This window comes from Gossypium hirsutum, chromosome A08, assembly GCF_007990345.1.
Source record: "Gossypium hirsutum isolate 1008001.06 chromosome A08, Gossypium_hirsutum_v2.1, whole genome shotgun sequence".
In the NCBI taxonomy this organism is placed as follows: Eukaryota; Viridiplantae; Streptophyta; class Magnoliopsida; order Malvales; family Malvaceae; genus Gossypium; species Gossypium hirsutum.
In genome coordinates this window covers 16313338-16385426 of record NC_053431.1, presented here as the reverse complement: position 1 = coordinate 16385426, position 72089 = coordinate 16313338, and the positions used below count along the sequence as shown (strand labels likewise).

The 72089-nt window shown below is 36.0% G+C and overlaps 1 non-coding gene across 1 annotated transcript; it reads left to right on the top strand.

Annotated features, from left to right (window-relative positions):
• Window positions 1-47939: 47939 nt before the first annotated feature.
• LOC121205152 (small nucleolar RNA R71) lies at window positions 47940-48046 on the top strand. Its single transcript, XR_005900237.1, has one exon. It is a non-coding gene; the product is annotated as a small nucleolar RNA R71 (small nucleolar RNA).
• Window positions 48047-72089: the final 24043 nt, after the last annotated feature.

Here is a 72089-nt window from a genome sequence, read left to right as displayed (position 1 = left end):
ATGGTTCATTTTGGTATTACTAAGTAGGTTAACATGATATATATATATACATGTGTTATGTTAAGTATATGTGAATAAAGGATGTTATTGCCTAGTTAATTCAAGGTAAGATTGTAAACACACATGCATGTAATGGTATGCTATGTTGAATGATGGAAATTGCCTAAATTGAATGTTTGAAATGGTTGGTATTGGTTGTGTGTTTCAAGTGCAGGTCTTGGGTGAAATTTTGGGTGAGAAATGAAGCTAGAAATGGCTTCTTTTTTGTCTATACGAGCAGACATGCGGACGTGTGTCTAGACCTTGTCTGACACACGACCTGGTAACATGGGCATGTGGTTAGGCTGTGTGTCCCCTATACCTTAATTTTGAGAAACAAAATGCTCAGAATTGGGCACACAGGCAGAGACACGAGCATGTTTCAGCCGTGTGGTTGACATGGCCTTGGACAAGGGCGTGTTACACCGCCGTGTGAAACCTGCACCTAAATTTTAAAAATTAAATTCGCCACACGGCCTAACACACGGGCGTGTGACTTCATCTTCATGCCTTAAAAGTTAGAGAGTTACACAGGCATGTGTAGTACACGGCCTAACCACACGGGCATATGTAGTACACAGCCTGACCATACGGGCGTGTGTAGTTCACAGCCTAACTACACGGGTGTGTCCTTAGACCACAAGGGCATGTGAGCCCTGCAACTTTGGAAAATTTTTGAAATGTTGCAAAAAATTCTTAGTGGTTTCGATTAAGTCCCTACTAGAATCTAATGCTTGTATTGTACCTCGAGAGTCCATTTAAGGGACGTTACAAATGATTTTGGCTAATGAATAGTGATTGACATGATTTATCTGTAAATGTTTCTGAAAGTTCTGGTAATGCTCAGAAATGCTGTTCCGAAGATGGATACGAGTTAGGAGTGTTATAGATAAACCTGCTAGCTATGTACTAATCCAATACAAAAAAACTTGAATAAAGTAACTTGTTATGCTTTCTACCAAATTACTAAAAAATGTCAGAAATTAAGAAAAAAAACGTATTTAGGCCATTTTTTTCAAAATATGATGGGAGTAAGTTGATTTTACAAAAACGCTCAGCCAGCAACATTTCTTGATGAAATACAAAAAAATGCGTTACATGGAAGCATTTTCAACATATGTGCAAGAAAACGCTTCCAGCTGGAAGTGCTTTCCCCCAATGATCAACATCCCAACGACTTTTTTCCGCAACGATTATTTAATTAGCCATTGGGACCAATGGCTCCCACCCACCCCACCCCTACAATAGTTATATTTCCATTTCTAAATAAACCCCACGCTGAATTTCATCTTTCTATTCAATTCAATCTCAACTCTCTCTCACACATTCTCAAATCTCTCTCAATTCCCTCGTAATTTCTCACTAAAATTTTGTTTCTCCCAACTCAATTTTTTTTAAAGAAATTGTCTTAAGTTCTTTTTTAAAATATTTTTTATATTACAATTTATTTCATGTTTTTGGAATTTAACAATGACACCATCTCTAATATGTTTGGATGAGAAACACATTTTCGTTGATCAATTGCAAATGGTAAGATTTTTTTATTATAGTTTATGTAGTTTAATTTAAATATTTTATTGTTATATTGAAATTTAATATTTTGTATTTTTTAATATATAGGAGAAAGATTGAATTTTGGAGACTTATATTCGTAATTTACCTGCTCGTCCATCACCCTTAATTGAATTGTAGTTAAGAGATGTCAGATTTTTGCACATGGCCCTCATCAGTTGGGGGTGTAAATTGGACCTTGCACTTGTAAGCGAGTTGGTGGAAAGGTGGAGACCCGAGATGCACATATTCCACCTTCTATGCTGCGAGTGCAATATCACTCTAAAGGACGTGCAGTTACAGCTTGGGTTACCGGTGGATGGGTCAGTAGTGAATGAGTCAGTTTAAGCAATCGATTAGAGAGACGCATATGAGGAACTTTTGGGGCAGGTACCACAAACCATTTTTGGAGCTTGGATAGATATGAATTGGCTAAGAAGAAATTTCGATGGGTTCGATGAAGATTAGATTGAAGTCCAAAGAGAACAACACGCTTAGGTGTACGTCCTTATGATTATCAAGGGTCTCCCAATGCTCGGTAAGTCACAAAATCTCGTCCATTTTAGGTGGCTTCTAAAACTCGTCAATTTTAGAGAAGTGGACGAATTCAGCTGTGGGTCAGTCGTGTTGGCGACATTGCACTAGGAGATGTGTCAGGTGACCAAACCACATAAAATCAAAATCGGTGGTAGCATGCTTCTACTACAATCATGGGTATGATATCGACTGCCATTTTTACGTCCTCGAATGGACTACCCTTATTCATTCACACTCGTAACAAGGTAAAATTCATTAGTTAATATATTTACCATAATAAAATTATTTAAAATTTAAATTGTTGTGTTAACATATTACTTCAATAAGTGGAACCATGGCCCGAGTTATATGGGACCACCTGACGAGCTTCAAGATATGCGGCTTTTGTTACACCAATGATCGGAAGTGAATGTATGAATATTTTAATTTTGAATTATATAATATTAACATAGTTCATTTAAAAATTAGTAGTATATAAATTAACTAAAATTTTTATTATTTTAATATAGTTTGAATGGACGCCTTACTCCAATCCTACAATTCATAAATGCATCTCATTGGAATTCTTGATCAATCCTAACATCTGACACGTGAAGTTGCCATTGTTATAGTTTACGCAACCGTGGAGATGCATGATTCGGATAGAGTGTTGCGACAATTCGGGTTTAGGTAATCGATTCCATTGGCACCCCAAGACATCGATGATCTACATCCTGTCGACTTGCGAGGGAAGACGGATGAGAATTGGAGTACATTTCACGCCCAATATATCAACATGTGGAACAATAGGTACGAGTTTTTAGCTACTCGCGAGCCCATTGTCACTCTCGAGTTAGCCTGTTATCTGAAGTACATGCCATTGTTTAGTTGTAACACCTCTAACCCGTATCTGTCCCTGGAATAGAGTTACGAAACGTTACCAGACTTATTTCATAAACAATCATATATTTCACATACAATTTTCATTTCCAAATAAAAATCATTCACATTCAATCATATTGTCCCTAAGCCTACGGGCCCAAAATCATGCATTAGAAGTGGTTCGGGACTAAACCGATAACTTAGGAAATTATTGGAAAACATAATTTTTTTTTCAATATACAAGGGACACATGCCCGTGTAGTCCGGCCGTGTGAGACGCCTATGTCACAGGCCATGTGGACATTCGAAATAGGATCACATGGCCGTGTCCCAGCCCATATCCGACCCCGTGTAACTCCCTGACTTGGGTCACACGGCCAACCACACGCCCGTGTGACTAGCCCGTGTACCCTTCAAAATGGCCTCACACGCCCGTGTGTTAGGCCATGTGCTAGGCCGTGTCAAAATTGTAGGATATACTGACTTATGCCACACGGCCAAGTCACACGCCCGTGTGCTGGGCCGTGTGGAACATATTGACTTGGTTTCTAATTAAACACCAGGGGACACACGGCTGTGTCACCTAACTGTGTGTCACACACGGCTAAGACACACGCCCGTGTCTCTGCCTATGTGGATGAAAATAGGATATTTTCCAAGCCATCTTTCTCACCCAAACTTGCATTTTACCTACACAAACCAAATTGCATATGACCATATCTTCAAATGGCATTTAAACTTATCAAAACCAAATTCAATTAATCCTATATCATTACCATCAACCACAAGACACACAAGCATCACAATTAACCATTCAATTTCATACCTATATCACCTTAACAAATCATCTAAATGGTCATTTTCAATTATGTATCACTTTACCTAAAACCACAAGCATACCAATCTCAAATTTCAACCATTTGATACTCAAAATACCAATCACAAACAACCATTCACATGGAAATTTTAAACCACATCACAAAAGGGCATTTGCACATATATATACAGCATCAAGCATGGCAAAATAAGTCAAATTACATGGTTATACACATAACCAAACATTCATCATTTATAAGCCAAATCAAATGTTTAAATCCATTACCAACATATATACCATATCAACCACAACTTCTATACATGCCATATAACCAAATATATAAGTTCAAATGTACCAAAATGATAGCTGGATAGTGTGATGAGATCTCTGACAACTCCCAATCTGAGCAAGCTTCGATAATCACTATAAAACATGGAAAAATAAACAAAGTAAGCTATAAAGCTTAGTAAGCTCGTATGCTTAATAAGTAAAACTTACCATTCATTCACCATTCAAGTATTATAAACATAATATACTACAAAACCATTTAATCACATAGTTATCATTTATTCATTCACATAATTAATCATGAACTCACAATTTCATGGATTCAATGCTCATATGATTTCCATACATACCTGTATTGATACGTATATATCTCTCACCATTTTATATCCTCGATTTACCCGTTGAACCATTTGGAATAATATCAGTTACACGAGAATCTCGCACCCTAAGTGCCAATACAAGGCCGAAGCCATCTCAATCTCATATCTCATATACTGCTCACTTTTGAGCTATCAACGGGTCTCTCACATAAGCTGATGGTCATGATGTAGCTACAAGGTGCTGCTCACACAAGTTGACGAGAATCCGAAACACATGCCGGATAACTCAACCACTGGTAAGACATACGAACCAGCAACCAAAACACATAACCCCTAATGACATATCATTTGTATCCTAATCTATTCCTAAGGTTCAACTAGGATTTCATATTGTCAAATCTTCGTCGAACATATCTGTAAGATCACATTCACAGTTAATTCAATAAAAAATCATTTAAAACACAATTAAATTAATTCTTATTAACATACAAACTTACCTCGATTCACAAAAACGACGAAATGGATTGACTAGTCCAATACTTTGTTTTCTCCCCGATCTAGATCCGAACTTCGTTTTTCTTGATCTATATAATATCAAATTTAACTTATTCAATTATCATTATATTCAATTTACCCCAAAAATCACATTATGGAAAAATTACACTTTTTCCCTAATAGTTAACATCTTTACAATTTAGTCCCTAGCTCATAAAAATACCAATTCATGCAATTAAGTCCCTACTCATGCTAGCAGAATTTCCCTTATTAACATAGTAGCCCATATTTTTCATTTATTTCACATTTGTACCACAAAATTTTCATATTTCACAAATAAAGCCCTAATCGACAATTTTATCAAAAACCACTTAACAAATGTTGTTTATCTAACAACAACCATTCATTTTCTATCATCAAACATCAAAATATACACATATTCATTAATGGTAAAACCCTAGAATTTTAAAAATTTTGCAAATTAGTCCCTGGGCTAGCTAGATTAAGTTATAACGATCTCAAAAACATAGAAATCATTAAAAACGGGACAGAAATCATACCTAATTGAAAGAAATGAAGATGGCCAAATGAATAACCCTAAAATGGCTTCTTCTCATGCTAATTTTAGTTTGATTTTGATAGTGGAAGATGATGATAATTTTTGTTTTAATTTAATTAGCCTTAATTTGTTAATTTCCTTAATTAACCTTTTAATTTCAATCGAATTTCGACAATACCAATCTCATAAATGTCCAATAACACACTAATGTTCTAATTATCACTTAAGGACCTATACTTTAAAGTTTCATAGCTATTAAACACCTTTAGCTATTAGAACTCAAGTTTTACACTTTACGCGATTTAGTCCTTTTTATCAAATTAAGTAGTCAAACGATAAAATTTCTTAATGAAATTTTCTCACAATCATACTATCATGCTTTAGACATTAAAATAATAATAAAATAAATATTTCAACCTCATATTTGTGGTTCCAAAACCACTGTTCTGACTTGACTAAAAACGAGTTGTTACATTAGGGTCCAGGTCAAGCCATATCTATTAGGTAAAGAGGCGAGGGGCAAAACACCGCATGCGAGGAGGCCACAATGGGCGCCTAGGAATTCAAAGTGAGGAGGCCACAACAAAGCTGATGAGGCGGGTCCATTGTCTATACTGACTCAAGAACCGACGTTGATGGTCGCATCACCTCCTGGTCAGTATGACTCGACTTATTCTGGTGTTTATACTAGACCTTTCTTTTTTACAAAAGCTCCATACATTACACCATATTTTCATACTTTTACTTCAATGTCAGATTTTGCTTGTGGACCTCTATCCTCGACATATTACATGCCAATGCCATTGACATTTTCGACAACCACGATGCCGACGACAACATATAAGCCATCTACGTATGTGCCTAAATCATGTTTAGATTCTTATGCCTCCTAGGATTTCGCATCAATAAATTTACTAAGTCAATTATAAGGACTTAAACCGTCATGCATGTCTATTTCAAAAGTTTAATTTTCATGGCAAAAAGCTACATAAGACCTAAGAACATACAAGTATTCCATAACTTAGGATAACATAAAAAAACTTAAATAAAATCAAAAATCATACTTGCATTTGAGCAAACTTAAGAACAAAAATTTTCTCTGGACATTATTTTATTTTAGCATACTTATATAAAAATATTGAAACATACTTGAAAATTTTTAAAATTTATGCAAATATTGCCTTACCCCCTTTGAAAAGAAGTAATGTCCTCACCGCGAAAACAAAGTAATGAATGAAAACTGAACACTAGGTAGGGTTGTAAGAAAGAGAGGTGAGTCATGAAGACTGCTTAAGTACCAAGTCATTCTCAACAATCTATCCTAGACATGTTCATTCCCATTACCACATCACTTTGTTTTTTTTTTCTAATGAAGAGGCATTGAGCATATTTTATTCATGCTTGCAATATCTTATTTATTATACGAAAGAAAAATACTAACTAAGTAATAAAAATAAATGCCTAAAAATAAACACTAAGGATAAGATGTTTCCCCCTTTTTATTTGTGTCATCCTTCACGTCATTTTCCTTTTCCCTTCTTTGTCTCACTTGATCCAACAATATCCTCTTGTCATGTCTCGAATAAATGATTTTTGCATATCTCCAGTAAGCTTGTTATTGGTTGTGCATGAATTTCCACATATCTATCATAGTTGAAAATTTTGATTTATTCATAGGATTTGAGGAAGTAGGAATGGTCAACTCAAGATTAAAACTTTGCTCCACTGGTTCAGCAACATTAGGCTCTACCCTCAGTTTAGGTCTTTTTGGTTCCTCTTTAGTTTTTCTTCTTCTGTCTCATCAATTGGGTCAACTTTTGGTTCAGATTTTCTTGATGACTCATCTGATTCTGGTTAATTTAGCTTATTTGGTTCAACTTGGTTCAATAACCCAATATTTTCCACTAACCTTTCAAGGACATGCCTTGTTGTGCAACCTTGAACATAATGGTCCTTCCAATTTGCTTTCGACCTTACTTGGGCCCTTAAGTAAAGCGAAATAAGCAACGATGGAAAGTAGGCACTTCTTACTTTTTTCTTACACAGTTTTGAATCTCCTTAGAATAATTCTCCCAACGTTGATAGACCTTTCTATCATAATCACATACAACAAAAGCATTTGTTCCATCGAGATGGTGGAACTAAGTGAGATAGGCATGAAGCTATATTGAATAAAGTAGAACAAATCATTAATGGACTTAGAAGTAAGGGGTACCTTCTTCTTACGAACAAGAACATCTGGCGTGGTCAAGTTACCATAGAACTCTCGTACTAAGTCTTCATCATGCGTTAATCATGCATCATAGAATTGCTCACAATTTAAAGCATTAATTGCCTTTCGAAGTGACAATGGCATGACCATCTTGTCATTGCTCTCCAAAATAAAACCTTTTTCTGGCATTATGGGTTGATTCTTAAAGATAGAATCAAATCTTTCCTTTACTTCCTTATCTTGAATCACAATTGGATTCTCGACAGAAGTCTTGGAAGATCTAGTTATTTTGTGAGATATGGTGATTTTTCTCGAAAAATAGGTAGATTTTCAGCAAAGGAAAAAATAAGAAATCAATAAGGTGTGTTGGTGAAAGTTACGATGGTGATGGAATTGTGGCAACTAAGATGTTATGATAGCATCGAGATTGCAGTGGCAAATGCGTTGCTCCGAGGAAGCTTTGCGGTGGCGATAAATGAGACTTGTGGGAAAGAAAGAAAATTGGGGAGAGACTTTTGGGAACTTGAGGCCGATGGTTAAGAGAAGAAAATTAGGGTGAAAGCTAATTGTTTAGGTGTTGTGAATTTTATGAAGGTATGAAAGGGTTTATATAGTGATGGATTAGGGAAAATTTATAGCAAAAATTTAGCTACAAGGGTCGCTTGGGCAGCAAGGTAAGGGTGGAAGGGAAAAATAGCAGAAAAATTAGGGTTTTTAAAACCCTATGGATGAAACCTAGTGGGTAAATTTCTAATTTTTGCTGTTTTGAACCTCGAGCCCAAACTGTAATTATTTGTTGTATTGAAAAATTAAACTGAACTAGAAAAATAATCTAATTAGTACTTGGGCCAAATTGACCTCCTTATTAAATATAAATAAAATTTGGCAAATAAAAATTAACTTTAAAAAAATTCTTTTGGATTACCTTGAATTTTTCTTATCGAAAAATTACATTAAATTAATATCCAAGTAAAGGTTTGAGGGGTTACAAATGGTCCTGTTTAAGTTCCAATCTCCTTAGACAAATTTAATTTAATGTATTAATTCAAGAAAAATAATTTCTAAGTATGTTATTTATTAAAAATAAAAATATGAAAAATTAAAGGTCTTTTAAATTGAACGAGGTTTCAATTCGCTCAACTTCACCATCCCAATAGTGTTTGAGATGTTGACCATTAACTTTAAACGTACTTCTATTGTTGTTGCACAATTCTACAGCTCTATATGGATAAACTCCATGGATGGTATAGGGTCATTTCTATCGGGATTTGAGTTTTCCCGGAAACAACCATAGCCTTGAATTAAACAAAAACATTTTCTGTCCTTCTCTGAATTCACGAGGTTGTATATGATTGTCATGTCATCTTTTAGTCTTTTCTTTATACATCTTTGCATTCTCATATAAAAATAACCTCAACTCCTCTAACTTATCTAGCTATAACATTCTTCTCTCACTGGCTTTCTTAGGATCCAAATTCAATTGCTTCAAAGCCTAGTGAGCTTTATTCTCTAACTCAAGTAGCAAATGACATGCATTTCCAAATACTAATTGATAAGGAGTCATTCCTAACAATGTCTTAAAAGCAACTTGATAGGCCTATAGAGCATCATCAAGCCTTCGAGACCAATATTTTCTATTAGGTCGCACCACCTTCTCAAGGACTCCTCTGATCTCACGATTTACCCATTCAACTTGCCCATTTGACTATGGATGATAGAAAGTGGCAATTTCGTGTTTTACATTGTACTTGTCAAACAACCACTTAAACTATTTATTTACAAAGTAAGATCCTTCATAGCTAATTATAGCTCTCGGAGTCCCAAACCGTAACACATGATTATGTAGGAATTGCATGACTACCTTAGTATCATTCATTGGGTATACCTCGGCTTCAACCCACTTGGATACATAGTTGACGATGATGAGGATATAACTGTTGCCATAAGAAGAAGGAAATGGGCCTAGAAAATCGATGCCTATACGTCAAATAATTATACCTTTAAAATGTTTGTCAAGGGCATCTCGTTCCTCCTTGATATGTTTCCGATCTTCTGGCATCTATCAAAAATTTTCACATATGCATACACATCCTTAAACACTGTAGGCCAAAAGAATCCTGTTTATAAGATCTTTGCTGCAATGCGGGAACCACCAAAGTGTGCCTCACTTGGTGATGAATGGCAATGGTACAAGATCTCATCAATTTCACTTCCAGCTATGCACTTCCTAATTATGGTATCTGCACATTGTTTAAACAAAAATAGATCCTCTCAGAAATAATATCTACTATCGTGAAGGAATTTCTTCCTTTTTTGGTATGTCATTTCTCGAAGAATTATTCCACATGCTAAATAATTCGCATAATCAGCAAACAAAAGTATTTCATGAATTCAGCTTACCTCAAAGATATGCTCATCTAAAAAATTTTCATTACTTGGAAAAATTGAATAAGTTACCTCGTTTTGCTCCAATCTCGATAGATGATCAACTACTTGATTTTCAACACCTTTTATGTCTTAGATCTCAAGGTCAAATTCTTGGAGTAAGAGTATCCATCGAATTAGCCTCGATTTAGCATCTTTCTTTGTGAGCAAGTATTTAATGGCCTCATAATCGATAAAAACTGTAACTTTGGTACCTATAAGATATGAATGGAACTTGTCAAAAGTAAAAACTATAGCAAAAAGTTCTTTTTCAGTTACCGTGTAATTAAACTAGGCTCCCATCAAAGTTCTACTTGCATAGTAGATAGTATGAAACACTTTGTTTCTTCTTTGCCCCATCACATCTCTAACAGCAAAATCACTTGCGTCAAACATCAATTCAAAAGGTGAGTTCCAATCAGGTGTAATAATTATTGGGGCTAAGATTAACTGAACTTTCAACTCTTTTCCAAGCATGTTTTGTCAAACTCAAAAATAGTATATTTCTCTAACAGCATACACAAAGGCTTAGAAATTTTTGAAAAGTCTTTTATAAACTTTTGGTAAAATTTGGCATGGCCTAAAAAACTCTGAAATCCTTTCACACTAACTAGAGGTGGTAATTTTTCAAACACATCCACCTTTGCTTTATGAACTTTAATTTTTCTTTTGGAAATTTTATGCCCTACGGCAAGTCCCTTATTAACCATAAAATGGCATTTCTCCTAGTTAAGGAAAAGATTTGTCTTCTCTCATCTTTTAAGTACCTTAGCCAAATTACTCAAACAAACATCATAAGTATTACCAAAAATAAAAAAATCATCCATGAAAACCTGAAAAAAAATTTCTACCATATTAGTAAATATTGCCATCATGCATCGCTGAAATGTGGTAAGTGCGTTACATAAACCGAAAGGCATTCGCCTAAAAGCACACGTACTGTATAGAAAAATAAAAGTCATTTTGTGTTTGTCTTTTGGGGCTACAACTATTTGTTTCTATCCCGAAATCCATCTAAGAAACAATAATATTCGTTACCTACTGGTCGGTTCAACATTTGATCCATAAAAGGCAATGGGAAATGGTCATTCTAAGTTGCTTTGTTCAATTTTCTGTAATCAATACAGATTCTCCAACTCGTGATAGTTCTTTTTGGGGTTAACTTATTAAGTTCATTCTCGGCAATCATGATTCTGCCTTTTTTCGGTACACATTATATCAAACTTACCCATGAACTATCTGAGATGGGGTAGATAATTCTCGCATCAGACCATTTGATCACTTCCTTTCGAACTACCTTTTTCATGATAGGGTTGAGTCTTCTTTGCCCAACTTTTTGCCCTCCTCTAAGATACTTTTATGCATACAAAAAGAAAGGTTTATACCTAAAATATCAACTATGGTCCAACCAGTTGCCTTTTTAATTTTCTTTAAAACTTCAATCAGTTGCTTCTCTTGTTGTTCTACTAAATTTGCTGAAATACTCACAGGCAAAGTAGAAATGTTACCTTAAGTTCGAGTTTGGGTGGTTCCTCGATTGTCAACTTTGGTTGTTTAAAATCCTAAACTTCTAATTCTAGAGGTTCAAATCGTGTTGGTTGAACATAGTCCTTCAGATTGGATTCCATCAAAGCCATGTTTTCATTACCTTTTTATCTTCCAATGGCTCAGACCTTAAAGTGTTCTCCAATAGGTCTTCAAAATTGTTCTCCTATTCTATAGAAAATAAGGGTTCTAGTTGTTCCGTCACTGAACATTCCTTTACCGGATAGGGAAATTTCATTGCTTTAAGAACATTAAATGTTACCTGATCATCTTGAACTCTCATCGTGAGTTCTTTTTGCACGTCTATCAATGTTCTTTTGTGGCTAGGAAAGGTCTCCCTAAGATGATCAACACTTCCTTATCTGTTTCAAAATCTAAAACAATGAAATCAACAAGAAAAATGAATTTATCAATTCTTACCAAAAACATCATCGATCTTTCCTTCAGGGTATGCTAAAGATCGATCCTCTAATTGAAGTGTCATCGTTGTGGGTCTTTCTTCACCTATTCCCAATAGTTTGAAAATAGACTTGGGCATCAAGTTGATGCTTGCTCTTAAGTCGCACAAAGCTTTACCATAGTAAGATTCTCTGATATTACAAAGTATAGTAAAGCTTTCAGGGTCCTTCAGTTTCGGAGGAAGCTTGTTCTATAAGAACGCAATGCACTCCTTTGTTAAAGCAATAGTTTCATACTTACTAAGTATTTTCTTCTTGAACAGGATGTCCTTTATGAACTTCACATAATTGGGCATTTACTCTAAAGTCTCTACCAATGGGATATTGATGTTGTAACCCCCCAAACCCGGCCTAGAAGTTAGGTCTGAATCTGACGTGACACATTGAAGTGTTTTTCAAAAATTCTATTTTCATTGAAAACCCTTCATATTTGAAAACTTGAGTAAAATCCCAGTTACGTTAGTTTATTTTCAACACGTGGTTCATTGAAAAATAAATAATTTTATTCCTGAAATCTCTTTTAGTTGCAGAAGCTAGTTTTAAATTAATTACTAAAAACTTGATGTTAAAAAGTTAAGTTGCGAAAGCATTTTGAAAATGTTGCAGAAATGTAGTGTTTGAAAACAATTATTATTTTGGAAAATTGTGTCCTACTTGTAACAGATATTAAACATACTAAATAAACTTCCCAAATAAAAAGTTAAGAAAATAAAAGGCCTTATTACAACCCAAATAAAAACCAAAGTGCTTAACTAAATAAACATAATAGAAAAACATGTGCAGTTGTGTGGTCATCTCCTAGTCCCTCGGCGACATCGATCCACCTAACGCTGGGGATTACCTGTACAGTTAATAAACAAGGTGAGTTTACGAAAACTCAGTGTGTAATCCCTTTACTAGAGTAACAGTCAGAATACCGAAATAGAAACATAAACAGTCTGGCTAGAGCCCGTTAATAGAAACAGTCCAGTCCAGTTTAGAGCATACATGGGCCAAAGCCTATTACAATAACATTTGGGTCACATCCCATAACAAAATCAGTTAGGCCTAGCCCAAACTAATAACAAAACATAATATGTAAATGTATGGATGCATGTTATCCCATCCAACCCTGCACTTGCCTCTGTCTAACCCTGCACTACCTGTGGGGAATAACTCACCCACGCTATCCCTACACTTATAATGTTAGCATTGGTTGCAGCACTAACCCAAATCGCAGGAAAACTGCTAGCAATATGCGTGGCTTAAAGCCATTATTACGATAATACGATCGGCACAAAGCCATTGATAACAGATTGGCACATAGCCATCAATATCATATTGGCACAAAGCTATGGATAACAAATCGGCACATAGCCATCAATATCATATCAGCACAAAGCCATCAATAACATACCGGCATGAAGCCTTTAATAGCATATCGGCACAAAGCCTTCAATAGCATATCGGCACAAAGCCATAATCAGAATAACAGGCTAAAAGCCCTCAGTATAGAATCTTCCTTCATAACAGTGTTCCGACCCCATGCATTATGTCGTACATGTAGAATGTTATGCTCACTCATTACACGTGTATGCAGTATGGCAATTCTCAGTAACAATTATTTACATACATATCACAAGCACATCAGTCATACTTAACACAAATTAAATAGTCGTTCTACCTCTAGGGGTATATTGGTCATTTTTACATAATAGGGGTAAAACGTCATTTTACCTTACTGGGGTATTTCGATAATTTACCCTACAAGGTTATTTTGATAATATTACAAATCGAGGTTTTAATAACCCAACAGAAGGTCCATCGTCGCCTCGAGCGACTTAAGTAACCTAAAGAGACATAACAGTGTAAATAGACCTAAGACCCATACTCGGCCCAAGTGGGCCCACACCCTCGTGTGGCCCATTTAGCCCAAATTTAGATACAGCTATGTTACCTACATAGCCCAGTCCAATAATTATCACAAGTTGCAGATTTAATCCGTATGGGGCCCACGAGCCCGTTAGGCCCACACGGCCCATCTAGGCCCCAGAACTACCTAAGTCGTGTGCACGACATGAGAAGTCTATCTACATCCCACTTAAAAGTGAAGTTTACACAAGCGGGCCCACGGCTCATTGGGCCCATCGAGGCCCAGAACAACCTCAGCACACGAGAACGCTCGTGGCGGCCTCTATAGTCTATCGCCTATGATTTGTGGGCTCAGTTCGTCCCTCGTGTGTTTGCATGCTCATGAGGCCCCGAATATCGAAGTTTTGACTTTTTGACTTTTGCTGACTTTTAACAAAGAAGGGCATGAATACACACCTATTTATGAGAACTCACCGAAGTCCACGATCACCAACTTTGGCATATCCTGTATTGAGTCTTAATCACTTTTTCCCTTCCCCAACTCATCTGGTTTGCTCTATTTAAAGCCAGCTTCTCACCAATCCCCATGTTAGCTTCCCGATGTGGGATTACTTTCAACCATTAGGAAAATTCCTTATTTTTATATGACCACTTCAACCAGAGAGTTCCAGTCTAACTCCACCTCCTACACAGCTCAAACAGTAAAATAAATACCCCATTGTGCATCCCAAGACTTGAACCTTAGACCTCACAGTTACACAACACGCCATCTTGCCACTATACCACAAGGCTCTTTCTGTCACTATTTTAGCCTCAATTAATTATAAGGTCTATAGGCCAAAGTCCAAGTTCCTTTAAAAGAAAAACCAAAGTAAATTGCAAGAGCCAAGACTTAAACCCAGGCTCCCTTACAACCTTAATGACACTACAAGCACTAGACCACATACTTCCTTGTGTCATTTATTTACCACAATAATTTAAAAGGCATTCATCCAAGCACCCCAGGTTTTATTCACTTAAAACCAAATTTTTTGCTAAAGCCCAAGTTTGAACCCAAAATTTCTCCAACACTTCTCAGAGCGATTAACCACCAAAGTAGACATTTAATTGTGTTATTTCTTTGTACACTTAAATGCTTATATACAACCTCCTTATGGACTCATATTCAAGGCCCAATACTTCTAGGCCCAAATTCGGGGCGTTACAGATGTGAAGTTGCTTTAGAAAGTCCAAAAACTTCTTGAATTGCACTTCATATTTTTGTTTATTTGGTTGGAACTTTTGAGGACATGGAGGTTATGGAACTTCGGGTTGAATCAGATAACTTTTTTGAAAAGATAAATTTGTATCTAGAGAAGATGTTAGCTTATCAGAATTTAATGGGTTAGATTTTACCTCATCAAATTTTGTAGGTTCTGGCTCTGCTGGTGTAGGAGTTTCAACTGATAGTTGACTTTCCTCCTTCTCAGCGGGTTCATCTTGAATCACAATTGTCTTCAGTTCCAAAGTCTTACCACTTCATAGAGTCATTACCTTGCAATGTTACTTACCCAAATTTCTTAGATTTTCTATATCCCTCTGCACGGTTCCTTGCAGTCTGTTACGAAGCTCTGTAGCTAACTGACCCATTTGGTTCTTTAAACTTTTTCAATGTTGCTGCTTGGCTTTGGATTAGGGCATCATTGTTCACCATGTACACATTCAACAAGTTCTCCAAACTGTTGGATGACTCAGCTTGTTGTGGTTTTGGAGCTTGTTTATTGAACCCTTGGGATTGGTTAGGTCTATATTACATGAGTGTTGTTCGATCCATTTGCTTGGTTTCTCTAAGAAATGTTTGGATGGTTGCGTTATAAAAGATTGTAGAAGCTGGACTGTGGTCCGTGTCCACTTCTATTTTGGTGTTGATTCCTCACGTAATAAACGGACTTGGGATTTGATGGGCAATTCTCAAAAGAATGACCATCCCCATAGTATATGCAGGAAACAACATCAAACTGAATTGGTGATTGAGCTGCAAAATTATTCAAACCATTAGCGGTAAATTATTTCAACATTGAAGAAATAGAAGATACCTGAATTGAGGGTGATGTAATTGCGTCCACTTTGCGCACTCTAGCTACTCCTCTTCCTGAAGTTGCTTAATTTGTTGGCCATTGATAGTTGGTACTAGTGATCCTCTCAATGATCTCGTAAGCCTCATTATAAGAATTCAACAAGAGAGCACCATTCACAGAAGCATCTACCATCAACCTAGTGTGTGCGTTGAGACCATTATAAAACGTCTCCAACTAGATGCAGTGTAGAATCCCATGATGAGGAAACTTACGAAGTAATTCCTTGAATCTTTCCCATATCATCCAATTGTGAAAAAGTGGTTATCTTATTTCACAACTTAGTGTTTTTTTTTATGTGGGAATACTTAACCAAAAATCTTTCTGCTAATTCTTGCCATGTAGATATTGAACTTGGTGGCAACAAATTAAGCCATGCTCGTGCTCAATCTCGCAATGAGTATGGAAACAACTTCAACCTCAATGCGTCTTCAGTAACATAAACTATTTTAAACGAATCACTCTCCTCCATGAATAATAGAAGGTGAAGATGTGGATCTTTCATGAGCATTCCACTAGCCTGGCCCACCATTTGTTGCATTTGAAAAATCACTGATTTTAATTCAAATTACGGTGCCTCAATCTCTGGTCTCCTAATTCCTGGATTTAATTCATTGAAGAGTGGCACAGCGTACTGTCTTATGGCACGATCCATGTCATCAACAATAAAGATTAGATTGTGCACATGATCACTTCATTTCTTTGTCCATCATTTTTATTTCCAAGGTCCATCTCGAGTTGTCTATGAGCTAATCTCTCACGTCTTTTATTTCTAAATGTCCACTCGATTTCAAGGTCTACAGGTAATAAAACAATAATTCAATCTATGCTCATAAACACCTGAAAAATAAATCACAAAAAGAAATAAAAAATAAATTAGTAATGTTAGAAGTTAGAAAAAAGATAATTAAAAAACAAATTAAAAAGAATAATTTCACAAAAATGACTACGGTAACAATCCTTAACAATGGAGCCAAAAAGTTGTAATGCTCGGTTTGTGCAAGTGTACACAGTCATTATCAAGTAATAAGTAAGTAAAAGAGTTATTGCCTCCACAGGGATTGTGTATGTTAATCATTATTTTGAAAGATTAAATTGTACAATTTGATGATAAAAACACTATTTTGGGTGATAATAATTAAGCTATTTAAATGCAAGATGATCCTTAATGCAATTTAATCTAAATGCCAAGTATGAAATGCGATATATGAAATGAATTTAGCAACAAAGACAAAAAATTCAACAATCAATAACATGAATAGGCTAGGATAATTAAATCTTTCAACTTATTTTATTTTTCTCTTGTTTAACAGTGTCCGGAAAACATTCCATGGCAACTCGATGTTTCATGAGTTTTGAAATCAAATTAAGTCCTCTTGAAATCTTTTACGTAGTAAAACATGCATTTTACTGATCATATTAAACTAAGGGTTTCTTAGAATTCATGTGAAGTAATAGGGACGGGTTAGGTTTGAAACATTTTAGTCACATAAACCTAAAAACTATGCAAGATAATAGAGCTCATCAAAGTTATTATAAACATTAAATTTAGCTGGGTCAAGACCTAAATTAAGCATGTTCATTTCAATTATTGCGTCCATTAGTTGTCATCTGGTCAGGATTGCTTACCTAATTCTAATGCATCCAATCACATATGAATGAAATACATATTTGAGTTTAATTAAAAACATGATCGATTGAGGCACAAACACTATAAAAATGACTTAAACAAACTTCATTGAATCAGTGCAATTATCCTAGCTAAACAGATTTAAGCTACCATTGTTGATGACAAGATAACAAAGCACATTGCAAACATGATTAAAATTAAAATAACAAAGTAAAAGAAGAATAAACTTTTTCGAATCAATAGTCTTGTGAACTCTGATTGAAGATGTTCTCCTCTGATCCTTGTGTTGCTCTTTTGCAAATGGCTCTTCAAGGTGGTCGGCCAAGGGATGATCTTCTCAAGGTTTTTTTAGCTAAGGGAAATGGGATGTTATGCGTGGGAATGAAGAGAAGAAAGAATGAGAGGAAGAATGCTTTTGAAACGAGAAATGAGGTAAATGAGTAAGAGATGTAGGGATGTGAGTAGGGGTTTTTATACTTGAAGTAGATAGTAGAGTAAACTAAAAATAAGGATTGGAATCCCTCCATTGCTTGGCCGACCACATATAGTGGAAGCAGGTGGATGGTGGTTGCTTGATTTGAGCAAAGAATCATGCTAAATTTATGCATGGGTTGGATGGTTTCAAGGGCAATCTTTGTGTGTTGATTTCCAATGATTCTCCAATTGTAGGGACCTCCAACTAATTGTCCCAAAATTTTATTCTTGGCTACCCAATATGCTTGTGATGAATTTGGGTTTGACTCCCCCTTGTTGAACGGTTTCATGACCCGCTAAGCTTGTTAGACTTGTCCATCATGTATCATCTTTTTTACTAAGTCAAAGTAACACCTTGATGACCCATTTAGCATAGCTTTGTCATCCAACATAGGAAATAAATAGCTCATGTTCATGCAACTTTATAATAAGCTCCATATTATATTATCTCCATGGTTCCCTGCATAATAAAATATAACACATTAATAATTAACATTAAATAATTAAAATTATGCAGAAAATTAATACAATAAAATTTATATTTTCATTTTTTATAAATTCTTACCCATCATCGAAATATAAAGAAAGTCCACTTAATTAATTAACAAATACTCAGGGATCAGAATTATTATTGAGTAAAAAGGTGGTAAAAATGACTAGAATGTAACAGCCCTAATTCGACCCTAGTCGGAATGTGGTTTTGGGACCACAAAACCGAGTCATAAAATTTAGTTAAAATTTTATTTGCATATCTTATATGTGTGATAGTACTTGTACAAAAATTTGATGTTTTAAATTTTATATTAGGAATGTGAATTTTGCTTGAAAGGATCTAGTTGAAAGACTTGGAAAATTATGATAGGTAAATAAGTAAGGACCAAATAGTATTAAAGTGGGAAAGTGTTGTCCTTGCATGTCAAATTAGCCAAACTAAAGCATAGTGGCCGGCCATGCTATGGGTGGAAACATGTCTCCAACATGTTATGCTAGTGATGTATGTTAAGAAAAATAAAATAATGAGCATGGTGATTAAATAATGAAAGGAAGGGTGATGAAAAAAAAAATATGGTCTCATCCATACCCCCTTGTTGCCGTGAATTGAAGAAAGAAAACAAAAAAAAAAGTGTTCATTCTTGAACATCTTTGGCCGAATAGAGGAAAGAAAGGAAGGGGAAAAGCTTGAGAAAATCGGCTATGGTGGTTTGCTAGACTAAGGTATGTTTGATGTTGTCCTTGAGATGCATGCATGTTTTAGTAATTGACTTGAGTTCTAAATAGCCCATGTTCAAATCTTGAATCTTGTTGGTAACATGAGCAATCGGTCATGAGAAAGTGTTCAAGAAATGGTTGTTGTTCATGTTATTTGGATGTGAAATGGTGAGTTTTGTTGTTTCATGTTAAAGTTAGGTGAATGATGATAGAGGAGTGTTTGAACTATAAAAAGAATCGGCTACCTTGTTATGAGCTAGGGCCGAATGTGAGTTTGGTTGTGTTTGAATATTACATGCTTGGTAGAATGGTGGATGAAGGTGCCGAATGTATGTTGGATTGATAGAGTCTCCAAATTGATTTTATGTGTGTATGCATGACCGAATATACGTGGTCACATGAGTAAGGAAATGAGTTATTTGATATGTGGTAAAAGTTAAGTACTAAATCGAAGGTTGCTAAAATTGCCAGTTCTTTAGCCGAATATGTGTTTGATCAATGAAGGAATTGTTGAAGAATATAGGTGAACTTGGTGAGAGTATTCGGCTTAGTGTATAAATGATATAAAGATTTTAGGAAATTGTTTTGGTTAGGTGTATGTATGATTAAGTATATTCGGCAATATACTTAAAGTGGGTACATGATATTACATTATAATTATTGAGCTTAAGTATATGGATATGTGTATATGTGGTCATATAATGACATTTTGGTTTGAAAATTTAATGATATGTGATTGCCGAATGTGATAAATAAATTCATGTTATTGGGTTAAATATTGAATACTCTTATTTGTATTATTTAAGCTCAAGAACCTAAAGGAGAGGCGTCCAACAAGGGGAAATCGAAGATCATCGAGTAGCCGAGTTGGAACCATCTTACCCAACACAAGTAAGTCATTAAGCATATCTTTGGTATTGATTTAAAGGATCGTAATACCTATACCATTGTGTTTAATGAGATGAAATGTATACAAATGTATATGTAAGTAGAGATGAAATTTGTCGAATGTAAAAAGGAAGTGAAGCCTATTGAGTGGCTGGTTTTCGGCACTAAGTGTGCGGGCAATAAGTGTTCACGGTCATGAGATTGGCACTAAGTGTGCGGGTTTAAATTGTACAGCACTAAGTGTGCGAGTTTAAAGTACATGGCACTAAGTGTGCGTGGTTGATTATTAAGCACTATGTGTGCGAACCCAATATATATTTTCTATAAATTATTTACATTAAGGGTGCGACCTTACCGAGTCGATTTTGGACAGCGGGAAAGGTAAGTGTGCGAACTTGAAATGCATGGCACTAAGTGTGTGAGTTTAAAGTGCATGGCACTAAGTGTGCGCGGTTGATTATTAAGCACTATGTGTGCGAACCCAATATATATTTTCTATAAATTATTTACATGAAGGGTGCGACTTTACCGAGTCAATTTTGGACAGCGGAAAAGGTAAGTACCTTGAGTTCATGGCTAATAGGCGCTATGTTTATATTTGGAGTTGAGCTTGGTAAGTTTTGAACCTATGTGACGATTATAGTTGAAGTCACGTACATAAGGTTCATTGTGGAATAGGTGAAAGTTCGTTTAATTGTATGATTATAACGAAAATAAAATGATGTATGAAAGGCCAATGTAGGACTTGGTATGAGATTGAACCATAGGGTTTAAGGAACTATGGTATAGTTTGGTATGGATGGAGTACTTAACCTCATTTCATTGTTTCCTGTTGTGATAATTTTATTAATGGATGGTTGTGGAATGCTTATGGCTTACTGAGTTATATACTCATTCGGTGTTTGCTTGTCACCCATACTAGGTTTCTTGGACTCGTCTCTTTTTGCGTGGTCGGGCCGTCATCGAAGTCATCACACCGGATAGCAAGTTTTGGTACTTTCTTCTTAGTTGGCTTAGGAGAACATTTCGGCATGTATAGGCTATTATGTTGTGTTTGAACTTTGGTATGTAATCTTTTAGCCATGCGAAAATGGCATGAATGTTCGGTTGGGTTTGGATTCATACGTTAGGTCGCAAATCTTGATAATTCGACCTTTTTATGCCATACGTCATGGTTGATTATTTTGGTGTTAAAATTAATGATATGGCAATAGTGTAGTAGGGGGATGTTTGACAATGATTAGCCTTTGGCATGGCTAGTCATGATCATAATTTGTGATATGTATGACGAATCACTAGTTAGATCAAGGAGAAATCACGAAATGGGCATAGTTGCTTTCATAACAGATGCTGGCAGCAGCAGTGACGTGAGATTGAAAAATCACTAAAAATAGTAGGAGTGGGATTAATTGATGGATAAATTATGTATTCGAAGCTCGATGAGTCTATTTTCATATAGAAGCAACGAAAAGATCATATGGACAGTATGTTAAGAGATATTCAGGTTCTCGTGAGACAGGGCCAGAACGGTTTCTGGATTCCCTGTTCCGACTTTGGAAATTCATTATAAATTAACCAGTGACAATTAGGAGTCATACCATATATGGATAGATTCCTATCTGAGTCTAGTTTCTATAGAAACAAACGGCATCAGTATTGAAGCTCTGTGCAGGGAGATATCCAGGTCGTAATGCGCAAAGGTCAGTGTAGTCGATCCCTGTAACATGGGAGACTTTGACTAATAAACTGTACTAATTGGCCCGACCAAAAATTCTAGAAAAAATATGTAGATGGGCATATGAGCCTAGTTTCAGGGAAAAATCATGAAACTGATTTTCAAGTTGTGAAACTCAAGATATGATTTTTAAAGCGACTAGTACGCAGATTGGCAGTGTCTGAGAAATATTTTTATAAAGGGTTTAAAGTCTGCTAACACCTCGTGTTCGACTCCGGTGTCGGTCTCGGGTTCGGGGTGTTACATTTGATTGGTATCAGAGCTATGGTTTAGTCGGTTCTAGGACTACCATAGCGCGTATGAGTCTAGCTATACATGCCTTAATGTTAATGTTTAAATGTGTGATGACTTCTGACGGTTAAAATGTTTTTGTTTTGATTAGTAAATGGACCCCGGTGTAGAAGGAACCTTAGCGGATGACGTTGAGAGCGTAGTGGCTGCTCCTGCACAAGGGACGCCGCCTGTTGAACCTCAGTCATCTGCGAATAATCAAGGTGAGGGGGCTAAACAAGCCTTCTTTACCATGATGAATGAATGGGTCGCGCAGTATGCCCGAACCAATCCGGCTGTCCAACAATTCCCAAATTTGAATAATCCACCCCCGGAGCCAGTAATGCCATCAGTTACTGATCCTGTGAGGCTGAGTAAGCCACCTGTAGACTTGATTAGGAAGCGCGGGGCTGAGGAGTTCAGGGCCATAGTTGCTGATGATGCTGAAAGGGCCGAGTTCTGGCTTGATAACACCGTTCGGGTGTTTGATGAACTGTCATGCACACCCGATGAATGTCTAAAGTGTGCTATATCCTTGTTGCGGGACTCAGCCTACTATTGGTGGAGGACCCTGATTTCCATAGTCCCAAACGAACGAGTAACTTGGGACTTCTTTCAGACGGAATTTCGAAAGAAATATATTAGTCAACGGTTCATTGATCAAAAGCGTAAGGAATTCTTGGAACTCAAGCAAGGCCGTATGACAGTATCTGAATACGAACATGAATTCGTGAGACTCAGTAGGTATACCCGGGAGTGTGTAGCTGATGAGGTTGCTATGTGCAAAAGATTCGAAGAAGGATTGAATGAAGATTTAAAGCTACTAATGGGTATTTTGGAAATAAAAGAATTCGTAACACTAGTCGAACGAGCCTGCAAGGCGGAAGAACTTGGAAAGGAGAAGAAGAAGGCTGAATTTGAAGCTAGAGACTATCGTAAAAGATCGACGGGTAAAGCTCCGTTCTCAGCCGTAAAGAAGTTCAGGGAGGACACTAATAAGTCGAGGACGACTGCGGGAATTTCCATCAGAGCAAGACCATCGACGGACTCCCGAGCTACTTCGGTAGCTAGTGTGGGCAATAATCGTCTAGAGAAACCTGAATGTCCCCAATGTGGAAGACGACACATAGGTGAATGTTGGGGTAAGTCTATTAACAGGGCCTGTTACAGATGCGGTTCGAAGGACCACTTCATTAGAGATTGCACGGAGCTTGATGAGAAGAATAAGATTCAAGGTGCAAGACCTAGTGGAGTGACAACTAGAGGTAGACCACCGAGAATTTTAGGAGGTAGGGGTGGTAGTCAGAGAGGGGCCTCTGATACGGCTGTTCGAGCCGAGAACCGCACTCCTGCTAGAGCATATGCCATCCGCGCACGAGAGGAGGCATCCTCCCCTGACGTCATCACTGGTACCTTCACTCTCTTTGATACTAATGTGATTGCATTGATTGACCCTGGCTCTACTCATTCATATGTATGTGAAACCTTAGCATCCAGTAAGACTCTACCTGTTGAGTCTACTGAGTTCGTAATTCGGGTGTCAAATCCCTTGGGTCGTTACGTGCTTGTCGACAAAGTGTGTAAGAGATGTCCCCTAGTAATTCGAGGTTCTTGTTTTCCGGCGGACTTGATGCTTTTGCCGTTTGATGAATTTGATGTTATTCTTGGTTTGGATTGGCTGACCGCGCATGATGCGGTTGTAAATTGCAAAAGCAAGACTATTGATTTGAGGTGTGCAAATAACGAGGTAATCCGAGTTGAGTCTACGGATTTGAAGGGGTTGCCAGCTGTAATATCAGCAATGTTGGCCCAGAAATATGTGAGAAAAGGGTGCGAAGCATACCTTGCGTATGTACTTGATGACAAAGAGTTAGAAAAGAAACCCGAATCTGTGCCGGTGGTTTGTGAATACCCGGATGTTTTTCCTGAAGAGTTACCGGGTTTGCCACCTGTTCGGGAGATAGAATTTGGTATTGAGCTTGTACCTGGAACTACGCCAATTTCGATAGCTCCGTATCGTATGGCACTAACCGAGTTAAAGGAGTTGAAAGCTCAGTTGCAAGAATTGACGGATAGAGGTTTCGCTCAACCAAGTTTCTCACCTTGGGGTGCACCAGTATTGTTCGTGAAAAAGAAGGACGGAACCATGAGGTTGTGCATTGACTACCGTCAACTAAATAAAGTGACGATAAAGAATAAGTATCCGTTACCGCGTATTGATGATTTGTTTGATCAATTAAAGGGAGCATCAGTGTTTTCAAAGATAGATTTGAGATCGGGTTATTATCAGTTGCGGATTCGAGATTCGGACGTACCCAAAACTGCTTTCAGAACGAGGTACGGTCACTACGAGTTCTTAGTGATGCCGTTTGGGCTCACTAATGCCCCTGCGGTGTTTATGGATTTGATGAATCGGATCTTCAGACCATATTTGGATCGGTTCGTAGTTGTGTTCATTGATGACATCTTGGTCTATTCAAGAGATGAGACCGAACATACTGAGCATCTGAGGCTAGTGTTGCAAATTTTGCGGGATAAGCAGTTATATGCTAAGTTCAGTAAGTGTGAGTTCTGGTTAAGAGAGGTTAGCTTCTTGGGTCATGTGGTATCCGCATCGGGTATTCGAGTTGACCCGAGCAAAATTTCAGCCATACTTAACTGGAAGCCTCCGAGAAATGTTACCGAAGTTCGGAGCTTCCTAGGGCTCGCCGGTTATTACCGACGATTTGTCAAAGGTTTCTCGATAATAGCCACACCAATGACGAAGCTACTTCAAAAGGATGTTAAGTTCGAATGGACGGAGAAATGTCAGAAAAGTTTCGATCAACTGAAAACTCATTTGACTGAAGCACCAATTTTAGTGCAACCCGAATCAGGCAAAGAGTTTGCCAATTATAGTGACGCATCCCTACTTGGGTTGGGTTGCGTGTTGATGCAAGAAGGTCGAGTTGTGGCCTATGCGTCGAGACAATTGAAGCCACACGAGAGAAATTATCCGACCCACGACCTCGAACTAGCTGCCATCGTATTTGCTTTAAAAATATGGCGACATTATTTATTTGGTGAGAAGTGCCATGTATTTTCGGATCACAAAAGTCTCAAATATTTGATGACTCAGCGAGACTTGAATCTGCGACAAAGACGTTGGCTTGAGTTGTTGAAAGATTACGAGCTTGCCATTGATTACCACCCGGGAAAGGCTAATGTGGTTGCGGATGCCTTAAGCCGGAAATCGCTGTTTGCTTTACGAGCGATGAATGTGCACTTGTCTGTTCTACCCGACAATGTGTTAGTAGCTGAATTAAAAGCCAAACCATTATTGATTCATCAAATTCGTGAAGCCCAGAAAGTTGATGATGAATTGGTTGCAAAACGGGCTGAGTGTGTTCCGAACAAGGAATCGGAGTTTCAAATGGATGATGATGATTGTTTGAGGTTCAGAAGTCGGTTGTGTGTTCCAAGAAATTCAAAACTCATTTCGATGATTCTGAACGAAGCTCATTGTAGCCGAATGTCAATTCACCCGGGTAGTACTAAAATGTACAACGATCTGAAACGTCAGTTTTGGTGGCATGGTATGAAACGAGACATCTCTGACTTTGTTTCGAGATGCTTAATATGTCAACAAGTGAAAGCAGAACATCAAGTGCCTTCAGGATTACTTCAGCCGATCATGATACCCGAGTGGAAATGGGATCGAGTCACAATGGACTTTGTGTCCGGGCTGCCATTGTCAGCAAGTAAGAAGGATGCGATTTGGGTTGTTGTCGATCGACTGACTAAGTCGGCTCACTTTATCCCCGTGCGTACGGATTTTTCATTGGATAAACTAGCTGAATTGTACGTTTCTCAGATTGTGAGATTACATGGAGTACCTATTTCTATTGTGTCAGATAGAGACCCAAGATTTACATCGCGATTTTGGAAGAAATTGCAAGAAGCTTTGGGTACCAAGCTGCATTTTAGCACCGCTTTTCATCCCCAAACCGATGGTCAATCTGAACGAACAATTCAGATACTCGAGGACATGTTGAGATGTTGCGTCTTAGAGTTCTGTGGTTCATGGGAAAGATATTTGCCTTTGATTGAATTTGCTTATAACAATAGCTTTCAATCAAGCATTAAGATGGCACCTTACGAGGCTTTATACGGTCGCAAGTGCCATACCCCATTATTTTGGACTGAACTTAGTGAAAGTAAAATCTTTGGGGTTGATTTGATTAAGGATGCCGAGCAGAAAGTCCGAGTAATTCGCGAAAGTTTGAAAGCCGCTTCGGATCGTCAAAAGTCGTATGCGGATTTGAAAAGAAAAGACATTGAATATCAGGTTGGAGATAAAGTATTTCTCAAAGTTTCACCCTGGAAGAAGGTGCTTAGATTTGGTCGTAAGGGCAAAATGAGTCCGAGATTCATCGGCCCGTACGAAGTATCCGAACGAGTTGGACCAGTTGCATACCGATTAATTTTGCCCCCTGAGCTTGAAAAGATTCACGACGTCTTTCATGTTTCGATGCTTCGACGCTATCGATCTGATCCATCGCACATAATTAGCCCATCAGAGGTTGAAATTCAAGCCGATATGAGTTATGAAGAAGAACCGATACGTATCCTAGCTCGTGAAGTGAAGGAGTTGCGAAACAAAAGGGTTCCGTTAGTGAAGGTGTTATGGCTCAAACATGGGATCGAGGAAGCTACTTGAGAAACCGAGAGCTCGATGAAAGAACGATACCCAAACTTATTTACCGGTAAGATTTTCGGGGACAAAAATTTCTTAAGTGGGGGAGAGTTGTAACAGCCCTAATTCGACCTTAGTCGGAATGTGGTTTCGGGACCACAAAACCGAGTCATAAAATTTAGTTAAAATTTTATTTGCATATCTTATATGTGTGATAGTACTTGTACAAAAATTTGATGTTTTAAATTTTATATTAGGAATGTGAATTTTGCTTGAAAGGATCTAGTTGAAAGACTTGGAAAATTATGATAGGTAAATAAGTAAGGACCAAATAGTATTAAAGTGGGAAAGTGTTGTCCTTGCATGTCAAATTAGCCAAACTAAAGCATAGTGGCCGGCCATGCTATGGGTGGAAACATGTCTCCAACATGTTATGCTAGTGATGTATGTTAAGAAAAATAAAATAATGAGCATGGTGATTAAATAATGAAAGGAAGGGTGATGAAAAAAAAAAATATGGTCTCATCCATACCCCCTTGTTGCCGTGAATTGAAGAAAGAAAACAAAAAAAAAAGTGTTCATTCTTGAACATCTTTGGCCGAATAGAGGAAAGAAAGGAAGGGGAAAAGCTTGAGAAAATCGGCTATGGTGGTTTGCTAGACTAAGGTATGTTTGATGTTGTCCTTGAGATGCATGCATGTTTTAGTAATTGACTTGAGTTCTAAATAGCCCATGTTCAAATCTTGAATCTTGTTGGTAACATGAGCAATCGGTCATGAGAAAGTGTTCAAGAAATGGTTGTTGTTCATGTTATTTGGATGAGAAATGGTGAGTTTTGTTGTTTCATGTTAAAGTTAGGTGAATGATGATAGAGGAGTGTTTGAACTATAAAAAGAATCGGCTACCTTGTTATGAGCTAGGGCCGAATGTGAGTTTGGTTGTGTTTGAATATTACATGCTTGGTAGAATGGTGGATGAAGGTGCCGAATGTATGTTGGATTGATAGAGTCTCCAAATTGATTTTATGTGTGTATGCATGACCGAATATACGTGGTCACATGAGTAAGGAAATGAGTTATTTGATATGTGGTAAAAGTTAAGTACTAAATCGAAGGTTGCTAAAATTGCCATTTCTTTAGCCGAATATGTGTTTGATCAATGAAGGAATTGTTGAAGAATATAGGTGAACTTGGTGAGAGTATTCGGCTTAGTGTATAAATGATATAAAGATTTTAGGAAATTGTTTTGGTTAGGTGTATGTATGATTAAGTATATTCGGCAATATACTTAAAGTGGGTACATGATATTACATTATAATTATTGAGCTTAAGTATATGGATATGTGTATATGTGGTCATATAATGACATTTTGGTTTGAAAATTTAATGATATGTGATTGCCGAATGTGATAAATAAATTCATGTTATTGGGTTAAATATTGAATACTCTTATTTGTATTATTTAAGCTCAAGAACCTAAAGGAGAGGCGTCCAACAAGGGGAAATCGAAGATCATCGAGTAGCCGAGTTGGAACCATCTTACCCAACACAAGTAAGTCATTAAGCATATCTTTGGTATTGATTTAAAGGATCGTAATACCTATACCATTGTGTTTAATGAGATGAAATGTATACAAATGTATATGTAAGTAGAGATGAAATTTGTCGAATGTAAAAAGGAAGTGAAGCCTATTGAGTGGCTAGTTTTCGGCACTAAGTGTGCGGGCAATAAGTGTTCACGGTCATGAGATTGGCACTAAGTGTGCGGGTTTAAATTGTACAGCACTAAGTGTGCGAGTTTAAAGTACATGGCACTAAGTGTGCGTGGTTGATTATTAAGCACTATGTGTGCGAACCCAATATATATTTTCTATAAATTATTTACATTAAGGGTGCGACCTTACCGAGTCGATTTTGGACAGTGGGAAAGGTAAGTGTGCGAACTTGAAATGCATGGCACTAAGTGTGTGAGTTTAAAGTGCATGGCACTAAGTGTGCGCGGTTGATTATTAAGCACTATGTGTGCGAACCCAATATATATTTTCTATAAATTATTTACATGAAGGGTGCGACTTTACCGAGTCAATTTTGGACAGCGGAAAAGGTAAGTACCTTGAGTTCATGGCTAATAGGCGCTATGTTTATATTTGGAGTTGAGCTTGGTAAGTTTTGAACCTATGTGACGATTATAGTTGAAGTCACGTACATAAGGTTCATTGTGGAATAGGTGAAAGTTCGTTTAATTGTATGATTATAACGAAAATAAAATGATGTATGAAAGGCCAATGTAGGACTTGGTATGAGATTGAACCATAGGGTTTAAGGAACTATGGTATAGTTTGGTATGGATGGAGTACTTAACCTCATTTCATTGTGTCCTGTTGTGATAATTTTATTAATGGATGGTTGTGGAATGCTTATGGCTTACTGAGTTATATACTCATTCGGTGTTTGCTTGTCACCCATACTAGGTTTCTTGGACTCGTCTCTTTTTGCGTGGTCGGGCCGTCATCGAAGTCATCACACCGGATAGCAAGTTTTGGTACTTTCTTCTTAGTTGGCTTAGGAGAACATTTCGGCATGTATAGGCTATTATGTTGTGTTTGAACTTTGGTATGTAATCTTTTAGCCATGCGAAAATGGCATGAATGTTCGGTTGGGTTTGGATTCATACGTTAGGTCGCAAATCTTGATAATTCGACCTTTTTATGCCATACGTCATGGTTGATTATTTTGGTGTTAAAATTCATGATATGGCAATAGTGTAGTAGGGGGATGTTTGACAATGATTAGCCTTTGGCATGGCTAGTCATGATCATAATTTGTGATATGTATGACGAATCACTAGTTAGATCAAGGAGAAATCACGAAATGGGCATAGTTGCTTTCATAACAGATGCTGGCAGCAGCAGTGACGTGAGTTTGAAAAATCACTAAAAATAGTAGGAGTGGGATTAATTGATGGATAAATTATGTATTCGAAGCTCGATGAGTCTATTTTCATATAGAAGCAACGAAAAGATCATATGGACAGTATGTTAAGAGATATTCAGGTTCTCGTGAGACAGGGCCAGAACGGTTTCTGGATTCCCTGTTCCGACTTTGGAAATTCATTATAAATTAACCAGAGACAATTAGGAGTCATACCATATATGGATAGATTCCTATCTGAGTCTAGTTTCTATAGAAACAAATGGCATCAGTATTGAAGCTCTGTGCAGGGAGATATCCAGGTCGTAATGCGCAAAGGTCAGTGTAGTCGATCCCTGTAACATGGGAGACTTTGACTAATAAACTGTACTAATTGGCCCGACCAAAAATTCTAGAAAAAAATATGTAGATGGGCATATGAGCCTAGTTTCAGGGAAAAATCACGAAACTGATTTTCGAGTTGTGAAACTCAAGATATGATTTTTAAAGCGACTAGTACGCAGATTGGCAGTGTCTGAGAAATATTTTTATAAAGGGTTTAAAGTCTGCTAACACCTCGTGTTCGACTCCGGTGTCGGTCTCGGGTTCGGAGTGTTACATAGAAAACCCTATATAATTTAAAATTTACAAATTAACAAGCCTAGTTTATCATAGCACATACATATAGGTTCATATGTAGGGTTTACATATGTAGTTTCACCTAGGGGCTTGCACATTAATCACCTAGGGCTCACATGCATTAATAGTTTAGGTTCACATGTATTAACTAAGGCTTGCATGATAACACATATAAGGATTTGCATGTTTACTTAAAGGTTTGCATATTGTTATTACATGAGTTTACATAAAAGTCATGTTGGTTCGCAGATGAGTCTGCATAAAAGTCATATAGGGTCAGCAACCTACATGGTTCGCATACTGCAATATATATGGTTTACATAGCATGACCTAGGGTCCGCGTGTCATAATCCTAGGATTCGTATGTAATAAGTTTGCATAATTATTCTAAGAGCTTGCATACAAATCCTTTTACAGTTTTGCGTATGAGTTCACAATAGGGGCTAGCCTATAGGGACACCCACAAGGGTGTCCGCACAAGGGGGTTTACACAGATGAGTTCACACCTAAGGTTTCACACAGATGGGTTTGCACATCAGGGTTCGCACACTTAGAGTTTGTACAAGGGTTCGCATACCTAGGGTTTGCACACTTAGGGTTCACACACCTAGGGGTCGTACAAGCTTTCGTATACCTAGGGTTCGCACAGATGGGTTTGCACTTAGGGTTTCACACAGATAAGGGTTCGCATAAATAGGGGGTCGCACTACATGGGGTCACATATCATGGGGGTTTGCCTAGCATGGGGTTTTATTTACAAAGGAAAGATTCACATGTTTATTCTTGACGCAATTAATCCTAATCTCTTAATGATTCAACATAATTATTTATACATAATTATTTTAGATTAGGTCTCACACTTGATTTGAAGACACAAAAAACCTTAATTTGGAAGAGGAGGTTGAAGATCCACTTGAGGGAGAGGGATGATTTTGAAAGCTTTGACTCATTTTACTTGAAAGTTGATTTGGGAATAAAAGAGTTTGAGGGTGTTTTTCTTGAAAACTTGCTAGGTAAAATTCTATGGTTTAATTCAAATTGGCTATTTATAACACTTGCTTTCCCTAATTGAAATAGGTTTTAAAAATTCATATAAAAGTAGGATTATTTTAAATTTAGGACTAAATAAAAAATAGTTTTTGGTTGGGCTGTTTTTAAAATTCAGAACTTTTATGGGGTAAAAATAGGAAAATAAAATATTTTGGATTAATGCACATAAGGTTTTTAAACTTGGGACCTTTAAGTAAGTTAAGACCTTACCACTAAACGAATAAGCTTATTCTTGTTAGTTTTTTAACAAAAATAATTTTGTAAGGTATTCTAATTCCTGAACCCTATTTTTAAAGAAAACAAATAACAATCTAAATTTTTATCCCTATTTCTTCTAGGCCCATTTTTAGGATGAGACAATTTTAATGAATCAATTTAACTTGAAAAATATTGCTTTCTTAGTCATTAGATGATTTCTATTTTATAATTAATTAGTTATGCTTAGTTTTTTTTTTACCAATTATTTTTTGTCTTTAAATTCTTTCTTTTGTAGGTCACAAATTTTGTGTGTATATATATATATTTTTTTTAATGTTACCATTACAAAACTTTAGTTGTTGTGAAAAGTTCTTTGAGGACAATTCTCAACAAATAGTATAGTTTGTTGCTTAAGAGAATAGAAAATGGTTTATTTGACTAATTTAAAAATCAAGATATAATTCAAAGGGTTAATTTGCAAATAAATCAAAATTGTATTACTATAATCCAATCTTAAACTATCTAAAATTTTATTACTAAAATTTACTATAAAATATTACTATAAACATTAAAAAAATTAAAAATTACATCAACTTATAATTTTTCATACAAATAGACTAAACAAAATTGATTTATATAAAGAAAGATAAATCTTCTCATGTATTCTTAAAGATTCGCTATTCAAACGTTGATTGTATCTATAAAAATTGGTATTAAAATCTTGAGTGTAAAGTTTGAATCAGATTACATATAAATCATATATCAATTCTCCTATGAATTTCGTTGAGTTAAATTATTAAATTTTATTGTTATATTTTTATCAAATGTTTGAATATATAACCAAACCAAGCAAAGTGTGGTAATATTCCTTGTAATATATAAACCAACTCCCTCTTTAGCCATAAAGGATTAACAGGGGCAATATAAGTTTTAAAAATTAAGAATAAACCCAACTCCCCCTTAGCCATTAGGAATTAATAGGGGAATAATTTAGGTATTAAAATTTAAGAGAATTTAAATATTTTGAAATTTTTTTTGATATATTGAGTTTTAAGTTATATATTGAATTATATATTGGAATTTTAAGATTTTTTTTTTGTTTAAGTGCAAAAACCGTATAAAATTGGTGAATTTTCTCTACATAACTTTTTGTTTTGTTTTTAAATTTAAAATTTGTTCTATTTTTGGGAAATTTACATGTCATCTATTAATCCCATAAAAGTTACATTTGATAGGTTTTAATGAAAGTTACATTATCATTTCAACCTTTTGGAATATATAAAGAATTTATACATTTTTAAATAAGCTATTTTCTTTTTATTTCGTTTTTTTCTCTCTAAAGTATGTATAATGGGTTAGCCTTTTTCCCTTTATTAATAATTTCTTATTGATTCTCATTCACAATAACTGATTTGTATATTTTTGTATCAAATTTATCCTCATTGTTTAATTTTTTTTGTTTAATTCTTTATGAATATTTATGTAAACCATAGCTGTTGTATAATAATAAAAATAACCCGACTCGAGATCTGACTCGAAATCCAACCTAATTACCCGACTTAAATAAAATTCTAAAAACACGGGATGGAAGGATTTTTCTTAAATTTCTCACTATTTTTTTTTATACCAGACCACCATTTTCTCTTATTCTTGATTTTCGTAAATTTATTCTTCTTCAATTTTCTTTTATTGTTTAAATATTGATACTTAAGCATATGATTTTTAGTTGCAATGCCCTCGCCTACGAAGGTTTATAGGTTCTATTTTATTTTTATTTTTTCATTCTTTACATCTTTATTTTTTGTCTTTTGTTGTTATGATGAGGTCAAATAGTCTTTGAAAAGATTAAAAAAAAAGTTGAGAAAAACATATTTTGAAAAATAATTGAGTAAATGAAATTATCAAGGCAACCTATTATGAATAGATTTTGAAATTCTTTTTTCTTTTTCTTAAATTTTGAGTTTCCAGTATGGTTTATTTATTATTAAAATAAATAGATTTTATCTTTCTTTTTATTTCAATAGAATATATATTCATCACGAATAAGATTATTAAGGGTCACTATTTGCTCTGTTTTTGATATTTTAAAAGTAATTATAATTTGAAAGTAAAATTAATATGATATATATTTTATTGATAAATACTTAAAATGTAAAATTAATTATCAAATAATTAAATAATACATTATTTATAGATACATTCTACATGGAATTTTAAAAACATATTTAGATAATATAAGAGAGAAACAAATATAATATTAGTTGTAAATAATATATTTTATTCCACAGTATTTCTTCTATAAACAATTTACGTATGTTTGATACATCTCAATCTATTTTTAATATTAAATGAGATCATTTCGGTGTAATGATTTATTTCTTAAAGAAATATTATAAGATAAATTGAATTAAATGATTTTTTATATAATAAATGAAACTATTAGGTTATAGTAAATTGTTGTTATATTTTCTTTTTACAGTAAATGCAGCTTTATTATAAAATTTATATCTATAGTGTTATAGTATGTGCCAAATGAAAGATCATCTACAACTAATCTCATATTAATGTTGTAATAATCTAAATTATTGACAATAATAACTATATTTTACTTATAATATTCTAAACTCAGCCTAGACGTTATGATCAAATTTGGAGGAATTACATTAGTTTATTTAAATTTTTTTGATATAATCAAACTTAGTTGTGCGTTTCAAAAGCATAACACTTAGCAGAACTCTCACAAACGTTCAAAAAAACTTAAATATGAAAACACTTATTCCAAACTCAAAAATTTAATTCAAATTTGTTTACTTCGAAAGTACCAATTTTGGGCAAATCTTTTTCGATTAATGCTAACATTTACTGAAAACTATTTATTTATTTACATAAAAACACTTAAGGGCTTACTTAGTTTGCAGCGGAACTTTTCTTTGTTCAGAGTTTTTGTTTTAAAAACCGGACTCCAATTTGTTAACCCATGTGATTTTGTAGATTTACGATCATATATATCAAAAACCTACGAACAAAACGAAAATAAAAACACAGCCCAAAAACATATTACAGTCCCAAAAGTCCAAAATAGATAATTACGAAAATTACTATTTTTTTAATTAACTGAGAAAACAATCCGAGCTCCCGCACGCCATCTGGTCCTAAGTCAGAAGATTACCTAAAACGTATTAAGCAAACGAGTGAGCTAGAATCCCAGTGTGTGACCCGTCTTACAAACAATATTTCCTTATGAGTTTTGCATATACAATAATCAGATCGAAATTTCATATCATATTACATATCAGAGCATATGATGTAATGTATCGGAGCTTATCATATAACATAATTTTAGAAAAATATATCAGAACGAAATTTTATAATGTCATATTTCATAAACACATTTATCATACAGAAAGTCATGTCAGACCAGAACAAATGCATACACAAATCCTAGCCCCATTCGCTACACACCATCTCCGTCCAACCAATCACACTAGTTAGGACTATAAGAGTCCATCCATCCAATCACACCAGGTCGTGGTGGTATGCCATTCATATAAGTGCAATTGAGCTGCCAAACAGAAATATTACAGTAATCTGCCAGAATCAAATATATGTGGTCAAGTCACTATAATTGCAATCAAGCTGCCATAACTGATATTGCAGATACAGTGCCAGAAGATGCAGTAATACTGCCAGAATCACACTTCCTCCATCACATATCATATCCCACCCCAATCCTCATGCAAATACTGATAGACATCATATGCACATATGCCATACATGTTTTTCACATCAGAACATACTAACAGATTATCAAATTACAGATCATATACGAATTTCACATTTTAAACATACTTGCAATTGTAACACGTACCTTATCCCTATCACGTACATTCGCAAAATATATTATATTTCATATTATAGAATCATATTTAAGCCAAACGAACCCCACGAAAGGTCTAATTACAAATTTCAGAGTCTAACGAGACTAAGTGAAATTTTTCAGAAAATGGGTCCACACGCCCGTGTGGCCCACACAATCTGGCACAAGACTGTGTGATGCAGAAAAATCTCAAAAATAGTTTGTGTTTTCAAGTTTTCTTGAGTTTCTAACGTCATTTCTGGTTAGAATCACACACCTGAATATATTCTGATGCGAAGTCAACCATGAGATTTTAAGAACCCAAACAATCACATAGTCCTAAACCGCAATTACAATGTTGGAGGAGTTGATGTTTCACAAAACAATTAAACAATAGAATGAATACCTTCCAACAAGGGTTGAATTTGCAAACGAAAATGATAAAAGTTGTTTACTTGATTAAGCACGAAACAACAAAGAAGGAAAGAAACAAAGTAGGAGAACGACAAAATAATAATAATAATAATAATAATAATAATAATAAAGAACAAAAGAACAATAAAATAATAAATAAATAAATATAATTGGGGAAAGTGGAAAAAGAACTTGCAGTATTGAGAGACAGAAATGGAGAGAATAAAAATCTTTTTATTGAAATCAGACAATTCTTTTTAAAAGAAATAAATTAAATCCTAACCACTTAACAGCTTATCCCAAATTGAATTACCCTCAATTCCCAACACACGAGCAGTACAAGCACAGAAATAACAAAAATAATTCTATTTTGCTCACGCAATAATTCGAACATGAAACCAAGGATAAGCTGACTCCTTACCAATGAACCAACAAGCTCATTCTATCATTAGTTAAGCGAGAATAATTTATAAATTAGACGTTCAAAGATAAGGATTGGAGCAAAAAAAAAAGCAAAATTTCAAAGGATAAGATTCAAACCCAGAACCCCTCACATACACAAGCACAACTCTTAAAACCAAATCAAATTACTTATCAAAATTTCCAAAATCCTTACTAAAAAATCAAGATGTAACCACTCTTGGTTTCACTTACCCAATTTCTTCTAACCCGATTTTTGGGATGTGATCACTCTCTCCTCCTTAAAAGAATTTCTTCCTCGAAATTCCCACTGACACACCATTCATTTAACCACATAATCTGAAAATTTTTCATTCATACCAATCACCATACTATTTTTGCGCAACTCTAATTTCAATGAAAATTCGGACAATATTTTAATCCCAAACTAGAATTTTTTTTAACGAACTTCCCAATCACTATCTCGGATTGTCTCAAGAATCTTCTTACAAGAATATCATTAACGATTTCACAATCTCAAAGTCTTAGAACTCCAATAACATCAAACACTTAATCAATGTAGGGTACAATCGACATAGATTGCAAATGTACATGTATTGTTGCCAGATGCATCTCAATCCTCTCAACGCCTAGTTGCATAAACTAGTATTCAATTCTCTTTCTAAGCCAAAGCTTACATTCGACTTAAGAAATGTCATGAATAGTACTTAACACGATGCTCAACGGATCCATACACGCTCCTATTTTCCTCCAACACTAGCCCAGATGGCGCCTACCATAGAAAACACAAATTGAAACCAAACATACACTCACAACTGCCTAAACCCACTGAGGCCTAACTATTTTGCCACATTTCCTAAATCGTAGATTTAAGTCAACAGAATTAGAACTCCTCTTATTCCACACTTATTTCTTTCCTTTTCTTACTCTCTAAACGATTAAACTCTTTCGCTTCCGTGATCTCATCCAACTGAATTTGCTTAGTCACTGACCCTTGGTCCACATATCCTAATTGGGGATTAACAACCCTTTGCAAAACTCTTGGCAGCACTTGGGACACAACATCATCCCTAGACAGAAACGGCCGTCTCCATAGTCTTGTTTATTTCTAGATTTGGCACACTGCCCAAAGAAGAGGATTTGACGTGAGCCATTTTACAATGTCTGCCTACTAGGGAAACTCATCTTACTTTTCTATAGTTCAGAATTCCAAAAGTTTAACTTAGGTTTATGTTTAAAATTTAAGTCTAAAGTTTTTTCGAATTACATATCATATGGTAGAGAGGTCTTATTTTATAGTCTCCAAATCTAACAGTTTTACTAAAGTACTAGAGTCAGAATAACTAAAGTAAAGAGCTAAAGTACCATAAATGCAACACTCCAGACCAGGCCTAGACGTTATAGCCATATCTGGAGGAATTACATTAGTTTGTTTAAAAACTTTTGATTTAATCAAACTTAGCTGTGCGTTTCAAAAGCATAAAACATAGCAGAACTCTCACAAACAAAATTTTCTTATGAGTTTTCCATATACAATCTGAGCTCCTACATGCCATCGAATCCTAAGCCAGAAGATTACCTGAAATATATTAAGCAAACGAGTAAGCTAGAAGCCTAGTGTGTGACCTAGTTCACAAACAAAATTTTCTTATGAGTTTTTCATTTACAACAACCAATCAAAATTTCCTACCATATTACATATCAGAGCATATCATGTAACATATCGGAGCTTATCATATAACATAATTTTAGAAAAATATATCAGAACGAAATTTCATAATGTCATGTTTCAGAAACACATATATCATATCAAAAAGTCATGTCTGACCAGAATAAATGCAGACACAGATCCTACCCCGATCCTCTACACACCAACTTCGTCTAACCAATCACACTAGTTAGGACTACAAGAGTCCATCCATCCAATCACACCGGGTCATGGTGGTGTGCCACTCATATAAGTGCAGCTGAGTTGCTAAACAGAAATATTGCGGTAAACTACCAGAATTAAATATATATGGTCAAGCCACTGTAATTGCAGTTAAGCTGCCATAACTGATATTACAAATGTATCACTAGAAAACGCAGTAATACTACCAGAATCACACTTCCTCCATCATATATCATAACCTACCTCAATGTTCATGCAAATACTAATAGACATCATATGCACATGTGCCATACATGTTTTACACATCAGAACATACAAACAGAATTATCAGATTACAGATCATATATGTATTTCACATTTTAAACATACTTGCAATTGCAACATGTACCTTATCCCTATCACGTACATTCGTAAAATATTAGATTTCATATTTTAGAATCATATTTAAGCCAAACGGACCCCACGAAAGGTGTAATTATGAATTTCAGAGTCTCACAAGACTACGTGTAACACCCCAAACCTGGCCTAGACGTTATGGCCAAATCTAGTGATGTCACATGGAATGGATTTTGAAAATGAGGTTATCTCGGTAGAAACCAATTTTTATTATTTAACTCTTATTTTTTTATATTTATTCCAAAACGTTTATTTAATTAGTCGAAACGTCTTAAGACGTACCCCTTTTTAACGGAAGCTTATAAAATCGTTAGGTTCAGGAAAAATCGTTCGATGTTTTTAGAAAGTCTTTGCTTTTGGAAAAATATGAGCTTTTGTCAAGTTTGGAAACATTAAAAGCATAATACGCAGTCAAACCTAAATTAAAAAAATAGTCTAAAAAGTCTATATTTTACAAAATACCCAGAAAGGAATAAAAAATTTAAAGTAAAACCAAAACGAAAATGGTACATGACAGGTGGTCACCGTCGAGTCCCCCGCTGCACCGATCCGCTTAACTATGTGGATTACCTGTACAGATCAGACAGAAAAGAGTGAGTTTACGTAAACTCAGTATGTAACCCTACATAATTAAGCATACACACACATACAGTAAAATAGAATCGGTCAGATATAGATTTGGGCCTAAGCCTATTACAGATACAGATACACAAATCAGAATCAGAATCCTACCCCCATCCTCTACACATCATCTCCGACCATCCCTATATACCATGTGGGGTTTAAAACACCTACCCATCCTTATACACCATATAGTACTGATGTAACATATAACAGATATAATGCAATCATGCTGCCATATAATAGGCGTAAAGTGCCTTTTAGAACACTTCTTCCAATATATGTCATCCCAACCCCAATATCAGATACAGAAATATACAAGTACAGAAAAATAATCTAACATGCTCACATACTTATGACCATATACAGATAGCAAGCAATAGTGCAAGTAGACATGCATCAGAATTCTAATCAGATCAGAATATAAAATAGACAGTTCATACAATTTAGGGTTTAATTAGCCCTTATCGACTGATCGCGTTATAAAATAGATAGTTCATACAATTTAGGGTTTAATTAGCCCTTACCGACTGATCGCGTTATTTCGTGATAGGTTTTAAATATTTATAATTACTTGTTCTTAAACTAAATATTATTGCGATGTAGGCAAGTGTACCTATCGAACAGTAGTATAGTTTTAGCAAGACTGAATTGCCGAACCCAAAGGAACTAAAAGTACTAGTAATGACTGTTTTTTTATTATCTAGCCTAAGAATAAAGAGGTTTTATTTTAATTAACTAATTATCTAAACTAAGAACGCACAGAGAAAAGAATTTGGGAATTGCTCTTGGGAAAAATCGATAATCCACCTAGACTTTACTTGCTATTCTGGCTCCGAATCGGACAATTTATTCGTTCAACTTGTTCCGTAGAGATCCCTAAGTTATGTTATTATCCCTATTCAAGACTAATAACGTCTAATCCCTAGATTGAATAACTGAGACTTTTCTCTAATTAACACCCTAGGGTTGCATTAACTCGATCTATAGATCCCCTTATTAGGTTTCACCCTAATCCAGCAAAATCTTGTCACCCTATGTTTTGGCGCGCAATCAACTCCGCTTAATTATGACAAATGTACTCTTAGACAGGGTCTATTCCTCCTCTGAATAAGAGCATATCTTGAATCAGTATCCTGGGATATCAAAACAAGAATTAAGAACACATAATTAAGAACAAGTTAAATATTTATCATACGATTCAGAACATAATAACAAGATTCATCTTAGGTTTCATTCCCCTTAAGTATTTAGGGGTTTTACTTCATAACTAAATAAGAAAAAATCTCAGAAGAATAAAGGATACAAAACATAAAGAAAACCCAAAACTCCTGAAGAGAAATTGAGGAGCGATCTTCAGTCTTGATGATGAATTCGGCTTCTGAGATGGATCAATCGGCTTCCTTGGAGTAATTCCTTACTCCCTATTCTCCGTCTCCTTTTTATTCCTTCTCTATAGTGTATTTATAGGCTTTGGAATGCCTAAAAGCCCTCAAAATTAGCCTTTTTCGAATTGGACTCAACTTGGGCTCAACAGGGACACGCCCGTGGCACACGCTCGTGTTCGATTACTTCAGGCTGTGTTCGAGCCTACCAAATTGACACGACAGTGTGGTCTGCCCGTGTGAGGAGGTCCAGGCTGTGTTGATTTCGTACTTTGGCCCATTTTCTCCGTTTTTTTCCAGTTTCTTGTTCATTTCGCTCTCCTATGCTCTTCTAAGTATAAAACATGAAATTAAAGCATTAAGAGTATCGAATTCACCAATTCTAATGAGAAATCATCCATAAAATGCATTAAACATAGGGTAAAAATATGTATAATTTATGGTTTATCAAATACCCCCACACTTAAGCATTTGCTTGTCCTCAAGAAAAATTCTCAACTCATAATCAAAATAAATTCTTTTTAACTTATAATTCCTATCAATAATATCTCACATTAATCCATAAGTAATCATACATTGAGAATTCAACTAAAAGAACATAAAAGTTTCAAACATTCCAAGTTGAGCATTTTAATCATGCAAACATAGGTGTCTCTCCTCATTTAAGTAATTACCTTTGATTTAGAATATCACAGAGTTTCACATCCTCACTAAAGATTCACTCAAATCACTCGAGATGTTTAAGGATAATAAATGAAGCACTCAACAGTCAATAATGAAAAGTCATTACTATAGGCTTGCGTGAAAATCAAATCTCCACCATTATAATTTAAGATGATACATCAATCAAAAGGTCTTTAGAAGGTTGTAGTGAGGCTTGGTTAGGGGGTGTGGTCACAAGCTGAAAGAAAGGGTTAGAATCGAGATTGAATTGAAAAATTACTTAACTAGAAAAAGAGTTAATCATTACTTGCGTACAACAGAGCTTCTTCTCAGACTATGGAATTTAACTTTTGAAGCTTACAAACAGAAGATAACTACTAATGTGTATACATGTTTTTTTAAGAACAAGTTAAAATAATATAGACTAACTATTAAGAACAAAACATAGCTCAACAATCCATTCAACTCAAATCTCGACAAAAATAGGGATTAATTTAGGGGATTTCAACAATAATGGGTTAAGGGTTAATATTGAGGTTAATACAAGGAATGACTTGTTAGGCTCAAGGGGGTTTACTAGGGGTTAATCGTGGAAGTAGGCTTTTCATGGCATGAGTGGGTTAATCCTAAGTTCTTTAATCATTTTGATATATCAAATCAAATGGTGTGGTCTCGACATGCGTAATCAAGCATGTTCTAAAATAACAGTTCAATACTGACACACTCAAAGCAATAATAAAAGTGAGCATGAAAGGATTAATAGATGCTCAAAAGGCTCAAAAATATCACAAAAATTATGGCTTTTTGATGTTTAGACTCGTGAATTCCAATTCAAAGTAATACCTAGACTTGGGGAAATAACCTATAATTTTAAATTCTTAAAAATCAACTCATCATGCTTGATTCTCTAATGTCTTAAAGTTTAAACAATCAATGCATAAAGGCCTATGTTTTAATTCAGGATATATCAATCAAAGTCATAAATCAATTAAAATTTATCCTAAATATGATATGAGAGCTTTTCAAGAGAACAAGGTAACTATTCAAGGATTTTTCTAATAATGACATGAATGCCGCCCCCACACTTGAGATGCACATTGCCCTCAATGTACAAAGATATATATTAAAGTATAAGAATAAAAGAGGGGGAGAAGTGGAACTTCCTGTATTAAGAATGAACATTATTCTTGGATTGGTGAGATCGAGTATTGGAAATAAATCTGGATGTCAAGCACGATTCTGAATGATAAAAAGAGAGTGAAGGGAATAAGCTGATAGTATTCACAAAGATAAGCCGTGTTTAAAAGGGAAAGAAATGAATCTTAAAAACTTAATGGGAGGAAAATAAAAGGATTATTCTGATTCTTCAAATGGCACGGCTGGGGCATACGCCCGTGTGCTCCGCGGCTCAGCCGTGTTTGTCGCGAATTAAGATGTCGTCACACGGCCTTCTGGCACGCCCGTCTGTATAGGCCTTGTGGCTATGTGATCATGTTACACGACCGTGTGTGATGTGGTTCGCTTCTCCCACGGTCGTGTAGCTCCACACACATCCGTGGTATTGCGATAGTGTTGTCCACGGGTGTTAGACACGAGTGTGTCGCACGCTCGTGTTTATTTGGCAGATTCGACCACGGCTATGTTGCACGGCCGTGGCGTTTTATCGAAGCCCGTGTTTGGGGAAATCTTCTACCTTGTTTTTGCACAGCCATATCGCATGGTCGTGTTTCCATCCGTGTTTGTCACATAGCCTTAAGCACGGCCATGTGCTAGGCCGTGTGGAGTTGGGAACCTGTGCTTCAAGTACTCTGTTAGTGACCTAAATGTTTAAAACTTGAAATTTAAATAATTTAAAACCGTTAGTATTCGGGTTACCTCCCAAGAAGCACTTGTTTATAGTCTAAGCTCGACTGTTACCTTGTTGGTTTATTCAGGGCCGTTTGTGGAGTCGTAACTCCTCTCCATCGACTTTAAAATTCTTACCATTATAAAGTTTGAGACGGTGTCCATTTACTTTGAAAGTACTGTATGATGGGTGACTTACCTCTATTGTGCCATATGGAAGAACAGATTGAATTACGAAGGGTCCTGACCATCGTGATTTTAGTTTCCCGAGAAACAATTTGAGTCTTGAATTGTATAGTAAGACGAGATCTCCAACTTCAAATTGTTTTCGTTGCTTTAAACGAATGTCATGGCGCCGCTTTGTTGCTTCCTTGTATAGGCGTGAATTTTCGTATGCATTGGCTCGCTATTCATCAAGCTCGTTCAGCTGCATCAACCTATTTTTTCCTGCAAGTTTGGGATCAAGGTTTAGAAATTTAATAGCCCAAAAAGCTTTATGCTCTAGTTCGAATGGTAGATGACAACTTTTTTCATAAACAAGTTTGTAAGGTGATGTCCCTATGGGAGTTTTGAAAGCAGGCATCGTCTACTTTCGTTGCCTAGTCTTTTCTGTTTGATTCTACTATTTTTTCAAAGATCCGTTTGATTTCTCGGTTTGCTACTTCAACTTGTCCATTAGTTTGAGGATGGTATGGGTGGCTGTTCTATGATGAACTCCGCATTTCTTAAGGGTTTTTTCAAATTGGGTATTACAAAAATGAGTGCCCCTGTCACTGATAATGGCTCTAGGTGTTCTGAATCTCAAGAAGAGTTTTTTTAGGAAACGTACTACCACTCTAGCATCATTAGTAGGTAGAGCTTGGGCTTCTACCCATTTGGATATGTAGTCAACTACTACTAAGATGTATTTATTCCCAAATGAACTGAGGAATGGGCCCATGAAATCGATACCCCAAACGTCAAATATTTCACATGAAAGCATATAGTTTTGAGGTATTTCATCAAGTTTAGATATGTTTCCTGTCCGTTGGCATTTGTCACATTAAGTAACATACCTGATAGCGTCTTTGAATAACGAAGGCCAATAAAAACCTAATTCAAGTATTTTTTGTGCGGTCTTAGTTCCACTATAGTGTCCTCCGGTTGGCCCTGAGTGGCAATGTTCCAATATTTTTGATGTTTTTGATCCTGTAACGCATCTTCTGATGACTTGATCTGCACATCTGCGAAACAGAAATGGGTCGTCCCAAAAGTAGGTTTTCACATCATTAAAGAATCGCTTCTTTTGCTAGTGTGTTAAGCCTTTTGGGATAATGTTAGTAGCTAAAAAATTAGCGATGTCTGCAAACCAAGGTACATCGGAGTTAGATATAGCGAAAAATTGTTCTTTAGAAAATGAATCATTTATTTCAACGTCATCTAGTTCTCTGGTATTGGATTTCCCAAGCCTGGACAGATGATCAGCCGCGAGATTTTCAGCTCCTTTCTTATCTTGAATCTCCAAGTCAAATTCCTACAATAGGAGAATCCATCCAATAAGTCGAGGTTTTGCATCAGTTTTAGTTAAAAGGTAGTGAAGGGCGGAATGATCGGTGTAAACAACAACTTTAGACAATATGAGATATGATCAAAATTTATCAAATACAAAAACCACAGCTAGCAACTCTTTTTCCGTAATAGTATAGTTTTCTTGTGCAGTCGTTAAGGTTTTGCTGGCGTAATAGGTAGGTTGAAAATGCTTGTCTCTTCGCTGTCCCAATACTGTACCTATTGCAAAGTCACTCGCATCACACATTAGTTCAAATGGTAAGTTCCAATCAAGTGCAATTATAATTGGAGCATTAATTAATTTATCCTTTAAAGTATTAAATGCTTCTAAACATTCCTGATCGAAGTTAAAAGGTATATCTTTTTCTAGCAATTTAGTCAAAGGCTTAGCTATTTTAGAAAAATCCTTAACAAATCTTCTATAAAAACCAGCATGTCCTAAAAAGCTTCTAATAGCCTTAACCGAACTAGGAGGTGGTAATTTTTCGATTGTTTCTATTTTAGATTTATCCACCTCAATCCCTTTACTAGAAATTTTATGCCCTGATACAAAACCTTCTTGAACCATGATGTGACATTTCTCCCGGTTAAGCACAAGGTTTGTTTCCTCACATCTTATTAAAACTCGTTTTAAAATTTTAAGGTAGAGATGGAAAGAGTTATCGAATACCGAAAAATCATCCATAAATACTTCCATGATATCTTCTACGAGTTAGTCGAATATGGCCATCATACAGCGCTGAAAAGTGGCAGGAGCATTACATAATCCAAAAGGCATTCTACGATAAGCGAACGTACCATATGGGTATGTGAATGTCATTTTTTCTTGATCTTCAGGAGTTATTGGGATTTAGAAGTAACCTGAGAGTCCATCTAGAAAGTAGTAATACATGTGTCTGGATAATCTTTCCAACATTTGGTCAATGAATGGCAAGGGGACGTGATCTTTTCTTGGGGCATCATTCAATTTTCTATAGTCTATGCAAACTCTCCACCCTGTGACTGTTCTTGTTGGGATTAATTCATTCTGCTCGTTAGTCACAACCGTCATGCCTACTTTCTTAGGGACAACCTGCACTGGACTTACCCAAGAACTGTCAGAAATAGGATAAATAATTCCAGCATCTAGAAGTTTAATTACCTCAGCTTTTACAACTTCCTTCATGTTAGGGTTCAGATGTCTTTGAGCTTGCACACATGGTTTGTATTCATCTTCCATCAAAATTTTGTGGGTGCAAAAAGAAGGGCTGATTCCTTTAATGTCAAAAATTTTCCAAGCTATGGCCATTTTATGTTCTTTTAATACTTGGATTAATTCCTTTTTCTCATTGGGTTGCAAGTTAGAAGCAATAATAACTGGTAATGTAGAATTATTTTTCAAGGAATGCGTATTCTAAGTGGTTTGCTAATTGTTTAAGTTCTAGTTTGGGAGGCTCCTCAATAGAGGGTTTTTGCTTAAGTTCATTATTTATCTTAATGCCCTCATATTCTACTTGTCTTGACGAATGGTCATTAGGTTCCTCACCTGTCTCCTCGCCTTGAGCTGGATACGATTCTGTCGTCTCCTTTTGTACAATTTCCTGAAAAGAATCTTGAGTAATATGATCAATAGAGTCAATAAAATAACATGAATCATCCTGTTCCCTAGAGAATCTCATAGCATCGTAAATTTTAAAGATAATCTCCTCGTCACCCACTCTAAGTGCCAATTTACCGTCACCCACATCGATTACAGCCCTAGCAGTGGCTAAAAATAGGTGCCCTAAAATTAAGGGTACTTCCACATCTTCATCTATGTCAAGCACAACAAAATCAACAGTGAATATGAATTTATCTACTTTTACGAGTACATATTCTATAATACCCCTAGGGTATTTAACAGATCTATAGCTAATTGAATACTCATCCTAGTAGGTTTAAGTTCCCCAAGACCAAGTTGTTTGAACATTTTATATGGCATCAAATTAATGCTAGAGCTTAAATCAGCTAGTGCTTTTTCAATAATCAGGCTACCAATTAAGCAAGGGATAGTAAAACTTCCTGGATCTTTCAGTTTGGTTGGCAGCTTGTTTTGGAGTATGGCTGAGCACTCCTCATTGAGTTCTATTGTAGATAAGTCCTCGAACTTCCTTTTATTTGTTAGAAGCTCCTTCAAAAATTTTGCGTATGTAGGCATCTACGAGATGGCTTCGACAAAAGGTAAGTTGATATGTAATTGCTTAAAAAGTTCAAGAAACTTACCGAATTGTGCATCAATGCTATCTTTTTTCAATTTTGCTGGATATAGAACTGGTGGTTTATATTCCTCCGGCACTAGTTTGTCACTATTTTAGGGTTTTCCTTCCCTCCTTTCGCTTTCCACAGCTTCTTGTGCTAACTTCTTTTCAGATTCCGCTAACACTTTCCCACTCCTTAGTGTAACTGCTTTGACATGCTCTTTTGATTTGGTGTTACTAAGTAAACTTCCTAGTGGTCTTTCCGAGATCAGTTTAGACAGCTGGCCTATCTGAGTTTTGAGCCCTTAGATCAACGCTTGTTGATTTTTAAGTGCTGTCTCGGTGCTCTGAAAACGGGTTTCTGACACTGATATAAACTTTAAGAGCATCTATTCAAGGTTTGGCTTCTTTTCCTATTGGTAGGGTGGTTGTTGGTAGCCCGGACGATGTTGTGGTCTTTCATTTCCTTGACCGCCCCACGAGAAATTGGGGTGGTTCCTCCAACCTGCATTATAAGTGTTACTATATGGATTGTTTTGAGGTCGAGTATTATTACCCATGTAGTTTAATTGCTCATTATCCATGCTGTGGCCATAAGGTTGGTATTCCGAATGGTTTGTTCCACCGCTACTTGCTTCGCACTACATTACTGGGTGAACATGTGAAGAACTAAGAAAACCATCAATATTTTTATTCAAGAGTTCTACCTGATTTGACAGCATGGTGACCAAATCGACATTATAAACACCGGCTATTTTCGTTGGCTTTGTCCTCATGACTTGCCACTGATAGTTATTCAACGAAATCTCCTTTATAAACTCATAGGCATCTTCCAGTGTTTTAGTGTTGATGGTTCCATCCGCCGCTGCGTCAACCATTTACCGAGTCGAAGGATTCAGACCATTGTGAAATGTTTGTACTTGGAGCCAAAGCGGTAACCCATGGTGAGGGCACCTTCTTAGAAGGTCCTTGTATCTTTCCCATGCATCGTAGAGTGTTTCTAAATCCATCTGCACAAAAGAAGAGATATCATTACATAATTTAGCCATTTTAGCCAGCGGAAAATATTTTAGTAAATTTTTTCGGTCATTTGTTCCCAAGTAGTAATTGACCCTCGTGGTAACGAGTTCAACCACTATTTAGCTTTGTTCATCAATGAAAAGGGAAACAACCGAAGATGTATGACATCATCAGAAATGTCATTAATTTTAAATGTATCGCATAGTTCTAAGAAGTTGGCTAAATGAGCATTAGTTGGAATCCTGCAAACCATCAAACTGAAAAAATTGTTGTATCATTTGAATAGTGTTAGATTTTGATCAAAAGTATTTGTAGCTACAGCAGGTCTAACTATGCTTGATTCAGTTCCTGTTAAAGAAGGTTTAGCATAATCATACATAGTGCGTGGAGCAGGATTTTGATTAACCGCAATTGCAGGAGGTAGCTGATTGCCTTGGTTTTCAACCATCTCTTTGGTTGGGGGTTGAGTATCGTCTTCTTTCTCGTTCTTCGTGTATCTTAAGTTGCTCCGTATTTCTTTTTGGTTTCTACGAATTGTACGATCAATTTCTTCGTAAAAAAAGTAATGGTCCCGACGGGTTTCTTCTAGTCATAAACTATAAAAACCTGCCAAGAGAAAGAAAGAGTAGGTTAATAAATAATAAAAATTAAATTAAATTAAATTTCAAGAAAAATAAATGGCTAAAGTAATAAAAACTTGATCGCGCTATTTCGTGATAGGTTTTAAATATTTATAATTACTCGTTCTTAAACTAACTATTATTACGATGTAGGCAAGTGTACCTATCGAACAGTAGTATAGTTTTAGCAAGACCGGATTGTCGAACTCAAACGAACTAAAAGTACTAGTAATGACTGTCTTTTTATTATCTAGCCGAAGAATAAAGAGGTTTTGTTTTAATTAACTAATTATCTAAACTAAGAACGCATAGAGAAAAGAATCGGGGAGTTGCTTTTGAGAAAAATCGATTGACTTAAAACAATACCTAAGGAAAAATCCACCTAGACTTTACTTGTTATTCTGGCTCCGAATCGGATGATTTATTCATTCAACTTGTTCCGAAGAGATCCCTAAGTTATGTTATTATCCCTATTCAAGACTAATAACGTCTAATCCCTAGATTGAATAACCGAGACTTTTCTCTAATTAACACTCTAAAGTTGCATAACTCGATCTATGGATCCCCTTATCAGGTTTTACCCTAATCCGGAAAAATCTTGTCACCCTATGTCTAGGCGCGCAATCAACTCCGCTTAATTATGACAAATGTACTATTAGACACGGTCTATTCCTCCTCTGAATAAGAGCATGTCTTGAATCAGTATCCTGGGATATCAAAACAAGAATTAAGAACACATAATTAAGAACAAGTTAAATATTTATCATACGATTCAGAAAATAATAACAAGATTCGTCTTAGGTTTCATTCCCCTTAGGTATTTAGGGGTTTTAGTTCATAACTAAATAAGAAAACATCTCAGAAGAATAAAGAATACAAAACATAAAGAAAACCCAAAACTCCTGAAGGGAAATCGAGGAGAGATCTTCAGTCTTGATGATGAATCCGGCTTCTGGGATGGATCAATCGGCTTCCTTGGAGTAATTCCTTACTCTCTATTCTCCGTCTCCTTTTTCTTCCTTCTCTAGGGTGTATTTATAGGCTTTGGAATGCCGAGAAGCCCTCAATTTTAGCCTGCACACGCTCGTGTTCGATTACTTCAGGCCATGCTCGAGCCTACCAAATTGACACGGCCATGTGGTTTGCCCGTGTGAGGAGGTCCAGGCCGTGTTGATTTTGTACTTTGGCCCATTTTTTCCGTTTTTGGCCCGTTTCTTGTTCCTTTCGCTCTCCTATGCTCTCCTAAGTATAAAACATGAAATTAAAGCATTAGGAGCATCAAATTCACCAATTCTAATGAGAAATCATCCACAAAATGCATTAAACATGTATAATTTATGGTTTATCATCGACCCTACAGTAGGCCCACAGTCGTTTGGGACGACTCATGCAACCCTAGAGAAAAATTCAGATAAATGGTTCCACACACCCGTGTGATTTTCCCGTGTGGGCCCACATATCTAAATTGGCCTTGCTCGTGTGGGTCACGTGGCCTAGCCCAGATACCACACGCTTGTGTGGCGTATCCGTGTGGGCCCATACACCCAATTTGGCCTAGCCCGTGTGGCTCACACGTCTATACTCCGGCCATCACACGGTCATGTCTTGAGCACGACCTGGCCTTCGTCGATCACACGACTGTGTTGTCACACACGGCCTACCACACGGCCGTGTGGCGTCAACGGTGGAGTTTTTTGGCTGTCGTCGAATCTCATTTTTCTGTGTTTCAGGTACGCACCTGGTATGATTTTGATGCTACTGCAAACACGAACACTCCAAAACCTAAAAATCGACATACCGACACTCAGAATCAATCTTAATACATGGCTAAACCGAAACCCAAAATTGACTATAACTCAAATAAAGCACTACTGCTTACCCCAAACACTCCGGTCGATTAACTACTATCCTGCAGGAGTAGAATCTTGAACTTCTTGATTTGTTGCTGCCCAAATACAACAGTAACCCCAATCAATCATTGGAAAAACACAAGTTGCTGAAAGCAGAGCTCCGCTTACCAGAACGTGCAACGAAAGAAAGAATAATAAAAATAGAAGTGTGATGGCCAGCAAATACGAATCGAAACCAAATGGAAGAAAAGGAAAGGGAAACGACAGAGGAACTAGATACCAACATCAGTTTTCTTAGGAGGAAGGAGAAAATTTTGTAAAAAGAAAAGATACCCCTTTTTGATAACAACCCCCAAATCCCATATTTTTCTCCCACTAACCCCCACTCTCAGTATTTCAATACAATCGAAACTCTTTCAGCCAAACAAGCAAAATAAACTCCTTCACTTGCGTAGAGATTCGAACACAGCGTAACACCCCTTACCCGTATCCGTCGCCGGAACAGGGTACGAGGTATTACCGAATCATAGTACATACCATTAAATAAAACCAAGACAAAAATATGGCATACAATTAGATCATGAATCATTATAACATATGCCTTTAATAATATTAGCCAATTTCAAAGGCTTCGTACAAAATAATCAGTCAAATACTATACTTAATATTTTAAAACCTAGACAATTATGAAACGTAACAAAATAACTAAGTCTACTATACATGCCATAATTCAAAATGTTTACTTCAAATACCCAAAAATATTGATAGTGCAGGCAGATCTTCAACGATCCTTGACTCCTGTGCAAGCTAGACGACACTATAAGACAAAAGAGAGAAAAGAAGGTAAGCTTATAGCTTAGAAAGCAAGTATGTAAATAATGAATAAAGAATTTAATATGTTTACACAATAACTCAAGTGTATCTACTTGTAATTTCACCATTTACTCCACTTTGGTCAAGCTATCTCTACTGCGTCATACTCACTAAATAAATCATAAATCGAGTTACAAAACTCAAAATTAAAATCCATAAAATTTTCATGAAACTAGACTTATATTAATTCTTACTAATGTTTTTCTAGAATTTTTGGTCCAGCCAATTAGTACAGTTTATTAGTTAAAATTTCCCCTATTATACTGCTCGACTGATTTGACCTCTTTTCACTACGAATTGAATTTATCCCAGTACACAATTCAAATAGCCGTGAAATTTGTTTCATTTAAAACTAGACTCAATAAGGAATCTATACATATAAACTATATTTCTTAATTAGTTTTGTACAATTTTTAATGAATTTTCAAAGTTAGAATAGGGGATCACATAGTCATTCTGAGCAAGTCACACACAAATATAATTATCTCAAAATATAGAGTTCCTTTACTTGCTCTGTTTCTTTTACATGAAAATAGATTCATCAAGCTTTAAATTCATATCTTATTTAGCCTCTAATTAAATTCCTACTATTTTTGGTGACTTTTCAAATTCACGTCACTGCAACTGTCCAAAACAGTATTATTGCTAATTCACTCTTTCACACTTTCTTTGTATTTACCTCATTTAGCCTACATATCACAATTCACTTTCACCACATTTCATACATCACAAGTGTAGGTTCATGATTACAATGTCACTATAAAATCATCCCGTTGAACAATTTGGATCAATCCTCGATACTTGGTGGTTTCAGCACACAGCTCCACCATCATATTTCATATAATTCGGCTCTCTTGTACACATGGTGAACACTTAGTACCACCCATGTGACCTAGCCAATTTATCTTGTAGCTCTCTTGTCAACATGGTGTCCTTCACTTGGAATCACACATGCGACCTAGCTACCTTTATCCTCTCCCGTAGCTCTCTTGTCTACATGGGATACATCCCGTATCACACATGTGACCTAGCTACTACATAGTATCTCATAGCTCTCTTGTAGACATGATGTGCACTCAGCACCATACATGTGACCTAGCTACATTTCATCTATATTATTCAATCTTTCCGAAAGTTCAACCGGGATTTCTCTCACTATTACTTATTTCCATTCTTCCAATAGTCGATTTATAATTCAAAATCAACTAAAATATATAAAATAGGCTGAAATACAAAAATCTAAATGAAGTTAATGTATTATTTACATACAAACTTACCTCGGTGCAAAATATGGAAATTTTGCAATTTAGTCCAAAACATTTTCCTTCCCCCGTTCGAGGTCGATTCCACGCCTTTCTTGATCTATAACAACACATTTAGCTCATTTAACACTCATACTATTTATTTCAATCCAAAAATCACATTATGCAAAAATTACATTTTTGCCCCCTAACTTTTACAAAATTACGATTTTTCCCCTGGGCTCAGAAATTTGATTTCAGCCCTTATTCTTATGTTTTATGACATGCTGAACATTTTTTTCTTCTATAACAATATCAAATTCTCACTCTAACATGTATTTATGAGCATTTGGTATTTTTACCGATTATACCGTTTTGCTCGTTTTCACTAAAAATCGCTTAGAAAAGATCGTTCTCCTAACCTCAAACATTCATATTCTACCATCAAACATCAAAATACATGCATATCATTCATGGGTAAATTTTTAAACATAAACCTTAACTCGAAATAATGGTAGAAATAGGTAAACCGAGCTACGAGAATTTCAAAAATGTAAAGAACATTAAAAACGGGGCTTGAATGCACTTACTATTGAGCTTGAAAGCTTGGAAAAACCCTAGCTGTGGTGTCTATGAGAGTTTCGGCCAACTTGATGAAAATGATACCAAATTTTGGCTTTGTTTTCCCATTTTATTATTTTATTTACCAAATGACTAAATTACCCTTCATTAAAAACTATGATGTCTAATTACTATACAAGGACCTCCACTTTAAAAACCCATTCCTCACAAGTACTTAGTACCTTTGTGAACTAGAACACACATTTTACAACTTTTGCAATTTAGTCCTAAATATCAAATTGGACCCTTTATCGATAAAATTTCTAAACAAAATTTTTACACAGTTATGAAATCATGCCATAGACCTTAAAATGATAATAAAACTATTATTTCTATCTCGGATTTGTGGTTTCAAAACCACTATTCCATTTTGGCCCTAAATCGGGCTGTTACACACAGGACCTCCAACATACCAACATCCTTACCATCCAAACCTGCAGGCTCATTCTGATATGAATTTACAAATAAATTAATATAAGCCCACTTAACAAAAATAGGGCTTAGATCCAAAAATAACATAATTTGCTAAAGGTAAGGCTTGAACTTGGAACCTCACACACACACACCCAGAACACTTAACCACTGAAACAGATACACATTTGTGTCAAATAATCCCAGAAACAAAAACTAAAATTCGGGGCATTACAGCTCTACCCCCTAAAAGAAATTTCGACCTCAAAATTTACCTGATCAGAAAAGATGAGGATACTACTGACGCATCGAGTCCTTAGGTTCCCATGTGGCCTCCTTGGTACCATGATTCCGCCACAGAACCTTCACTAACGAGATAGACTTCCTCTTCATAACCTTAATGTCACGATCCAGAATCTGAACTGGCTCCTCCTCGAAGGTTAAGTCTGGCCTAACCTCGATCTCCTTAACTGAGACAATGTGAGATGGGTCTAACAGATACCGTTTTAGCATCGAGACATGAAAAATATCATGGATATGATCCAACTCTAGAGGTAGCTCCAACTGATAAGCAACCGACCCTGTTCGCTTCAAAATCTGATACGACCCAATAAATTTAGGGCTCAACTTGCCCTTACGACCAAATCTCAGAACCTTTTTCCACAGTGAAACCTTAAGGAAGACGAAGTCCCCTACAGCATACTCAACATCATGCCTCTTCAGATCTGCATATGATTTCTTTCTATCCAAAGTTGCTTTCAAATGATCCCGAATTAGTCTAACCTTATCCACTATCTCAGAAACCAACTCAGGACCCAAAACCCGACGTTTACCCAACTCAGTCCAACATAGCGAGGTACAACACTTACGACCATACAAAGCCTCGTAAGGTGCCATCTGAATGCTAGAATAGAAGCTGTTATTATAGTCGAACTCAGCTATCGGTAGATAATCCTCCCAACTACCTCGAAAATCAATCACACAGCTCCGAAGCATATCCTCAGTATCTGAATCACCTTCTCAAATTGACCATTGGTCTGAGGATGGAACACAGTACTAAAGTCCAATCTCGACCCCAAAGCTTCATGTAACTTCTTACAGATTCAAGATGTAAAACGAGGATATCTATCAAAAATAATCAACACTGGAACCCCATGTAGTCTAACTATCTCAGAGATATACAACTTCGCCAACTTCTAAAGAGAAAAGTTCGTCCGAACCGGAATGAAGTCAACAGACTTGGTCAATTGATCCACGATAACCCAAACAGAATCCTTCTTAGTGGGTCTCAAGGGCAACCCACTAACGAAGTCTATCATTACACGTTCCCATTTCCATAAGGGAATCTTGACAGGCTGCAACAAACTCGAAGGCAACTGGTGCTCAGCCTTAACCTGCTGGCACGTCAAACATCGAGCCACAAAATCTATAACCTCTCGCTTCAAACTCAGCCAACAGTACAACTCACAAAGATTGCGATACATCTTATTACTATTAGGATGCATAGCATAAGGGCTACTATGCGCCTCCCACAAAATAGACTGCCTCAGATCAGAATCGTTTGGCACACAAATTTGGCCTCGAAAACACAAAACACCATCACTGTTCAATCCAAAGTTGGAAGTAGTACCACTCTCAATCTGTTGAAATCGCAAACCCAAAGACTCATCCCATGTCTGCTTATCCCAAATCTGATCAATCCAAGTTTGCTTAACTTGTTCGGCCAACAGACTCCGATCATCAAATAGACTAAGGCGAGCAAACATCGCCCCCAGATCAGACATTGCTCTACAACTTAGAGCATCAACTACCACATTAGCCTTACCAAGATGATACTCAATGGTGTAGTCATAATCTTTGAGCAGCTCAATCCAACAATGCTACCTAATGTTCATCTCCTTCTGAGTAAGAAGGTGCCTGAGGTTCTTGTGATCAATGTAGATGATACATCTTTCGTCGTGAAGATAATGCCTCCAGATTTTCAACACAAAGACTACTACAGCCAACTCGAGATCATGTGTTAGATAATTTGCCTTATACGTCTTAAGCTGATGGAATGCATAGGCCACAACATTCCCATCTTGTATCAACACACATCCCAAACCGACATGCGATGCATTACTGTATACCATAAATTCCTTGCCGAATTCAAGCTGTATCAAAATAGAAGTCTGAGTCAGAATATTTTTAAGCTTCTTGAAGCTTGATTGCTGTACATCAGTCCAAACAAATAGAACACCTTTACATAGAAGATTAGTCAATGGCGCAGCAATGAAAGAGAACCCCTAAATGAAACGCCGATAGTATCTGGTTAGACCTAGAAAACTGCAGATTTCAAACATATTCTTGGGTTGTTTCCAATCCAACATAGCCTAAATCTTCTTAGAATTGACTCGAATCCCCCTAGCAGAAACTACGTGCCCAAAAAATTCACTTCATGTAGCCAGAACTCACACTTGCTTAGCTTAGTGTAAAGCTGCTTCTCACGAAGAATCTAAAGCACTACTCTAAGATGCTCATCACGCTCATCCTCAGTCTTAGAGTATACTAGAATGTCATCGATGAAAACCACGACGAATAGATCCAAATAAGGCTAAAACACTCGGTTCATCAGATCCATAAATGCAACCACGACATTCATCAGACCGAAAGGCATAATTAAGAACTTGTAGTGTACATAACTAATCTTAAATACAGTCTTATGAACATCAGCTTCCTTAACCCTGAACTGATGATACCCAGATTGAAGATCAATCTTGAAGAACATAGGAAGCCCTCGAAACTGTTCAAATAAGTCATCGATCCTCGAAAGAGGATACTTATGCTTTACAGTAAGCTTGTTCAACTATTGACAATCAATGCACATCCTCATGATTCCATCCTTTTTCTTAACAAATAGAACAGGTGCTCACTACAGAGACACACTACAAAGAATGAAACCACGATCCAAAAGTTCTTGAAGTTAAGCCTTAAGTTCTGTAAGCTCCTTCGGTGCCATTCGATAGGGAGCGATGGACACCAGAGCTCTACCTGGAAGAAGCTCGATCCCAAACACAACCTCTCAATTCGGAGTCAATCCTGGTAACTCCTCAGAAAAGACATCTTGAAAATCCCTCACAGTTTTATTATCCCCGATCGAAGAGTTCCTAGAAGCAGAATTACTAACGTAAGCCAAATATGCCTCACAACTTTTCCAGACTAGTTTCTCAGCCACAAGAGCAGAGATTAAATTTGACAAATAATCTCGACGCTCTCCGATCACAACCACCTCTTTATCATCCCCAGTCCTTACTACGAGCCTCTTAGTCGCACAATCCAAACTAACTCAGTGTTTGACCAACCAGTCCATACCTAGAATCAGATCGAACTCCCCAAATGGTAACTCCAATAGATTAGCCAAAAATATATCCCTTTGCACCGTTAATGGAACATCCCTATATAGTTTACTAACCCGAATAGACTGCCCCAACGGACTCAATACAGTAACCTCACTAGTAATGCTCTCAATAGCAGTTTCCGAGGTTTCAGATATAGTACTAGCTATGTATGAATGAGTAGACCCTATGTCTATCAAAGCCAAGTAAGGTACATCAAATATAAAGAACATACCGGTGATAACATCAGAAGCATCTCTATCCTCCCGGAGATGAGCAGCATAAATAAGTGCAGACTGGCTCACCTTAGTCTGTACAGCATCGCTGCCCAGTGTTCTCTGTCCATGACCCAAACCGTTACCACCCATAGTCTGTCCACGACCCCTAAGTGGCTGCTGAACTACTCTTTGAGGCTGTACAGTACTAGGAGCTAAACTTGCATCTGATCTGCCCACTGTGGACACTCTCTAATACGATGCTCAAGAGACCCACACCTCAAACAAGCCCCAATCCTCCTTCAGCTCTCGCCCAGATGGCGTCTCCCACAATGTCCACAAGACAGCACCCCAGTAGAAGCAATAGGGCCTCTTACTCTAACTAGCCCCTCAGATCTAGCCTTTTTCTTAGGCTTTTGCACAGAACTCGAGGGTTTCGAATCCCTTTTGTTCTTACCTCTCTCCTTATCTCTATTCTGACGCTCTGTGTGCTTAACATCTTCAGCGACCTTTGTCTTCTCGACTAGAATAGAAAACTCGCACTCCCTCTGCGGAGCTATCAAAACTCTCAAATTTTCTCTCAGCCCATCATCAAAGCGAACATACCTCTCATATTCTGATGCCACCATACCTCGAGCATAGGTACTAAGCCTTAGGAATTCGGCCTCATAGTCAGCCACAGATCGATCACCTTGCGTGAGGTTCAAGAATTCACGCCTATGAGCATCGATACAGCTAGCTCCCACATACTTTCTCTGAAATGTAGTCCTAATGAATTCCCAATTTAGACTATCTGGGTGAGTTCCCTCCTTAATTGTCAACCACTACTGGTAAGCCTCATCGCGAAGCAAGGAGACTGCACCCTTCAATTTCTGCTAGGGGGTACAGTTTAGATCATCTATAATTCTTTCAGTAGCCTCCAACCAACACTCAGCAACATTAGGGGTGACTCTTGTGACACCTCTAAACAATTCAGCTCCATTAGATCGAAGTCGTTCAGTTAGCAACCCTCGACCCCCAAATCTAGAATCAAGTCCAACGACCTTCTCTAATATCCTCAGCATGGCTTGGGACAGTGCGTCGTCCCCAGTTGAACTGTAACACCCCTAACCCTTATCCGTTACTAGAATAGGGTTACGAGGCATTATTGATCAAAGCACAACATATAATATACATTTCTTATACAAGATTCAATTTCACATAAATATCAAACTAACATAATCATATTGTCCCTTATAAGGTTCTACGAGACCTTAAAACATGCTTAGAAGTGGTTCAGGTCTAAAACGATATCATTTGCAAACTTTAAGAATCTTATAAAATTTTCAAACATTTAAAGGTCACACGCCCACGTGAACAGGCCTTGTGCCTCAAATGGCCTCAGACACGCCCATGTGTCTAGATAGTGTGAAAATAGGGCATACATACTAACTTTCACCACACGACCGAGGACACCTCCGTGTGCCAGGCCGTGTGAAAACTGGAGGGGTTACTGACTTGGGTCACACGGTCGACCACACGCCTATATGCCAGCCTGTGTGTCACACAAGGCTAGTGGACACGCCTGTGTGTTTAAGCTGTGCCAAACCTGTAGGGTATACTGACTTAAATTCGAATGGTACCCTAGCGGACACATGACCGTGTAGCATGACCGTGTGTCGTACATAGCTGAGACACACGCTCGTGTCTTTTCCCGTGTGGACAAAAATAGGCTATTTGCATAACCATTTTGCCATCATATTTTCACAATCATACACAAGTATAATTTGCATCAATAATTCAACCAAATTGGCAGCCATTTCATAACCATTCATACACATATCATACCATTTAGAAATCATTCTCTCAACTACTCAAATACATAGCCAAAACATACCAAATCAATATGTTAATATCATCAAATTTTGCATAACTTCTAAATGCATTTCTTCATCATTTCAATTACTAACTCTTGTTACAAAATATGCCATTTCATCATCTCAAAATTCAAGCCACAACATGCTATCTTCCAAACATTAATATACTAATTATCAACTAGCTACACAAGCAAACATATAACCATCACAAAATATGCCAAAACATAGGCCATATATATATACACCACATATATCACTTATCAAACACATAAATCAAGCCAACTTAAATGGCCATACACATTACCATTTACAAGCCAAGTCTCATGGCTATATCATATCTTAAAACATATCAAAATGACACTAGCCTATACATGCCATATACTATGTACACAAAGCTTCAAAAATACCAACAAGATGATCGATAGTGTGACGGTGTTCCTGATGATCCCCGAGTTTGAGCTAGCTTTGATTATCTACAAAGAAAGGAAAGAACACACAAAGTAAGCTTTAAAAGCTTAGTAAGCCATATACAAATAAATTATCACATGAATCAATATCATTTCTATCAATAGGCAACCATGAATAAACATTTATAAGATCACAAACCTTTCTCATTGTACACCTATTCAATACCATAATTGAAATCATCAAATACTTCCCTTTATTTACTTGTATGAATCTCATACATTCCTGAGCCATTTAACTCATTCACACATTCTTTCTCAACTTGACTTTTCCCATTGAACCATTCAAAATCGTTAAGGATACTCAAAAATCACATAAAACTCATACAATGCCATATCCTAGATATGGTCTTACATGTTATCACATATCGATGCCACTGTCCCAGACAGGGTCTTACACAAAATCGAATAACAATGCCAATGGCTCAGACATGGTCTTACACGTAATCACAATACAATGCCAATGTCCCATACATGGTCTTACATGACATCTCGGTAACCTAATGTCATGACATTCGTATCCTATACTATTCCTAAGGTTCGTACGCGACTTTCAGATATCGTAACTTTGTCGATTCTTGCTCGTATTTGCTCGTTCAACATTCATAAGAATTCAATGATAATGAAACATATATAATTCAATTCAAAGACATTTATTTGCATATGAACTTACCTCGTAGTCGAAATAGAGGGACTAAATCGATTATTCGATAACCTTCAATTTTCCTCGATCTAAATCTGATTTCTTTCTTCCTTGATCTATATACATTCAAAATTAACTATTTTATTCCTCAATTCATTCAATTTCATCCAAAACACATAATTTGGGGTATTTACACATCAACCTTATAATTTCACATTTATTACAATTTAGTCCTTATTTCAATAAATACAAAATTACACCAATTCAATTCAAACCCATGTGTGCCAAATTACTATAGTGCCCCTAGCAGCTCATATTTCACATTTATTCACATTTTTAACCCCACATTTTCATCTTTTCATAATTTAATCCTTAATATGCATTTTTACTTAAAATCACTTTACAAAACATAGATATCTATCATTAAGCTTATATAATTCATCATCAATCATTCAAAAACACATGAATTCATCAATGAAAACTTCCAAAACATTAAGTAGTTATACAAATTAGTCCCTGGGCTAGCTAGTACTCAAAGCAACGATCACAAAAATGTAGAAATAAAAAAAAACTAAACAAAAACGGACCTTCAATTAAACATCAACATGGTCGAACCTTCAAAGTTTTCAAAAACCTTATTTTCTTTCTTATTTCAGTGGGGAAGATGACCATTCAGCATAAAATTGTTCTTATTTTATTTAATATAACTTAATTCACAATTTACCATTTTATCCTTTAGTTAAAACATTAAAAATCACATAATTCAAGGCCATTTATGTACATCTCCACTATCAATGGTTTAATAACATTATAAGGACCTTTGGTTTAATAAACCATAGCAAATAAACACTTTTAAATTGTAGCATGCTACTTTTTCATTTTACGCGATTTAGTCCTTTCGTCAAATTAAGCACTCAAACGCTAAAATTATTTCACGAAACTTTCACACATATCAAATAACATGCTATAAACACCAAAAATAATATTAAAATAATTTTACGACCTTGGATTTGTGGTTCCAAAACCATTTTTTTGATTTAACTAAAACCAGGCTGTTACATGAATGACTCTGTAACCCAGTCTCAGTAGCAGGTGACACAGGTGTCTCACTAGTGTCTAGATTTGGCATGCTGCCCAGAGATGAGGTCTTAGCTCGAGCCCCCTACGAAATCTAACTCGGCTTTGAGTACCACGTTAACGGATACCTCGTACGCTCATTGTAATTTCGAATTTTTATCTACATTAAGAGTTTTATGCATCAGTTCAATATTTATTAACAAGTGTTTTATGTAATAAATATTAGAAGTTCAGCAATGTTTCCAAAAGTTTCAGTCTTTATTTGTTTCATTATAGTTTTCAGAGAGTACTCACTATAGTGTTTTAGAGTATGCTATCTAAAGTATTTCAAAATAAACTATCCAAGTTTCAGAATACTTACAAGATCGGTGCCAGAGACTCGGTGTACCACATTCTCAATCAAAATATTTTTTAACCATTTGAAAATCAATTGTAACACCCCTTACCCGAGACCGTCTCCGGAATCGAGTACGAGATGTCATCCAATTTAACTTACCGATTCGGAGCATAAAAATTTGCTTTTAAAATTAAATTCACTGTTCATAACAACACTGTCCACCTGCGCAACTGTCACTAATTTAATTATAACTTGAGTTACAAAACTCAAAATTTAAATCCGTAAATTTTTCGTGAAACTAGACTCATATTCCTACTTACCATAAAATTTTCAGAATTTTTGACTTAGCACATTAGTACAGTTTATTCATTAAAGTATCCCCTGTTTCACAGCTCGACAGATCTGATCTCTTGGCGTTAAAAATCAAATATCTAATTGTACAGAATTCATATAAGGTTACCATTAATTTATTTTGAAAATAGACTCACTAAGGAATCTGAACATATAAATTATGACCTATAATTATTTCTGTACAATTTATAATGATTTTCTAAAGTTAGAATAGGGGACTTTAAAAACCATTCTGACCCTGTCTCACTAAAATTTAAATATCTCAAAATATAAAATTCCTTTGCCTACACCGTTTCTTTCATGTAAAAATAGACTTGATAAGCTTTAATTCTATATATCATTCACCCTCTAATTCCATTTATACTATTTATGGTGATTTTTCACATTCATGTCACTGCTGCTGTCAAAGAAACTGCTTCTTTGAATTAGTTACCATTTAAACATACATAACTCCAAAACATATTCTTTAATAACTACTTCAATAGCTAACATTAGCCATATCATTTGGACATGCTCAAAATGATTAAGACTCTATACATGCCATAGTTTAAACATTTTGAAAAGCACATAATACCGAGATGGTTATGATAGTGTGATACGAGCTCCGACGGTCCACTATTCGATCAAGTTCAAATCACTATAAAACAAAGGAAAGAAAGAGATGTGTAAGCTATAAATAGCTTAGTAAGTTACATGTAAACAATAATTACTCAATTAATAATTAACACTTTTAACATATAACTAATCAAAACATTTCTTAGCAATTTCAATCACTTACACATACACAATCTTACCAATTCACTTGCATATACATTTTCACACTTAACATTTCATATTCACTTTAATTCATTATTAATCCCGTTGAACACTTGGAATATACACGGATACGTAGAGATTTAGCACATAAGTGCCACACTGATATGTAGCCGAAGCTACCACTGATATGTACCCGAAGCTACCACTGCATGTAGCCAAAGCTACCACTGAAATGTAGCCGAAGCTACCACTGATCAATAACACTGGAAATGTCCACGGGTCTGCTCACACAAGCTGTCAGGTGTCTGCAACACATGCTAGATCACCCAGCACCCGGGACTCACTGTAACACTGTAACACTGGTCTCTAGTGACATGTCACTTGTATCCAATTCTATTCCTAAGTTCAACCGGGAATTTACACTTAACACTTTATTTTCAACACTTTATCACTTGAATAATTCATGAACAACTTTCATGTTCAACCGGGAATTTACACTTAACACTTTATTTTCAACACTTTATCACTTGAATAATTCATGAACAACTTTCCTTCCACATTCAATATTAATTCACATATCAAATATAATTCACAATTTATACAAATATAACTATTATTTACATATAACCTACCTCGGATGCAAAACGACTATTTTTGTAATTTAGTCGATAACTTTCTCTTTTCCCCGATCACTTGCACTATTTCTTCTTTCTTGATCTATATTAACACAATTTAATACATTTTATCAATATTCCATTCAAATACAATTCATACACTTTTTCCCCATAACTTTTCAAAAATTCCACTTTTGTCCCTAAGCTCGTAAAAATAAAATTCTCTAAATTCTTAAATTTCAAACTTCACTAAATCATATTTCATGCTCATAACGGGCCTCAATTTCACAAAATCACAACTTTATGCACACTTTACCATCTTTCACAATTTAGCCCTTTTTCAACATTTTTCATTGAAATTCATCTAGTAAAACTTGTAATTAACACTTCAAACATTCATTATCTAACATCACTAATCAATTTACAATTATATCATGAATGGGTCAATTTTTAAACTTTAATTTCATTTAAATTAAATAGTAGAAACATGAAATTCAAGCTTCAATAAGCATAAAAATACGAAAATAATTAAAAACAGGGCAAGAAATCACTTACAATTGAGCTTAGGAAAATCAAAACCCTTAACTATGGTAACCTGAAACTTTCGGCAGCAAGCTTCTGATTTTTTTGAAGAAGATGGACACTTATTTTCTCTTTATTTTGTCTTTTACCCAATTTGGACAAAAATGCCCTTGACCCATTACTTAGATATTTTTCTAGAAATACCCTTTTGTGTCCATAACACTAATTTATGGTCTAATTGCCACATAAACACTTCCAATTTCATGCAATAATTCAATTAAGTCATTTAATCACTAATTAGACACACTTTGCATTTTTCTCAATTTAGTCCTAAAATTCAATTAAGCACTAAAGCATTAAAATTTCCTATCCATATTTTCACACAATATTTCAATCAATCAGTAACTAATAAAAATTTATAAAATTAAACTATTTCACTTCGGATTTGTGGTTACGAAACCACTATTCCGATTAGGCCCTATTTCGGGCTATCACAATTCTCCCCCCTTAGGGATTTTCGTCCCCGAAAATCTTACCAGTGAATAAGTTGGGATACTGTTTCCTCATAGCCTCCTCGGTTTCCCATGTTGCCTCTTCCACCCCATGTCGTTGCCATAACACTTTCACTAAAGCAATTTCTTTGTTTCTCAACTGTTTCACTTCTCGTGCCAAGATTCGAATCGGTTCTTCTTCGTATGTCATATCCGATCGAATTTCCACTTCAATCGGTGAAATCACATGTGATGGGTCCGATCGATATCGCCTCAACATAGAAACATGAAACACATTATGAATTCTTTCCAATTCCGGTGGTAAAGACAATCGATAAGCCACTGGACCAATTCTTTCTATCACTTCATACGGACCAATAAATCTTGGACTTAATTTGCCTTTACGGCCAAATCTCAAAATTTTCTTCCATGGAGACACTTTCAAAAATACTTTATCTCCCACTTGAAACTCAATCTCTTTTCTTTTCAAGTCCGCATACGACTTCTGTCGATCCGATGCAGCTTTCAAACAATCACGGATTATCTTCACTTTTTCTTCAGTTTCTTTTACCAAATCGATTCCATGTAACTGATTTTCATTAAGTTCAGTCCAATATAATGGAGTCCGACACTTTCGTCCATACAACGCTTCATAAGGTGCCATTTTTATGCTTGACTGATAACTATTATTATAAGCAAATTCCACCAAAGGTAAATATCTTTCCCAATTACCTTCAAATTCCAATACACAACATCTCAACATGTCTTCGAGTATTTGAATTACTCTTTCAGACTGTCCATCGGTTTGGGGATGGAATGCTGTACTAAAATTCAATTTAGTACCCAATACCTCTTGTAATTTCTTCCAAAACCTTGAAGTAAATCATGGATCTCTATCAGATATAATAGACATAGGTACACCATGTAATCGGACTATCTCAGCAATACACAATTCAGCTAACTTGTCAAGTGAAAAACTCATTCGCACAGGAATGAAATGAGCCGACTTAGTCAATCAATCAACTATAACCCAAATTGAGTCTTTCTTTTTTGGTGACAATGGCAATCCAGAAACAAAATCCATAGTAATTCTATCCCATTTCCACTCGGGCACCATAATAGGTTGAAGTAATCCTAAAGGTACTTGGTGTTCAGCTTTTACTTGTTGGCACACTAAACACTTTGTCACATACTCGGAGATATCCCGTTTCATACCCGACCACCAATAAAATTTCTTCAAATCATTGTACATTTTTACACTACCGGGGTGAACTGCCAAATGACTATCATGTGCTTCTTGCAAAATTTTCTGAATTAAATCAACATTTTTCGGAACACATATTCTATCACGAAACATTAAACATCCATCTGAATCAATCTGAAAATCAGAATTATTGTCCACTGCACACTGAGTCTTTCTTCTTTGCAATTCATTATCCACTTTCTGAGCCTCACAAATTTCTTGAAGAACAATGGTCTAGCTTTTAACTCAGTGATCACATCAGGAGAAGATGCTTCCTCTCTAGCTCGGATGGCATAAGCTCTTGCTGGAGCTCCCACTTCAGATCTTACAGTCGTGTATTTTGTTACGCCTCTACCACTAGTTCCAATCCCCACATTTCTCTGTGGTCTTCCTCTAGTAGTCACACTGCTCGATCTCACATTCTGAAACTTTTATATCTCTTCTCTTTCCGGACAATCTTTCACAAAATGATCTTGAGATCCACATTTAAAACAAGCTCGGCTGATTAAATAACATTCCCCCAAATGTCGTTTTCCACAATGTTGACATTCCGGTCTAGTAGGTTTAACACTACCTGTACTTGCCATAGAAGTTGCCTGAGCTTTAGAACCTGAATATTGTCTTCCTCGATCTCTTTGAAAATTCACACTAGAAACATTCAATCGAGTATTCATTTCTTTAAACTTCTTCGCTTGAGACTGAAATGGCTTGCCCATTGATCTTTTTCTTTCATCTCTTGCTTCACTTTCCACCTTTCTTTTCTCTTTGCTCAATTCTTCAGCCTTGATAGCTCTTTCAACTAGTACCACTAACTCTTTAATTTCAAGAATTCCCACTAGCAATCGGATATCCTCGTTTAATCCATCTTCAAACCTTTTACACAATGTAGCTTCATTAGATACACACTCTTGGGCATACTTGCTTAATTTGACAAATTCTCGCTCATATTCGGCTACCGTCATGCGCCCTTGTTTCAATTCAAGAAACTCTTTTCTCTTTTGATCAATGAAACGCTGACTCACATACTTCTTCCGGAATTCTTCTTGAAAGAAGTCCCATGTAACTTTCTCTTTAGGCACCACTGACACTAAAGTTTTCCACCAATTATAAGCCGAATCCCTCAGCAATGAGATAGCACATTTGAGACTTTCTTCTGGAGTACAAGATAATTCATCCAACACTCTGATAGTATTATCAAGCCAGAACTCTGCTCTTTCAGGATCATCATTTACATTAGCTCGGAACTCTTCGGCTCCATACTTTCGAATTTTGTCCACTGGAGGCTTTGACAATTTTATCACTTCAGTTTGTTGAGGAGCTATGGGAACAGCTTGAGGAATAGGAGGGGCGGAGGAGGTTGAGCATTAGGATTAGTTCTAACAAACTCAGTGTACCAATTGTTCATCATTTGGAGAAAAGCTTCTCGAGCCTCATCTCCTTGACCCTGAGTCTCGAATCGACTTTCAACAGGCACATTACTTTGAGCATCATCAGCTGTATCTCGGTTAGAATCCATTACTATAAAAAAAACATTTTAAGATGTCAGGAGTCGTCACACTATCATTATTCACTTATGGCATGTATAGATAGTCTATTACACTCGCTACGTTAGTCCGAGAATCGACTAAACCGTAGCTCTGATACCACTAAATGTAACACCCCTTACCCGAGACCGTCTCCGGAATCGAGTACGAGATGTCATCCAATTTAACTTACCGATTCGGAGCATAAAAATTTGCTTTTAAAATTAAATTCACTGTTCATAACAACACTGTCCACCTGCGCAACTGTCACTAATTTAATTATAACTTGAGTTACGAAACTCAAAATTTAAATCTGTAAATTTTTCGTGAAACTAGACTCATATTCCTACTTACCATAAAATTTTCAGAATTTTTGACTTAGCACATTAGTACAGTTTATTCATTAAAGTATCCCCTGTTTCACAGCTCGACAGATCTGACCTCTTGGCGCTAAAAATCAAATATCTAATTGTACAGAATTCATATAAGGTTACCATTAATTTATTTTGAAAATAGACTCACTAAGGAATCTGAACATATAAATTATGACCTATAATTATTTCTGTACAATTTATAATGATTTTCTAAAGTTAGAACAGGGGACTTCAAAAACCATTCTGACCCTGTCTCACTAAAATTTAAATATCTCAAAATATAAAATTCCTTTGCCTACACCGTTTCTTTCATGTAAAAATAGACTTGATAAGATTTAATTCTATATATCATTCACCCTCTAATTCCATTTCTACTATTTATGGTGATTTTTCACATTCACGTCACTGCTGCTGTCAAAGAAACTGCTTCTTTGAATTAGTTACCATTTAAACATACATAACTCCAAAACATATTCTTTAATAACTACTTCAATAGCTAACATTAGCCATATCATTTGGACATGCTCAAAATGATTAAGACTCTATACATGCTATAGTTTAAACATTTTGAAAAGCACATAATACCGAGATGGTTATGATAGTGTGATACGAGCTCCGACGGTCCACTATTCGATCAAGTTCAAATCACTATAAAACAAAGGAAAGAAAGAGATGTGTAAGCTATAAATAGCTTAGTAAGTTACATGTAAACAATAATTACTCAATTAATAATTAACACTTTTAACATATAACTAATCAAAACATTTCTTAGCAATTTCAATCACTTACACATACACAATCTTACCAATTCACTTGCATATACATTTTCACACTTAACATTTCATATTCACTTTAATTCATTATTAATCCCGTTGAACACTTGGAATATACACGGATACGTAGAGATTTAGCACATAAGTGCCACACTGATATGTAGCCGAAGCTACCACTGATATGTAGCCGAAGCTACCACTGGATGTAGCCAAAGCTACCACTGAAATGTAGCCGAAGCTACCACTGATCAATAACACTGGAAATGTCCACGGGTCTGCTCACACAAGCTGTCAGGTGTCTGCAACACATGCTAGATCACCCAGCACTCGGGACTCACTGTAACACTGTAACACTGGTCTCTAGTGACATGTCACTTGTATCCAATTCTATTCCTAAGTTCAACCGGGAATTTACACTTAACACTTTATTTTCAACACTTTATCACTTGAATAATTCATGAACAACTTTCATGTTCAACCGGGAATTTACACTTAACACTTTATTTTCAACACTTTATCACTTGAATAATTCATGAACAACTTTCCTTCCACATTCAATATTAATTCACATATCAAATATAATTCACAATTTATACAAATATAACTATTATTTACATATAACCTACCTCGGATGCAAAACGACTATTTTTGTAATTTAGTCGATAACTTTCTCTTTTCCCCGATCACTTGCACTATTTCTTCTTTCTTGATCTATATTAACACAATTTAATACATTTTATCAATATTCCATTCAAATACAATTCATACACAACATTTTGACACATTTACATTTTTCCCCATAACTTTTCAAAAATTCCACTTTTGTCCCTAAGCTCGTAAAAATAAAATTCTCTAAATTCTTAAATTTCAAACTTCACTAAATCATATTTCATGCTCATAACGGGCCTCAATTTCACAAAATCACAACTTTATGCACACTTTACCATCTTTCACAATTTAGCCCTTTTTCAACATTTTTCATTGAAATTCATCTAGTAAAACTTGTAATTAACACTTCAAACATTCATTATCTAACATCACTAATCAATTTACAATTATATCATGAATGGGTCAATTTTTAAACTTTAATTTCATTTAAATTAAATAGTAGAAACATGAAATTCAAGCTTCAATAAGCATAAAAATACGAAAATAATTAAAAACGGGGCAAGAAATCACTTACAATTGAGCTTAGGAAAATCAAAACCCTTAACTATGGTAACCTGAAACTTTCGGCAGCAAGCTTCTGATTTTTTTGAAGAAGATGGACACTTATTTTCTCTTTATTTTGTCTTTTACCCAATTTGGACAAAAATGCCCTTGACCCATTACTTAGATATTTTTCTAGAAATACCCTTTTGTGTCCATAACACTAATTTATGGTCTAATTGCCACATAAACACTTCCAATTTCATGCAATAATTCAATTAAGTCATTTAATCACTAATTAGACACACTTTGCATTTTTCTCAATTTAGTCCTAAAAATTCAATTAAGCACTAAAGCATTAAAATTTCCTATCCATATTTTCACACAATATTTCAATCAATCAGTAACTAATAAAAATTTATAAAATTAAACTATTTCACTTCGGATTTGTGGTTACGAAACCACTATTCCGATTAGGCCCTATTTCGGGCTATCACATCAATTCTTTAAAACATATTTTGGAACCCAAAATTCATAGTCGAGTTTTGCAACCTGGCTCTGATACCGCTAAATGTAATACAGTAAACTCTGCCTAGACGTTATGGTTAAATCTGGCGATGTCACATGGAATAGATTTTAAAAATGGGGTTATCTCGGTAGAAACCAATTCCGATTATTTAACTCTTATTTGTTTATATTTATTCCAAAATATTTATTTAAATAGTCGAAACATCTTAAGACGTATCTCTTTTTAGCGGAAGCTTATAAAATCGTTAAGTATAGGAAAAACCGTTTGATGGGAAAAATCGTTTGATGTTTTTAAAAAGTCTTTGTTTTTGGTAAAATCTGAGCTTTTGTCAAGTTTGGCAACATTAAAAGCATAATACGTATTAAACCCAAATTAAAACAACAGTCCGAAAAGTCCACATTTTACAAAAATACCCAGAAAGGAATTAAAAATTTAAAGTAGAACCAAAACAGAAATGGTATGTAATAGGTGGTCACCGTCAAGTCCCCCGTTGCACCGATCCGCCTAACTCTATGAATTACCTATACAGATCAGTCAAAAAAGAGTGAGTTTACGTAAACTCAGTGTGTAACCCCACAGAATTAAGCATGCACACACATACAGTAAAACAGAATCAGTCAGATACAGATTCGGGCCTAAGCCTATTACAAATACAGATACACAAATCAGAATCAGAATCCTACCCCCATCCTCTAGATACTATCTCCAGCTATCCCTATACACCATGTGGGGTTTAAAACACCTACCTATTCCTACACACCATATAGTACCGATGTGGCACATAACAGATATAATGCAGCCATGCTGCCAGATAATAGGCGTAAATTGCCTTTTAGAATACTTTCTCTAATATACATCATCCCAACCCCAATATCAGATACAAAAATATACAAATACAGAAAAATAATCTAACATGCTCAAATGCTTATGACCGTATACGGATAGCAGAAAATAGTTCAAGTAGACATGCATCAGAATTCTAATCAAATCAGAATATCAAACAGACAGTTCATATAGCTTAGGGTTTAATTAGCCCTTACCAACCCTAAGTAGGGCCACAGTCGTTTGGGACGACCCGTACAACCCTAGGGAAAAATTCAGATAAATGAGCCCACACGCCCAGATTGGCCTTACCCATGTAGATCACACGGCCTGGCCAGATACCACACAACCGTGTAGCGTGTCCGTGTGGGCCCACATGCCCAATTTGACCTAGCCCGTGTGGTTCACATTGCCACCCTCCGGCCATCACATGATCGTGTCTTGTGGCGATGTGGAGTTGACAGTGGGGTTTTTTGGCTTTCACTGAATCTCATTTTTCTGCATTTCGAGTACACATCTGGTACGATTTTGATGGTACTACAAACACGAACACTCTAGAACCTAAAAATTGGCATACGGACGCTCAAAATCAATCTTAATACACAATTAAACCAGAACCCAAAATCGACTATAACTCAAATCAAGCACTATCGCTTACCACAAACACTCCGGTCGAATAACTACTATCCCGCAAGAGTAGAGTCTCGAACTTCTTGATTTGTAGTTGCCCGAAAACAATAGTAACCCTAATCAATCATTGGAAAAACACAAGTTACCGAAAGTAGAGGTGTGACGACCAAAAAATAGGAATCGAAACCAAAAGGAAGAAAAGGAAAGGGGAATGGTAGAGGAACTAGATACCAACGTCAATTTTCTTAGGATGAGGGAGAAAATTTTGCAAAAAGAAAAGATACCCCTTTCTGATAACCCCCAAATCCCATATTTTTCTCCCACTAACCCTCACTCTCAGTCTTTTAATACAATTGGAACTCTTTCAGCCAAACAAGCAAAAATAAACTCCCTCATTTGCACAGGGATTCAAACACAGGACCTCCAACACACGAACACCCTTACCACTCGAACTAGCAAGCTCATTCTAATATGAATTTACAGATAAATTAATATAAGCCCACTTAACAAAGATAGGGCTTAGGTCCAAAAATAACATAATTTGCTAAAGGTAAGGCTTGAACTTGGGACCTAACACACACACCCAAAACACTTAACCATTGAAGTAGATACACATTTGTGTCAAATAATCCTAAAAACAAAAACTAAAAGTCGGGGCACTACACTAAGTGAAATTTTTCAGAAAATAGGTCCATACACCCGTGTGG